This window comes from Mirounga angustirostris, unplaced genomic scaffold (genome assembly GCF_029215605.1).
Source record: "Mirounga angustirostris isolate CCGP_5_RB_7025 unplaced genomic scaffold, mMirAng1.0.hap1 SCAF_6, whole genome shotgun sequence".
Lineage (NCBI taxonomy): Eukaryota > Metazoa > Chordata > Mammalia > Carnivora > Phocidae > Mirounga > Mirounga angustirostris.
Window position 1 is genome coordinate 7,302,139 of NW_026991714.1, and position 72,089 is coordinate 7,374,227.

The window sequence follows — 72,089 nt, forward strand, 5'->3', positions numbered from 1 at the left end:
CTGTGAGAAGTCATGGAAGGCTGGCTGGTTTAAGATTTTTCTGTATTAGGCTGAGGATCTAGGACGCTATTCTCTAGGATAATGGCAATCAAGATCTCAGAGTTAAAACACACTTCTAAGATTAAGAGTAATTTTTGAGGGCATCCATATAAGAGTAGTGGTAATGTTATTATCTGTTAATTTAAAATATTTGAAACGACAAGCTAATAGAAAATCAGGAATCTTTTTAAGTAAAATTTGTATTTTGCTTTTAAAACTTGAGCATTGGAATTAATACATGGAAATTTGTGGTGTTAATCAAGGGATAGTGAAGGGAGCATATAGTCTTTACAAACTCTCCTCCTGGGTCCAGAGCCTCTGGGAGGCTGAAAAGCATGAAAAGCCATTGACAGGTTTTAAACAGAGGAATAACATGATCAGATGAATCGGAAGAGGAGTGACATGATCAGATAAGCTGTGTTGTCCCAGGTCATTTAAAGCTGTTAAAGATTTTCTGTGCTATTCTTCTTAGGAGAGTTTGCATTTAAGGGAGAACAAAGATTTTCTGTGTTATTCCTCTTAAGAGAGATTGCATTTAAGGGAGAACACTTAAATGTGGACAATGCTTAACAAAATGGGATAAATTGCAAATGGTAGTTGAGAAATTTAGCATGACTACTTTGCTTGTTCTTCAAATCCCAGTAAAGAGTAAAACAATGCACAGTAGTTGCTAGAATACCATATAGGATAAAAGACTGTTCTGTGTCTGTAAATCTTTACTTATAACCTGGTGCGTCAGGGAATGGGGTCATGTAGACCATAGAGGGATGACCAGATTTCAGAAAATAAGATTATAAAAGACCCACCTCTCTTCCTCAACCAAAACTGTCTTCCCCTCAATCAAAATACCCTTTCCCTCTGGCTGTCCTCAGGAAGATTTTGAGAAATAAGGGATATATATCATCTTATTGGATTTATTCACATTAGCGTCGAGTAACTGATAACTTTCTAACAGGATATTTTGCTTTTAAAGGAGTGCTTTGTTAACCCAAAAGGACATTTGATTGAGAAAATTCTTATAGAGATAGAGGAGAGGTATATATTTTTGAGAAGCACAGCTTTTCTGGGCTAGCCCTACCCTACCATTTCTCTGGTATCTTACAGTTCTTTAGTATCAACTTTGAGAACACTCCTGGTTATAGATCTGTGCATGCAGCATACCATGAATTTTGTTCCATAGGAAAAATACCCCAGACTGGGAATCAATTCATCTGTGAGAAGTATGCCATTTGTCCAGATGTGTAACTTTGGACAAATCATTTCACATCTATGGGTCTCAATTTCCTCATCTTTAAAATGAAGATTGGGAAGAATAATTTCTTAGGATGGCAGGGTGGTTTTTTGTGTGTGTGACAGCTGGACTGATCACCCAGGGCAATCCAGCTCATCTCCCCGGCTGGACAAAACGGTGCCCCCTCTGCTCTCAAGGGTTGTCCCCCAGCTGCTGGCATCTCAACTGAAAAAAATCTTTGCGGAGAGAGGAAGACTGCACTCTCATCCTGCAGGTAGGACATTTGTCATGTTTGTTCCTGGGCTGACATCCTTTATCACTTCTCTGCTCACTGTCAATAGAATTATTGGAGAAACTCAAGGAGATATAAAAGTTATGGCTTTAGTTGCTAAATGAAAAAGCAGTCAAGGTAAATATTCAGTTAAAAGAAATAAAGGAACATCAATGTCCATTTACCCTTATTCACTAAGGCCTCTGGGCTCCAATTCCTCCTTAAGTCTTCTGTTTCCCAAGAACTCTGCTTGGAAGCACAGAGGCCTTGGGCATTTGGCAGGACACTCTGAGGTAGGTGTCTATGTATCGTATGTCCCAGCAGTTTCTTCCAGTGGCAGTCACAAGGTACCACTTCTTCAATCATAACTAAGACTTCCAAATTCACCTGTAGGAAGGCATGCCCACCCTGGTCTTCTGCCTCAAGCTCAGCCTTCTTCCATGGTGAAACTCATTTGGAAATAGAACAAAGAGACCTGGCAGTCTGGCCATGAGTCATTGGCTACCAAAGATTGAGCAATGAGTACCTCCTCATAGGCTTTGCTTTCTAATAAAATTGTCATTCACTTTAATAAGTGAAAACATTGAGAGGGTAGGATTTGACCAAAAAGTAGAAAAGCATGGAAACAGGACCAAGAATTTTCCAGATGAGACTAATTTAAATGAAAAATGCACTGAGGCATTGGGAAGCCATCTGAAGAGTTAAGGTATGTGGAAAGTATTTTATGAGCAAAATGATTTTTCAAGATACTGCTGATCTAGAAAATGCAAAATTAGCAAAATGTGCTTTGGAGATCATATAGCTTGGAGAACCTGGCTTATGTCACTGATGGTTGATAGCATGGACTCCCACTTGGACAGTGTTGGTATACCCTGTTTTACTCAAGTTAGGAGTAATTGTAATGCTTTGAGGGATCACATGTGGTTCCTTTGGTCTAGTGGAACAAACAGGAGTCTGAGAGGCACTCTGACCTCTAAGTCTCTTCTGCCATTAATTCGTAGTGATCTTGAGAACATCACACTTCTGCATGGGGAAGACAAAAGTACCAGTGATCTTCACTCTAGTAATACTTCTTGAATGGAAACTCTCAGAAACTCATCCAAGATAGATACAGATGTAGATATAGATATATAGATTTTTTTTTTTTTCATAGGCTCCATGCCTGTCATGGAGCCCAATGTGAAGCTTGAACTCTCAACCTTGAGATCAAGACCTGAGCTGAAATCAAGAGTTGGACGCTGAACTGACTGAGCCACTCAGGTACCCCTCATCCAAGATAATTAAAGAGGAGAGTAGGTGGCATTGAAATGATTTAGGACCGCTGCATCTACATTAAATACAGTTAGGCTTCATAGGGACTTGGAATGAGATCTAAGAAACTATCAGAGACCAGGACAGACATTCTCTCCAATTTCTCTCCCTAACCCTCTCTTTCCCCAACACACATTTCTCATTATTGTTTCTCCCTACAGATCTGCTCCCATTTATGCTTCTTTCTGTACACAAACTTTCCCTATCCCCCAGTCCCAACCCTAGTTGGATAATTTCAGCCCATTACTTAAACTATCTGAGCACCAAATCTAAGGTCATAGAATTGAGCTGCTTGCAATGGCACCAGGATTTCAGCTTTCACCAGTGCAAGCGGAGAAAGGAATGACTATACTCACTGACTATTGCAGGATCCAAATGATATCATATGTTAATGTGTTTAGTTCTAACAGTGAACAGGGAGGTCAATAAGTTGCCATTTGAATCCAAGGGAAAGTAGTCAACAGAGTGTATGAGTCTGGGGCACTTTGTATCTCCCTTTCTGAGTTCTGCTGTCAGGCTATTTTATAATTGATGCTTATTGGATAAGGATCATCCCAATTGATCTAGGGCTCAAGTGGTGTAAGGAGCATAGTGAGCAAAAAAAGCCTATCTTAAGGCATAGTTTCATATCAAGCACGTTCGGGAGTTAAGAAGGACTCACAGAGGTTGTCATACAGATATATATTTAATACAATATACATGATCATGGTTACAGATACATGTTTGGTGCTTTATTTACCAAGAAGTATGAGTCACATAGTACACAACATATTGACTGCAAAATCAGAAGATAAACACAATTGTTTCTAAATGAAAAACTTCCGGGATAAATGCTGACAGATGGATTTTCAATCTTTCATTTCTACTCCTGTCTCTGGGACGTATTTCCTGAAGATGCAGTTTCCAGCATTTTAAAAAAAAAATTAATTTTCCCAAATCCTGATACCATATGACATAAAAAGAACTTTTAGCAAAATATGATCTGGATTACTTCTCTCCATTGGAAAATCTCTCAGCATTTCCCACTGTTTTGCCTATGCCTTAGCGTATACATTTTCTTAGACAGGAAGTTAAATGCTTTTAATGTATCCATTATGACATAATTGTGATTAGACCCCTCTGTTTTAAATGTTTCCTCTTGCAGGGGGAAGAGAGGAAGGGAGGTATAGGGGTGAGGTGGGGAGGGAAAATACCTCAGGTGAGAAAACAAGTACCTTGCAAGAGGCTTCTTAAACTGGATTTGAATAAGCTTGATGTGTAGCTTCTCTACTAGAAAAATGAGATAAGAAGATTATTATTAAACTGTGAGGTGAGGATAATATTCCCAAGATATTTTTTTTTCCCTTCACTCCCTGCTCTGAGTTTCCATTCAAAGCTGCAAATGTGTCTTCAGTTGGAAGAGTTGATCTTTTCAGTTCCACGATGGTTCACTGATACTGGGGAAAGCCTTTCCTTGGATATCAATTGCTCTGGTCTGCCACATGCCCTATTTGGGCAAAAGTATGTTGAACCCAAGCAGCAGTTGCTAAATTGTTACCTGAAGAGCCTCCTCCCAAGCAAGCATTACATACATACTTGTCTAATAGAATGGAGACCAGAAAACCAGAGAGGTCTAATGACAAGTCAGTCAGGATATACTGAGATGCATGAAGACCTCATGTCCAGAACCTACATAGAGTTCCCTGGCTCTTAGGTTTAGACGTTTGGATACTGGAAACTCAGTTCTCCACTCTCTGCTCCCCGGCACAGGTGAGCCAAGTGGGGAAAGCAGATCCTCTACATCTCTTCTTCCTTCTAATCAAGACTCTCTAGGATTTGAAAATGAAGTTCTTCATCTAGCTGCATTGTGAGTCAAGGAATGCCTTGTTTGCAAATCGTAGTGATGACAGCAAGAAGTGGTTGGATTTTCAGTCAAGGGGAGCTGTTCTTAAATGTTTCCTAGTAAGTAGATTAACTTCATAGGTCTGGCACTCCCTTCTTCACCACTACCCTTCCCTCCTCTCTCCTCTTTCTTCCCCTGAGCCTTTATCTCCCAAACTTGCTAAAGTCCCAGGAAACAAGGAGAATGGGCTGCTAACATACAGATAGCCTTTTAAATAATTTTCATGACCAAATCTATGATGGGAAAGATAATTTGACAAAGCCCTGGCAGGGGATACTTCTGAGTGTATCCGTTGATTTGGTGATGGTCAAGTTTTTACTGAAACTTCTGAACAGCTATTATTCTTTGGGAGACAGTTAATAACCCCATCCTACTGCAATGGAGTCTAGAGAGAGAACCCATCAACCAAGCAAATCCATGGAATTGTATAGGGTAAAAATGAAAACAATCTCTTTCACCAAGTTTTTCTCGTTATGCACTAAAAACTGAACTCTACTGATAGTATAATTTATATGATAGAGAATTAGAGTTCGTGAGGCAAAGGAAGCAAAACGTTTCCATATATGTGATATTATTGATGTGAAAGTAAAGGGACTGAAAAGCCTCAGTTCTCCATTTCAGAAGGTCTATCTGGGAGAAGGAGTGTGTGTGTGTGTGTGTGTGTGTGTGTGTGTGTGTGTTGTTCAAGTGAACAAGCACTGCTTTAGTAGATAAACACAGCCTTTTAATTTCCTCTAGAATCAACAGTCTAACTCTTTAATCTGGTCCAGTTTGGACCCTAAACTGACGCCAACCCCAAACTGTATCAAACCCAGGCAGAAAATCTTAGGTTGTGGGCCATTCCCTGGCCTCATCTGGGATTTCTTTCCAGAGTGAGAAGTGTATACTCCTCTTCCCATTGACCACAGTTTGGCTCCGCTACCTCTCTACATCCCAGATCACTTACGACTGTAGTTCCATTTCCGGGAGGGAGGGAAATGAAAGCACCAAACACCACAGGACTCTTGCATTAAGTTTCTTGCTTTCCCAGCAATTTACTCAAGACAAAGTGGGGAGGGAGTGATAAAGAGATGTTATACATTTCTTTTTTTTTCCTGGAAAGAACATCCCAGTTTTTCTGATTTCCCAGAACTAAAAGAATGTTATTTTCTTTGTGTTGCCATGGAAACTTCCAGTAACACTGTTTTTTTTTTTTTTTTTTTCTTTCTTTTTTCCTAAGTTTAAAAACACTTTAAAAAGATTTGAAAGAACATTTCGGGCAATTTTGATATGTTTGCTTTCACATTTTGGGTTGTGATACTTGTATTCCTTTTAATTTTATCAGTTCATGTGTTAGAATGGTTTCTAATGTGTGTGTAAACCATAAATTTAAAATCATATATACAGATTTATATATTACATGGCATCGTTTGACTGGAAAGCATTCATCCTTTTTTTCCCCCTTCACTACACAGCCCTCATGGTGGTGCTTTTCCTGCCCTTTGCCTCCGGAGTTCAGCCTATGAAAAGGGGAAGGTCCTCCTTACCCTCCTCTCACAAGTCGTACCCACTGACATAGGGTATGTAGTCAGTTTGTGAATTCAGTTGATCTGGGTCTGTGTAACGTCAACCATCTGGGTGAGCTCCGTAATATCTAGTATATTCTCTGGGCATTTTCAAACATTTGGCTCTTTGAAATCATGTGAATAAAAAGTTTTGAATTTTCAATTCAATTAACATTCTGCGTAAAAAAGGTTTGGCATCCAAGAACAATAACTCCCCTAGATCCTTGGGTTCTTAACATTTCTAGCTGCATGAGAAAGTAAAGGGCTGGAGATCTGTTACTGATTTGGGCAGTGTAGACATATGCTGAGCAAGGTGGTGCCAGGAAGTTCTGCTCTGAGTTGTGTGTTGTTCCTACACAAATGCACACGGGGAGGACTTCTCGATGCTCGTGGGGTTGATTTGGCCTAGCTGTCGACTGCTTGGTGACCAGTGTCTCTGAAGTGAGCAATATTTCCAACTATGAATGGACTCTTAACACACTGGCAACTGTCGGCAGTGGATCCACTCACTCCAACCCACTCTCAGAATGTGAAATAGCCAAGTATTCAGAAGGGCATGCTGTCCTTCAAAAGAGCAAACCCAGAGAAGAGCCAACCAACACAGCCAGCACTCGCCTGAAGACTACAGTAACGTGGTTGCTTCGCTTTCAATATTCTTAAGAAACAACTGAATAAATGCGCCATAAACATGAAAAATTAGGAGTGTGTGGAGGAGAAAGGAATGTGAAAGAAGGAAATACAAAACTAAACAATGTGATCTTCTCCTTCAACATTCCGGAATTTTATTCATCCTTTCATAGATACTTTCTTCCAAAATTAACTCAATATCCTCATCTTGGTTAGCCTTGTACATGGTTAGCTTGCTTCTCCTTATTACTAAACTATGTAAATCACTACTTAATCAAATCTACTAAAGATAAGAAAAAGAAATCTAGTAAGACTTATAATAATGAAAGACATAATTAAAAGATTAAAGCTACTAAAATATACCACGGCCTATCAGTCAGCTGCTTGCGCGAGACATTGGGACATAAATGCGCACTTTGAGGGTAAATACGATCCATTAACACAGGGAGCAAAATAGAGAGGCAAGATGGGGTTGCTAAAGAAAAAAGTCACACTATTTTGCAAAATGCGGGGTTCTTTGAAACTCTTACTTAGAGAGCCTCCACATGTAGTCAAATTAATTTTTCTAAAGATAATTTGGTATTTTGAAGATAATCATTTCCTAAACAAACAGATGGCATCATAGGGTAATTAACCATTTTAGACTTGACAGAATTTTTCCATTTTAGCTTATGGTTCTCCTGATATTGAGGTAAGGGAAGTTGTTCTGGATAGCATCTGTTTTATTCGACATGATTGGAGTTGAAAATTTTGGAATTTTCTACTCAAACGGATTTAAAATAATTTGAAAATTGAAACATTGGGCCTAAACACTAGAGGCATATATACATTTATTAAATACTCCATTGCCAGGTCATTGATTTAATACAGAATATGGTAACTGGGTAGGGGGAGTTGAGAGAGGTATAAGGGAAGAATCAATAGGGATTGTGTTCAGATCTATTTTGTAACATTCATGGTTATATCTCTTGTTAGTGATCTCCAGCAACACAAAGACGCTCTAGAGGGAAAATTGATATTTTACATAATGTATTTGCTTTAAAAAATCAAATAATGGCTGCCTCATAAAATTCATTTTATCTTTTACTAACCAAAGTCGGAAATAGAGGGGTGATTGCCCCTGGATCAGAATTAAAACAACAAATGAGATAAATTAATCTCACTTGAAATTGGTCTTTCTACATCCACATTCTTTTCAGACCAGTTTAGGTGGAGATTCATTACCCAAACCAAATGGACCCACGTTCAATGATATCATATTCTTGTCTTATATTTGCTTGCCTTCAGCAGAATTTTTCTGTGATTCTGATTGGCTTTGACAAGAACACACTGAGTAGAACTTAATTAAGAATGGGACATGAAGAAGAACCCCGGGAAAGGAAGGCATTCAGACAATATAAACATCCAAAACAAAGTGCACAAGAAGTAAGCAACACTCCCTGGGATTTTTCCCTGTTTGGGTATCTTTGAACGAAGCTGCTATGGGAAAGTATGCAGGTTGCTGGAAAATGTAGCGTTATTAAGGAAGCAGTAACTCACAGGGTGATTCTCATAGCCCGACTGAATTACTACTTGATTAATTCCTGGTAAAACTCAGAGCGCACAAAGCGGGGCAGTGAATCCTTTTCCATCAGGGCATAAATTCTCTTCTGGGCCACATCAAAGCTGCTCAGGGAAGGTTCCATCAGGTTCTTCATGGTGAGGTCCTTTGTGAAGTGATCAATATTCACCTGTGGGCCAGGAAACAGGGTCATGAGTCAGCTCAGGTTGCAGGATTTGACGACGGGTAGGGAGGGAAGTGGAAGTTGTTGCCAATAAAACACATGAGGGACAGAGGGTAATAAAAAGTGAGAAACATCATTTCTGTTTTATAGGCAATGGGGTAAGGCAAGCGACACTCCAATACATGCACGAATCAGATGAAGATCCAAGCAGTGTTCGCCACCCACCAGGTGTGAGACCCTTCACCGGCAGCTAATACACGCATATGTGCATACTGTACCTAATCCTCATGACAACCCTATGAATACATATATATGTGTGTGTGTATATATGTATTATATATACACACACACATATATATATAGCTTCAGCGGCTTTCTCAAGGTCACAGAGTTAAGACGTGTATTTGCATCCAAGACTCAGAATTTGAACCCAGTGTCCTGATGCCTAATCTCTCAACCTTCCTTCCCCTGCGTTTGGTTTCATGCCTGATGGAAAGAGTGAAGAGGAGAAAGGAATCCTGTCTGGGACCCAGGATCTTGTGCATGGCTCCAGAGAAACAAGGAAACTTGGTCTTTCCTGAAACAAACCAGGAAACTGTGCTTTTGACAGAATAGCAATAAGAATAGCAGCTAATGTTTATTGAGTGCTTCGTCTATGCAGGGTCCTTGCTGGGAATGTTACTTTAACAGGCTCCATGCTGGTGAACCCATTTAACCTCATGGCTCTGACATCTACATCTTACAACCGAGGAGCAGAATGTTAAGTGATTTGCTCCAGGTTGGAAGTGGTAGAGAGAGGATTCAAAAACTTAGCAATATAGCTTTTAACCAGTAGACTGCGGTGTTGGAAGGCACTGTGGCTTTTCTGTCCTGAGTGCAGTGCCGACACACTGCCCGAGTCCCGGGGACACCGTTCAGTTTAGGGTCTAGGTGAACGGTCCCTTGGAGCTGGTCAGTGTACAGCCTGCATGGGCGTGCCTGAGTGAGATTTGAGAGAAATCACTGTTTATCATAGTGCATGCTTTAAGGACCCTTAAGCTATCTGGCTGTAAAAGAGAAAGAAACAGAATCCAAATTGGCCTGTGGCTCTGAATTGGAACACTGGAGAATGTTCCAGTTCTCTCCTGGGCTTCTAGAGATCCTTGGTGCTGAGAAAAACCATCTGGGCTCAGAGGATGTTGGTGTGGTTGTAGGCAGAGTCAGGGACAAAAGCCTGATGGGGGCGTGCCAGGCCAGAATGGGCTGGATAGAGGGCATGAGCTGTGCCCAAGGTCCAGGATGGAGGAGGTCAGACTGTGGTGAGATTTTCCATGGTGAGAGGGGCTGGAATGCTTTCTGCAGGCATGGGGGAAGACGATACAGAACATCCTCAGAGCTGACATCCAGGGCCTGCCTCTGCATGTGAAGACTCCGAGCCCAATGAGGTCAAGTTACATGCCCACTAACACTCAGGAGGGACAGGCCGTGATGTACGTGTCTCTGTTCCCATTCTGCTCTTCTTCCTGCCACACTAAAGCAATGCTTCTTCCTTCTCTTACACTGAATATATACTGAGCTAGGTAGGCAATTCTACTCGGAATGGTTGAATATCAAGGAAGTATAAAGCTCTTTCTTAATCTTAATGTTTAAAAGAAGGGATGTCTTGGGGCACCGGGGTGGCTCCGAGCAACCGACTCTTGGTTTTGGCTCAGGTCGTGATGTCAGGGTCATGAGATTGAGCCCCATGTCGGGCTCCACACTCAGTGGGGAGTCCGCTTGAGGTCCTCTCTCCCTCTCCCTCTGCCTGTCCCACCTTCTCAAATAAATAAATAAGTCTTAAAATAAAAAAGAAGAGATGTCTTTAAAACTCTAACACATTGTATCCAGCAACTAATAACTGCTATTTATCTATTACTTTTATGTGCATAGACCTCCTCTAATGAATCATTCTGATAAATATTCATCTGTTTACTGAGCCAGGAAAATATTATTGCATTACTTTTAGATATGGTCAAATGACAATTTGCAGTGTACAAATTATCTGCATATTGAACTATGCATGGCCATTTCTCTTTTCAAAATCTTAGTTCCAGTTTTTGCCACTGTGTTTCTCTACCAGTTCCTGCTGTGAAGAGGCTGAGGTGAATGTTCAGACAGAGAAAATTGAGATTGCTACTTGCTTGGGCAAGTGTGTCATATGGGTCCATCTGCTACACATCAACATGAACTGGTAAATTTTTTGGTCAAAATGCAAGACTTGGAGAATTTTTAAAGTAATAACAGCTGCAGTTTTACAATGCCCTAAGTACACACACATATATGTATGTGAGATGTTTTCAGCGAAGGGGACCGAGGATGGGAGAATTTTAATTAGGGACCCGTCCAAAGTCACACGTGGAGGAAGGCCTGGGATCGGGATGTCTGCGTCCATTCACCTGACTGCTTACAATGTGCCAGGAGCCCAGTTCCTGTCCTCTCTGCTGCCCAGCTCAGAGAACGGTGGCCACACTCACCCACCTACCCATCAAGATCTACCTCTTTAGGAGCCTCTGTTTGGATGAATTCTTCATAAATTTTCTTTGCCTTCTCAACCATCTTGGCAGGGGACTTGATCTTCTTGTAGTCCTCACAGGCAAGCCAGAACTCAAGGTTTTCCTCACTGAATTCAGACTTCAGGAAACTTTTGAAGCGGGCAAGTCCATCTAGCGAGGGCAAAGTTTGGTTGGATGGATAAATAGAAATCTAGAATTCTAGATCCCAGAAATCTAGAAACCTACGTACTGCATGCATACATACACGTATTATGAATGTATCTAAAATATATCATACATTTATTATGCATTTGCTTGCTTGTTTGCAAAACTATATCTTGTTGTATAGCCTCAGCTCGTTTATTATGTATTTCTGTCACTTACGTAAGAACCTTACAAGTGTTAGCTCATTTACTCTCATTATAGACCTGTGAGGTAGGTGCTATTAATGTCCTATTTTACAAATGAGATAAGAGAAGTCAAGTACTGTGCCCTTAGTTAACCAGCTGGTAAAAGTGGCAGGGCCGGGATTCAAATCCAGGCAGTCTGTATTTGGGGATGGAAGTGCTACCTGTATACAGGTAACAGAATCAAAGAATACTATGAATGTGAATACCACCTGGATACTTATCAATTACCAAAAAGAGAAAAATACACTTGAAACTTGGCTTGGCAGTGTAATACTGATGTTGATTATCATGTGCAAATGACTTACAACCCTTTTCTTTTTTTTTTTCTACAGATGATTTTTGAGCAGATATTATGTTCCAGGCACTATGATAGTATGGTAAGTAAAGTCATCATGGTTCCTGCCCTCATGGAGCTTATAGATTCCAGGGAAGATAGAAAGAAAACGAAGAAACACAAAAAACATTGACACAACAAAGGAAAAACCATATGAAAGATAGTCACAGTGTAACAGAAAGGTCTTAAGCTCATTTTAAGCTTAGGGAAGGCCCTGTGAGAAAGGGACATTCAGTTTGAGATGTGAGGATGGGTGGGAGAGGACCCAACGAAGCTACCAGGCAGCCGAGGAGTTTACTCTGCCCATCAATCATAGGTTAGTTTTTAAAACATACTAAATTTAATACAATTACAACTATTGTGATTGTGTTTTCAGTGTGCTGCAGATCATGTAGACTTCAGCTTACTTTAAAATATGTTTACATACGTGTAATATATATTATACACAAATCTGTATAGAAATATGTATATTAGGGGTTCTTGGGCCTGATCCCTGTGTTTCTTTGTCTTTCTTAACCTCCACAGTGAGAGATGAGTAGAAGGCAAGGTAAAGACCTAGGAAGGCACTGGACAGGAATAAAGGAAAAATCACTCTATGTTCAATATTCTCTTCGTTTTTAAAAGTAGGTATATATGTTTTTTAAACCCAAAGTCCAACAAATGCCTATCTGTTGAGAGAACCCATGTCCACTTACTATCTAAGGAAAGTAGATTTCTGAAGGGAGGGGAGAAGAATTCCAGTTTTGCAGACTGTCACAACCACTGGCCAGCTCTCCATGTCACTTTGTCTCCCGGGGCAGAAACAGGACGACTGTCACCAGTAAGTACATCAGGGTCCAGGGTCACTCTAACTTGCTCCCCATCAGGAAGCACTTGTTTGCCATTCATTCTCCTTGGGGAACACATGCATGAACTGAATTCATTTCCTTCGACCTCATTTCAGTCAACTGGCCTTTCCCTCAACTATTTCTCTGTACTTCTTTTAAAAGACTCTCAGCTTCCATTCATTCATCCTCACCGGACGCATGGATTTCATACAGCGCACATACAGCATCTAGGGTTGTCTTTTTTTTTCCAATTTACCTTCAATACATTTTTATTGTCTGCTTGCCCCTCATAGTCCCCTGCAACCACATTCAATTCTAAAGAAACAGAATGGGTAGGTGATAATTAACTTGGGTTAGAGTCACCAGCAGTTTCTGGCTCCAAACAAAAACACTTTGCATTTTAATCCCCTCTATTTGTACTTCACCTAAAAAAATTTTTTTTTTTATTGATCAACATCTAAAAATACATCTGGGGGCAATGGTAGGCATGATAAACAATTTGCTCTAGAAATCTAGCTAGCAGAATTACTATAAAACTGTTTGATAACGTGTGCCTGGATAAAATCAGGTGTGTTTTCCCTCTCTCCCTGCCCATATATATATATATATATATATTTTTTTTTTTACTAAGGATTTTACTATATTTCTAGCACCATTTGTTACAATTTAGTGACACAGGAGTCAACATATATGCTAAAAGAAGGCCTAGATCTCTGTCATGGTTAAAGTTTTCATTGTTTCTTAAACAAAAAGTGTCAGATAGTCTCTGTGGCAATGGAAAGATGCCCAGGCACTTCTTGCTGCCCGAAAATGACAGCAGGAATGAAGTCTTATGAGCGCCCATGCAAGACCATGGAGGAAACTATAACTTCACAGAATAAGTCTGTGGCCAATTTACTCTCATCTGGCCCATGTCCCCACAACCCATCAGTCACTCTGAATCACCCATTCCACATCTAAAGGTACAGATAAAATCCCAGTCCTCTCAAGCATTGTTATTTATGACCTGAGGACACATGCCAGGACTCCGGAACAATGTTAACATTTACCAGGCATCTGGGGCGGGGGGTGGCGGGGGGAGCTTGGAAAATAACTTTCCAGTGAAGTAAGTCCATTTTCTGGGTACTGGCTTTATCACTGTCATTGAATTCCACAATATTATTTCAAGGTTTTTTTTATCAATGCACGCACTTTGAATGGAGACTCGTAAAATGGCTTTATACTCTATTGGTCTAGGAGATGCTTAAAGCTATTCTCTCTCTCAACTGGCTTTTGAGAATTCTCTGGATGGCCCCTTAGTAGGACTCACAAGTCACTCTCCAGATACCTTCTCCTTCTTAGCCTCTGAGTTTCTATTGGTCCATTCCCCAATACTCTCTGTTCAATTCCCATAACCCCTGAGGAAGTCCTCTCGGGTCACAGCCAAATTGACTCTGGGAGGAATGTCTTTATTCTGCAAAGAACACACACATCTTCTCTGGCCCACACCACTGCCATCCCACTCCACTCCCCAGCTGAGCCCCCAGCACACAGCCCTGTAAATCCCCACATTCTTCCCTTCTTCCTTGCTGAGCCTGCACAGAGCCTCAGGATACTTGTCAACACACATCTCCAGGTGTATACCACCGAGGCAGCAGAGGAAGCCCACTGACCTCTGGTCTGGTGGCAGTAGTCTGGGTTGTGGCCCACATTATAGTCTCAGAGCTGTCTCTAATGAATGGCGTCACTTTTGACATCCAAGCAAAATAGCGTAGCAGCCCTACCAAAGAACGAAATGAAGCCAGCTCTATTTTCCTATGAAAATAAAAGGAGCGTTAGACAAAGCCAAGTCAGTTTGGTATAATAAAAATATTGGAAACGAGATTAGAATAAATCTCTTCTTCTAGAGGAAAGATAGTGAAATTTAATGAACAGACATAGCTTACTGGTTCAGAGCATGGACTCTGGAGTCAAGGCTGCCTGGGGTGGATCCTGGCACAACACATAACTACAGTAACTCGGGCAAGTTTCCCACTCTTTCTGAGCCTCTGTTGCCTCATTCGTTGAATGGATATAATCATGGAACCCACCTGATAAGATTGTTGTAAGGATTCAGTAATTCATGTAAATCTCTTGTATGGTATTGAACATGATAGCTCACTCAGTAAGTACTGGCTTTCATCATTATTCTTCATGCCTAATTTAAAATTAATCTTTATCACCATCTAAAACCCAACTCGAATGTTGCCTCATATGGGAGGTATACTACCCTCCATTTGCTCTTGAAGATTTTTATTATCATGAGGGAAGAGCTCACTTTGTTCTTTTGTTACAACTCTCGCTTACATGCTGGTCTTCTCCAAGAGGCTGTGAATTCTTTGAGTTCAAGGTGTGAGTTTCATTTACTTTTGCTTCTCTTTTATATCCCACCTCCTAGCCTAAATCTGTCCTAACGTTTTGTTATTTTTTTAAGAGAGAGAGAGAGTGAGTGTGAGTGGGTGGAGGGGGGCAATGGGAGGGGGAGAGGGAGAGAGAGAGACAGAATCTCAAACAGGCTCCACGCTCAGCATGGAGCCCAACACGGGGCTCATGACCCTGAGATCATGACCTGAACTGAAATCAAGAGTCAGACGCTTAACCAACTGAGCCACCCAGGCACCCCTGTGCTTAACATTTAATAGATTTGTGCTGAACTAAATAAGGCCCATTAAGGGAAGCATTTGCTTCCAAGTCACAGAACTGAAGAACACAAACTTAGAAGAAAAATAAATTTTCTGCTACCACTCTAATGTTTTGTTTCCTAAACAAGTTACCTAACCTCTGTTTGCTTTTCTGAAAAATGGAAATTCTTATTGTACCCACGTCCTAAAATTATTATACTCATTAAATAAACCAATACATGCGAAGTGCTTTGGACAGTGCCTGGTACATGGTGAATAATACACAGAAGCTCTTACTTATATTATTATTATCTTTAAAGAAATTTGTGGCTGCCAGTAAGACGAGGACATAGATGAGCCAGAAAAGAGAAGGGAGAATATTGGAAACCAAAGAGTGAGAAGCAGAAGGCGAATGCAAAGATAGGAAAAAAAGAGAGAGAGAGAGAAGGCTAGATCCAGGCTCTTCCATCCTCCATGGAAGAGTCCAAATCTCAAGGGTATCTCAGGAAATATTCTGACCTTTTGGAGCTCCTGGGAAAAAAAGAATTCACATAAAATCTTTGGGGCTATTAGATTGTGTTTCATTCCTCCTCTGCTCTTAAAGACAGTCACATGGAGAAATTTAATGTCACTGTCTTATTTAAGCTCCCATGTGCAATCAGTTTTTATATTTAATGAACAACGAACTAGTTATTTGTCCCATGGACCTAATGAAAACAGATGGCCTCACCTACAGAATTGAACACAAAACATGTAAGAAATTGACGTACTTTCAAAACAGAGTCAAATACACTCGAGGATTAAAAATGATTTTTTAAATGAGGAAAGGTAAGAGAAATCTTGTTAGCTGGAAAAGAAAAGATTGAGTAGCACCTTAATTGTCTTATTTTTAAGAGGTTAGGTACCAATTGATTTCATTTCCACTCAAGAAAAATGTGGATTTAAGGAATACTTGGGAAATCTATCAATTGTGAGTCAATATCCTACATTAGTGGAACGGAATGCCAAATGTTCTTTATAAATTAACTAAGGTGCCACTCCTCAAGGTTAAATGACTTTGTTTATCCAATCAAACATGAAGAAGAGATTGTGGTTTTTCAAATGCATAGATTTCTCAAATGTATCTTTCTTCGTTACCTATTTTGCATCAATCACAGCTAATGTTAGAGATTTCTGATTATAGACCATTAGTTTTAGCAGAGTCAAATAAAAACATCTCATGAGAACCGAGTTGCTGAAGTTTGGCTTAAATTTATTCATGAGGCACAATAGGTGGTGTTTGGGAGAATAGGTCAAACATTGTTTCTGAAGGTTGATGGTGCCGGAGTAGAATTATTTGGGCGTGACAATCATTCCATTAGTCCTCTCTAGGGATAGCTAGACAGAGAGAAGCAGAGAGCAATGACAACATGGTAAGAGAGAGACACAGAACAAGAAAGGGAGTTATAGAGAGAAGCAGAGGCAGAGGGGGAAGTGGGAAAATAAAGAGGAAAAGACAGACAGATAGTAAGAGCAGAGGACTAGACTTGGAGAAAGAGAGGCTATCTTATTTACTAATGGAGTCCCCTCTCTTAGGGCGTGGCTCTCCTTTGTTTCTGTGAGATCTCTCTATTCATACCAGAACCCCTTTTTTTCACTTGAGCTAGTTTGAATATAGAGATACCCTTTCAAAGGAAGAATTTTGACCTGAATGATTATCAAATGTTTTTCCGCTTATCACTTGGGGAAATGAATTGCCCAAGTCTTAAAAATGTTAATTACTTAGGAGGATAATTATGTAGAACTTAAGATTATATGGAGACTCTCAATCTCTAAAATAAATAAATAAATCTTTAAAGAAAAGATTTTATGGACACACACACATATACACAGATACATACCATATAACACACATATCTATGCATATGTAATTTTTAAATATATATAATTAAGTGAAATGCGAATATTATATATAGATATTTACACAAACACACACATGTGAATATATATTTTCCACACTGAGAAGTAGAAAACATTACTCTGAGAATCTCAGGCCTTAAGGTTACACCATGGTAATCATTTATTTACAACCTGAAAGACTTCAGTCCCTCAACAAATGCTAAGGTGTTAACACTAACTGCCTCTGACTTAACTTCTACCCCTATCTTTCTTATACCAATACCTCCCTGTCTCCTACAAGCCTGAAACATATAAACATGTGGCCAAAGGATTAGTGTGACTGAAAAAGATTGTATATGGGCACACAAATATATAACCTTCTCCTTAGTGGTTTTGCAAACATGAAAATAGTTCTGCTAATTCTCAGGATTTCTTGACCATAGCAAGATATACCTACACCCAGGAGACTAAGGATTCATAATGTATCAATATACCATCTGTCAGGTTGCAACTGGCCCCAAAACCATTGTGTAAGACAAGAAATAAGTCAATTGATAAACATATTTTTTTCTCTTGGTTGACCTCATGGGATTTCTGGGTCCAGCAAATGAATGAATTCATTCATTCATTCACACATTAAGTCAACATTTACTGAACACCTTCTATGTGTCAGGGCAGGGTATTCTGTTTAGCACAAACAATAAAAAGAGAATCAAAAGTGGATAAGATTAAGAAAGTTATGAAGTCGAGGTTTGGCTGTTCTGCCTCCAAATATAAAATAATGGTTCTAAACAGAAGCTTCCCTACCAAAAACAAGACGAATAAAAAAACTTTCATATACAATTCAACATATGTTCTTTGTTATCTACTCTGGGCCTATTGATTATGATTCTCCTGTGAGAAATATTTTTTAAATCCTTATTTTTGCAAAGTATCTAACAAAGTTTCATATGCCATTCTTGGGGTAAAGATGGAAATATGGGTTGAGTATCTTAAATTGAATCATATTCTTAAAATGAAGTATTCAACAAATTTATTCTCCCTATATTGTGTACTTCTTATTGGGATATTATTCAGATCAAAAGATTGAGTCCTGGCAGTCACTGAGTTTATAATCTATCATAGGAGGAAGACACCTATGAAAAAGTACATGGTAGCAGGTATTAAGCAGGAGAAAAGTTGTGCAGACAAAGGCTCTGGAAGCTCAGAGGGAGATCATTCTGGATGGCCAAGGAAGACTAGGCATTTAGTATTTAGACTTGCTTTTATAGGAGAGGAAGAATTTCAATGGATAGAGATATGAATACAAAGTATTCCAACCAAAGGGATTGCATGCAGAAATTCCCAAGGGAGGGGAGAATGCTTCAGTGTGACTGCAGACCAGCCATCTAGTTATCATGGAGCATCTTAAACACTGGAAACTTGCACTTGAAACCATAGGCCTTGGGAATTGGTAAGGATTTGCATTAGGGGAAAAGTAAGTAGTGCTCAGGTGTATTGGTATTAGCTTGGAAATGGGTTCTTTCTGGCACTTTTGTCATGTCTTGAATAAAGATATAAAGGTCAAGCACCAGATGAGGAAACCAAGGCTGGGGGAGAGAACAACCATGTCAGGCCACAAAAACAGTTAATAGCAGCTTGGACTGGGACATACTACCCAACTGTGCTTCCTAATCCAGTGATCTGCACATGGCTCTAGCCAATCCTTGTTAAGCCATTAGGAGGTTAAGCTGGAAAAGGCAGTATCTCTCTTTTACTAATGAAAACATTAAGAAGCACCCAGGTCAAGCCACATGAGTAAGTAGGACAGATGGGAAAACAACGTGCAATCCTGAGTCCTCAGGACATTTTATTTTCACATTCTCTTCCAGTGCAGTAGACCTTCCTCTTCTTGTGAGCTGGATAACCACCCTCCCTTGGCATTCTTCCCTTGTTGAGATCACTTTGAAAAACTGAAGAAATGTCAAAATTGGAGAAGAAAGACACAGGCAATACAAAGGTGATTTTTTGCCTCTGTCCCTCCCCTGTCCTTTTATAAAAGACAATTCCAACTTACAGTTGTTCTGCAGGAGCTTGTCCAGGGAGTCACGCCACTGCAGGGCCTCATCCAGTGAGGGTCTAAATCAAGAATTCAGAAAAAAAAAAAAAAAAAGGCAACAGCCATGAGAAAGGAATTAATCACATTCACTGACAATGTCTTGGACCTGCTTTTCTTAGAAATAATATACCCAATGACCCATCCTCAGGACAAGGGAGTTTGACTTATTTTCTTTCTGACAATCAGGTTTGGTGGGCTGGGTTTGTTTTCACACATTAATATTGTGTATTTTCTTTTTTTTTTTAAGATTTTATTTATTTATTTGAGAGAGAGAGCAAGAGAGCGAGAGCATGAGTGGAGGGGAAAGGCAGAGGGAGAGGGAGAAGGCTCCCTGCAAATCTAAAGAGCAAAGTATCTAACAAAGTTTCATATGCCATTCTTGGGGTAAAGATGGAAATATGGGTTGAGTATCTTAAATTGAATCATATTCTTAAAATGAAGTATTCAACAAATTTATTCTCCTATATTGTGTACTTCTAATGTACATTAGAAGTACATTCTCCCTAGTATTGTGTACATTAGGCAGGGAGCCTAATGAGGGGCTCGATCCCAGGACCCTGGGATCGTGCACTGAGCCAAAGGCAGACACCTAACCAAACTGAGCCACCCAGGCGCCTCAATATTGTGTATTTTCATCTCCTCTTGAACAATCTGTTTGGGTCTCTTTTTAGCAGTAAAGTCTATTTGTCAAGAAGCTGCGTCTTGACATTCTTGTATATCTCATGACAGTATCTCCAATTGTGATCTTTTTTCCCAAATGTAACTAAGTGAAATCCAGTTGCCCCATTATAGGGATTGAACTCATGTTCTCTGCCTCACCAGTGCTCCCCTTTAGCTGCCCAATTTAATCAGCAAAGGGCATTTGATTCCACATCCTATTGCCATCATTAAGGCTGGTGGAAGATGGAATGTGGGATGCTGCCTCATGGTGGAAATGTGATCATGGTACATCTACATTTTTAAAAATCTGGGTGCATTTTTCCTGCCCAGTTAGGAAAGGATACTGATTTTTAAAAGGTTTTCTCTTTCTGAGAAGAAAAGTGGTTATACATCATGAATGAGAATGTTGTACATAAATGCTCTAGATGCTGACTCAAAAGGAGAAGGTAATAGCCAACACATAATTCCCCTTAGGCTGTCTTTATTTTAACATTTATATATGCATAAACCCTGCTGTTATCTTGTTAAAACCACCAATTCTTCTCTCACAGCAGGATTGTGTCAAGGCAGGCTGCTGTTGTCTGGGAAAAATGGCTGACTGTGCTCTCCTGGGGTTCCCCTGCTCTAACTCTTGCATTGTGATGTGAATTCTTCCTTGTCAAATCAAAAGAGACTAACAAGGCATGTATTAGAATATTAAGGCCGGGGCGCCTGGATGGCTCAGTCGTTGGGCGTCTGCCTTCAGCTCAGGTCATGATCCCGGGATCCTGGGATCGAGCCCCACATCAGGCTCCCTTCTCCGCGGGAAGCCTGCTTCTCCTTCTCCCACTCCCCCTGCTTGTGTTCCCTCTCTCACTGTCTCTCTCTGTCAAATAAATAAATAAAATCTTAAAAAAAAAAAAAAGAATATTAAGGCCAATGAAGGTGTTTTTCCTAAATTGGAACTTCCTTAGCTCTTCACTTTTTTTTTTTTATCTTCTCTTCAGACAATCCAGGAACGTTCCTGCTTCTCTGTGTGTGTGTGTGTGTGTGTGTTTTAAATAATATCTTGGGGTTTTAAGCATTCAGATTAGCAGCTGAGGTTGATAAGACAATTGCTAATTCCACTTCTCACTGTGCTGTCTTTTATTTTATGTAAGGAGTCCAAGATGGCAGTAGATATTTTTTGGCTTAAGTGCTGTGAATACTGCCTTCACTTCCATGTTCTTCATTGCAGAATATGTACAGATTTGGAGTCTTAATTATTTGGCTTTCCATAAAGCTTTATGTTTTTACTGTTTGAAGACTAAACATGGTGAAAAAATCTCACATAGTTTGTTTTCCTGGCTAGAAACACAGGTGTCATTGATCAAGTGCTCCACATCAATTCCTTGGAAATTTATTTTTAATAAGTGAACAACCTTTGCTCCCCCCATTTTCTTCTGGTTAGTATAAAGGAGCACAGGAAAGAGAAATGACATGAGGAAGGGATTGCAAGTATGTCCCTATATTTTTCTGCCTCTTTTTATTTCTAACCAGAAAAGGACTTGTTTTCTAGAGGCCGTAACTCCTTTTGGCTCTTCTTTATTACCTCATACTGAGAACTCTTCCCATGTATATATTATTTCATATCTACATTTTTAGCACTCAGGGCTTACACATCGTAATTTCTTCACTACAGCAGGTTCAATGTTCTGCATATAATAGACACGCACCAAGGCTCTATCGATTGTTGACAGAAACAGCAAGACATTAAATAATTGGACAGAAGAAACAGAGCAAGGGGAAGGCCTGGCTCACTCACTGAATCTCTTTCTGATTTTATAAATATTCTCGTAAAATGAAATCACCTTCTTTCCCCCTCTTTTCTTCTGGTTAGTATAGAGGAGCGCAGGAAGAAGAAATGACCTAAGCAGGTGCACCCAACTTAAGCATTCTACCAGACCCGATTTTTCCCAAATGGTCTTGTTAGAACCAGACTAATGATCAACAGCAGCAATGCATCACAGCCAAGATTAAATTCCTGAAAAGGACATGTGCAGAGCCCGCCTGGGGGTTAAATTAGTCCAAATTGATTCAAGGACACAGTTGAGCAGGACGCATGCCCCACAGCAGAAAGCCCAGTGTTCTGATTACCAGCCGAGGAGGTAGCAGAGGTTCATCCTGTCCTGATTCTCAGAATTTGCCAGCCTTCATTAAGTCTGACTTCTTTGGAAACAAGATAGATGCAGATCTAAATGGCCAATAAGTGCCCTGGTTTGCAAGGTCATCGCTGACCACAGAGAGTGGGCACGGAGACTCTGTGTGTGGGTGTGGGGGGAGGGGGAGGAAGCCAGTTCACATGAAAGGCAAAATAAACATTTATAGAGATGATTAACTGCGTGTTTTATAATGCCCGGTGTAAATGCCAACTGGTCCAGGAAGTGACCATCTCGACTGGAAGCGTTCTCTCTCTTTACTAAACTCTTACCTATGTACTTGTCGAATCTCTTACGTGGCAACAATGCGCTCACTGCCTAAGGGTAGAGTTTGTTGGTCATGGAGAATTTCTCTCGTTCCACCTGTCCGATGGTGCACCCCCTGCAACATTAATCTGTACTGCAATAAGCATGCGTCAAATGCAAACACTCAGGATGATTCCGTGTGCGCATAGTTAGTCTGGTTGATGAAAGCCATAAATGACCCGAAACTTCCATTTCGAATATGTTAGCCCCACAAACCATTACTCCAACTGTTGGCAACTCTGACACTTCCTAAGCTGTAACCATGAGAAAGTATTTTAACCTCTCGAAACACCAGTGGTTTCCTTTCCTTGTTTTTGTTTGTTTTTTGTTTTTTTTTGTTTTAAATCCACACAGTCCCTGGCACACGTTTAAACACTTCTGGTAATGTTCTCACATGCTCTTCTTCTTGACAAGGAAAATGAGATCCCAGTTATTTATTGGCACTTAGGTGCCCGCTCTGCTCTCCCTTCCTTCCCCGCAGGGCAATATGGTCATGACCCTGCTCAAGTCCATTCATGGACATTTGTTGAGCCCTTACCCCATGGCCAACAGTGACCTGGGCACCGAGGATGGGGATGCAGATAAAAAAACCTGGCACTTTTCGTTGTCTCTGTGTGGGCCAAACATTGTACATACAACTGTAATCCCGGCAGTCAGGCTCACTCAGCTGTTCACCTGGTGAGAGTATGGGTGTGGGAACGCTTGGTAACTGTTCTCCCCTGTGTATGGCTGGGTCCTGCTTATGTGTGGAGGTCATTCTAGAGTTAAAAAGTTAAAACACCACCAACAAAATGTGGTTAAAAATAGCAGGGGGCAAAGGAACATCTAGGATATAAAATAAACTATAAGAACTAAACTATATAAACTAAACTGTCTATATCAGCTCCTGAGCATTTCCCAATGGATTCTATGACAAGCCATGGTAACAGTTTTTGCAAACTAAATTTATGTGGTGTGCTGATTTGTTTATTACTCATTATGAGGACCTAGAGCACAGCCTTGGGGAATGCTCACACATGGAGAGGGTAGGCAAAAGTGGGAATCCTGAGAGAGAGAGGAGAAGGCAGGGTTAGAAGTGAAGGAAGAGAGTTTTCAGGAGGCCAACCGTTGAGCAGACAAACTCTGGCAACGGGTCAAAGTGAGGCTTTAGAGAGGGTCGTATGGGTAGTAGGTCTAAACTGGATAAGCAAGAGTGAAGAGAAGATCCTGGAAACAGCAGCTTTCGTGAAAGAAGATTCAAAACCAAGCAAGCATCACTGAGAGTCACTCAGAATAGAATTGAGCAGACGTTGAAGAAGCGGGGCCCATCTCCAAACTGACTCTTGCCAGTCACACCTGGACCACTTCCTGGAGCAATCCTTCTGCTCTGGACTGAGATAGAGATAATGTAATACCTGTCAGCTGAGCAGCCAACCGTGCATTAGATAGAAGTCTGCCTGCATCAATCACAATTCTTCCAAAGCAAGTTACATAACCTTGTGGGTTTTGCCTTTATAAGCCTGCACTTCACGCTGGCTATTGGGGGCCCATTTTTTATTTTGGTCGACTCTGTGTCTCCTAGATTGCCATCCCTAAGACCCCAAATAGATGCTTTGGTTGTTTTACAGTCTCTTCTTGATTGACACGTTCTGTGTAGAACTCCCTGATGAAAACAAGAGAAAGGGAGAGGAGTAGGAGGACGGGGCCGAGAGAGTTTTTTTCAGAGTGGAACATGGGCCCAGAGGGAGAAGAGCAATTAAGAATACTAAGATGGTAACAGACCCTGGCTATGGGTGGTAGGGATACGGGCAACTCTTTTCTGCTTTTTTTTTTTTTTTTGACTTCTGTTTTTCTAATGAGAAAAATAAAACCATTTAAAAAATAGAAAATGCTTTTTTTGAGAGGGGGACTGGAGGGGTGGAGGGAGAGGGAGGGAGAGAATCTTAGGCAGGTTCCATGCCCAGCACAGAGCCTGACACAGAGCCTGACATGGGGCTTGATCTCACGACCCTGAGATCATGGCCCGAGCCAAAAATAAGAGTCGGTGACTTAACCGACTGAGCCACTCAGGCGCCTCAGAAAATGATTTTTAAAAAAGGGATTGCTTTTTTTAAAGGATGAGAGGGTTAAAAATAACTTCAGTCTGGAGAAGGTTTATTTTCTTCTCTGAGAGAAGAACATGGGTACAAAAATACAGAGAAATTTTAAGTGGGGAGAAGAGAGATTGATTGAGCTCATGCAGAACACAGTCTTTTCCTGTTAGTTAAAAGGCATGGACATTTGCTAAACCCGAGGAGGTGGAACGGGTTTAGGGGCTTGGAAGAGGGTGGGAAAGGTTTGTAGTGGTCACTGACAAATGCAGTAGAGACACACGTTCTCTACGGATATGAAGGATTTTTTTTTTTTCCCCAAAACAATTCAAACTAACTCCTGGAAGAAGAAAGGAGATAGAAGACAAGAGAAGAAAATCATCCAATAAATATCAACCTCAGCTTTCCTTCCAAACTGCTTCTGTCCGAATCCCTTTAAGCCAAATCGCTCAAGTGTCTGTGTGGAACATTAAAGCAGAGAATCAAAGCAGGAAATGTAGTACCCTATTTTTTAAAGTGAATTCCTACAGATCCATAACCACCACATTGTTTACTTCAAAATAGATTTTTTTGATCTGTTGCTGCTATGAAATGTGGTTCTTCTTCCCCACCAATGCCTGTTGCCTGCCACTCCCTGCTGAATTAGCTTCTTCTTTCTAAATGCACCAAACTCAATTATGCCTCACTTCCAGTTGGGGATCACTTTGAAGTAATAAGAGGAGAATGGAACTACCCACTTAGGTTGATGGAAAAAGATTTAAAAAGAAGAACCCGTCTTTTTATCTCCCAACCAATCCAGCTATATTAAGCTGAAGGTCATTTGGACCAAGAGAAGATTGGCCAGTTTATACAGATGTCAAATTTAAAAAGAAATGGAGGTTAAAAGGGATTCCTGTGTTTTTACTGCCCTTCTGTCATCTCCTCAAAGCTTTCAGATAGCAGAGTGAAGGAATTCCAGTACATTTGGCTTTTCTTCTTCCCACTCTCCTTTCTTGATTTTCATGCCCATGAAAATGTTTGAAGGGGAAGATGGAGGGTGTCTGCGGGGGGCGGGGGGGGGGTGCAAGGACTGGCTGCGTAGCTGGGGGAACAGTGGGAAGCCGTGTGCGAGCTGGGGGGGTGTTACCAAGTCACAGCAGAGTCTGTGCAAACGGGGAGGTGCACTCCCTGCCAGAACAGCTTGACTCTGTAGAATTATAGTTTCGCTCCATGCCGAGATTGATGGAAATACATGTGCGAAGGTAGGGGAGAAGGGAGAGAGAACTACAGAAGTCCAATCAGGAATACTAATTTATGGATTGGGGTTAAAAATGCTTCATATACATTAAATAGAGCTGGCCGGGCAAGAATTCATTCCTCTGTCAAGGAACAGTCTTTTGTTCCTCTGTTGGACCCTGAAAGAATCACATTTTGGAGAAGAAGCTATTAGGCTTAAATTGTCTGCCTTGGTCTTACCATCTTCCTGAGGGAAATGTTTCCATTTCTATCCTCCTGCTGAGGAAGCAGCCTTGGCTCCTTCCTTAGCAGGTGAGCATCCACTGATCTTAAGTAGCCGGGTCAGGAGCGGGTTACCTTACCCCTAGGCAGCAGGTGAATAGGTATTTTTTGTCATACTTCTGTGTGGTAAATAATTGAGGAGGAGCCTGGTGCCATTTTATGAGGTATGGTCTGTCTCTCAGACAAGGTCCCAAGGCAGGGCCTTCTCTTTATTTTTTAAGTAACCTGACGGTATTCCATATTATGCTCCAGACATAGGAGAGAAAAAAAATGCTCATTTACAAACCAAGTCTCTGAGGGATCTTATGATCTTCAATGAGTAATTGAGAGTGGAGAGCTCTCCAGATGAGGGATGGTGCTATACACTTCAGAAATAGCCATCCTCTGGAGGAAAAAGAGTGGAATCCATACTCATGACTCACTTCTGGGTCTTGGCTGGTTTCTCCGGCTTCTCATTGTATGGAATGACAAAGTCGACTGCTGAGTCTGGCTTCTGGAGGAGAATTCCCAACTTGATCTTAATCTCCTTGGCCCTGAAAGAAAAAATGTAAGGCGGGATGGGAACAACATATGCGCATACAGATCTGAAACACGGACTTCTTTCTGTGTCAAAGAAACAAAAATGAACAAAACTCCATTTTTACCGTTGGGGCAGGAAGAATACTAATGTAGAAATGGGGACCCATGAGTTCTAATAATGAACATTTATCAAGCTCTTCTTATGTCCCTGGTTAATATGCATTATCTCATTTCATCTTAATTACTGTTTTGCATGTATTCTTTCACTTTATATATGACAGATACAGTAGTACTATTCCCACTTTACAGATGAAGACCCTGAAAGTCAGAGTGTTTAAATAACTTACTTAAGACAACCCAGCAAGTCTGTGGTGGAGGTGGGACTGGAGCCCACACTGTCTGACTCCAGAGTTCACAGGTGAGCTACTCACTGCATTGCCTACCTGTCTTCTGTGAGCTTTGGTCCCAGATCTGCCTTTAATTAGATGTAGACTATTCAAAAAAAAAATCATTTTTTACCACTAGGCCTCAGTTCCCTCATTTATAAAGTGACAGAGTTAATCTAGATGTTTTCTTCAGCTATCTCTAGCTATAAAATTAAAGTATTGTGCCTGAAGATGTATTCCCTATAATGGAATAGATGGATTTGATTTTTTTTTTCCAACTGCTTACCCATTCTTCCTTAATGGCTACTGAGGTATTTCCTATGCAGTAAGCCATCAGGAGATGAGTATTCATTGCCAACGGACTGACGACAGCAGCATTATATCACTGCTTTCTACCCTCAACATTTTAGCGAGTAGATGTCATCAGAATTCTGCACCTTCCTCTACCAAAGGATGCAGCTGTTTTCATACCTCATTTCAAAACTAACCGTCTAAGTTATCCATTATTTCATGGCAAGTCTGAACGCAAAAGAACACCAGGCAAATCTTAAGCATTAATCCATAAGGCAAGCCATTGTATATGGAGAGACCCAAAAAGCTGCTTTTTCACTATTTCCTCAGTACTTTACAGAAGCTCTTCAGATCATATTGCACCATGGTGGTTGATTCACGTCTGTTTTCCAAGCTGGGTATGAGGGCCCTGTGAAGGCGGGCATCGAGTCCTAAATACCTTTACATCCTGTGGCAGCCCAACCCATGGTGACGCTGTCAACACTCACAAGCATTCCCCAGAGTCAACTGAAAATACCTTGAATTTGTTCCTCACACATCTTCTAACATTTATCTCCCAGTCCATGCTAATGTGAACCAAAATCTTCAAGAGTTATGATGGGATTCATCTTGTGGCCAGATAGGGCTTTGCTGTTATAAATAGACTTTCCCCATCCATTCACATGGAAACAGTGATGAGACAGTTTAAGTAAATAAAACATGTGAGATTAACAATCATGGATATCAGAGAGGAAAAGTTAAGGAAATGGACTGTATAGCTTACCCAAAAAACCTATAAATATTGAGTTGTATCATAGTTACTTTTAGTATCATAAATATAATTTTCAAATTATGATCTAGATTGTCACTTCTACAATGTCTTTTCCTTTCCATTTCTTTCTGTGCCCGTTCTTTCCCTAGAACCCTCTCTCTGGTTGAAGCCAGGCTGGACCCCACACCCCAGCAGATCAAGCTCACCCAAGCACGGCACTTTGCTTGAAACTGGGCAAGTTCTGCAGGGGAGCTTATATAACACATGAGAATAAGAATAAGTGTCATTTTGATTCCAAGCTCGGCAGGTTGCTTAAATTAACTAATGTTTGGATTTTTTGCCTAGAAAACGGGACTGATAAAATAGTACATCCTCTTTTTCGTGATGATTAAATATGCTAATGCATATGAATCACTTAGCAGAGCATTTGGCATATAATACTGCTTCTTCAAAGTTAGTTCTAAGTGCATAATCACTTTTCCAACTGAGCTCAACCCGTGTTCCCTGGCTTCAAGTACCAAATTAAAACATCCAAAAAGATTCCCATAGGTTACTAAGAATTACTACACCGACCACCTGCCATATTCTAGCTCTGGAGACAAGAATCACCAATTTCATATTTATCTGGAATAGAAGGAAAACGTTACGAGAGTAGGGAAAAGGGGGGTTGGGGGAATGCATGCAATATTTGTGGCTACCGTCTGCTGGCTAGCATCCAGGAGGATGGCCAGAAACACCAGGTCCATCTCTGCAGTCAGGTCATAATAGCCCACCCAACTCTTGAAGACCTGCATCCATAACACTCTCCTCCTGGCCCTGGGTGCCCCTCACTCGCTGCCCTTAAGGTTAGTGCTGCATGCAGCAACTGTTTTCATCCTCAACCTTGACTCAGTAGTTCACTCACCAATGTTTAGATAAGGATTATCTATGGAATGTGTCTCCGATGCTTGGTTTTTTGTTTGGTTGGTTCTTTAAGTTTTTGGTGTTTTTTTTTTTTTTTCCTTTCAACTTCTGTTTCTTTTCTTTTTTTTTTTCTCCTTATATCTTTAGCTCCATTTGAGCTATTTGCTTTTGTAAAAGGCAGAGAGATATTTGTATATGATTGCCTGGTGAAAGAATAGGGTGGACATGAAGGGGTAATTAGAATGAAGGAGTGGAGTGTTTTTAAATTTCATTTATCCGTGACTCCTTGATCGTGCTTCCTGTGTCAGCAGCAGGCAATAAACAGACAAACACAACGTGGTCCTTGCCTTCAAGGTACTGATAACCCACTGGGGCCTCAAACTTGTAAGCGATCACAAGCAGCTGTTCAAGGGGAGGATGTCTGGAGAGCGCAGAGCTCTGGCCCACAAGGGCAAGTCAGGGGGGCTTCTCACAGGAGGTACAGCAAGGGCCGGGTGGACAAGAAAAGGACAGACCTTCCAGGCAAAAAGGGGAATGTGCCTATTGTTCAAAAGGATGCGGAAGTGGCTCTGTATTGCTTGAGTGTAAAGTGTGATCAGGGAGAGCAGAAAGCCGTGTTCGATGATGTGGGCTCATTTTGCCTACCCTTCCTGATGAATGGAAGGATGACAGAGGAGCCCCCATACAGCACTCAGCCTAGGGCAATTTTGGTAGGAAAACAACAAAAAAAAGGGGTAAAATGACTGAAAAGTGCCTTCAAAGACGGTGTCTGTGTAAACAGGTGGCATCCTTTCTTACAAACTCAGTATGTTTCAAGTTTTTCTTTTGTTAACTCTTTCAGGATGTATCTTCCCATGAAAACACTGTATCAATGGTGGTTAAATTGTTAAGACATCCGGGCGCGTGGGTGGCTCAGTCGTTAAGCGTCTGCCTTCGGCTCAGGTCATGGTCCCAGCGTCCTGGGATCGAGTCCCACATCGGGGTCCCTGCTCGGCAGGAAGCCTGCTTCTCCCTCTCCCACTCCCCCTGCTTGTGTTCCTGCTCTCGCTGTGTCTCTCTCTGTCAAATAAATAAATAAAATCTTAAAAAAAAAATTTTTTTTAAGACATCCCACAAAAGCTTTTTAAAACCAGAATGAACCAGAACCCACTAAGGTTTCATCAGTATCACTGCTTAAATAAGTTTTTCGTGGGATGACCTAGAAATCAATGGCCATTTATAACATTGCCTATAGAAAATTATATTCCATTTCCTCAGGGTAGACAAACATACCAGTATATCAGATTACTCTTTTTCTCATACTTGCCCTGGGGATATAAAGGAGAAAGGAAATTCAGGGCTTCGTTAAAACTTCCTTTAATGGCTTAAACTCCTGGCTTTGTATATGTTCAAATATCAGACATTAAAGAGAGTCTATAAGGCAGAAGTCCATTTGGTTTAATTAGGAGTTTACAGGAATACAGAGAATGAATAATATGATCGCATCTCTTCTTCTAAAACACTAAAAATTTACAGGCTGAAGAGTTGTCAGATGCTAGAGTCGAAACCACTTGAAACCTTTTATTCTTTTTGCAAGGATAAACAGTGTTACGACATTTGTTTTTCTCCTCAGGAGTTCCCGGAACAAGGGGGAAACATCCCCCCTTGCCTTCTCCTCCCCACCCCTCCCTACACACACGCACACACACGGGAACAAAATAAATCAAGTGGAAAAATCAAACAAAACGAAAGCTCAAACCTATCATTTTATTTTCCCCCTTAAAAATCAACGTGGATGTATCTGACATGAATTTAATGTCAAAACAACCCCGTCCAGAGAAGAAAACTTTCTGACACGTTGATGATTTCAACTCCGTCTCGGGCTCTGTTTGACCATACACGAGGCATTTTTCCTGGCTATGTTACATTAAGGCTGGTGAACAAGAAACAATTTGTATCTCCTCCCATCCCATCCCCATCTTGGCATCCTTTGGTTTACAAAGAAAACCTTGTTTTGAAATAAAATCAATTGAAATGCCTGGGTGAAGTTTTAATTAAAGGCTCAGAGGAAGATAATTCCTTCTGCAGATGACTCACATTAGTGATTTCAAACTGGAAAGGGTTTGAGTAATTCTGGGGCTTGCGGTTTTAAATCTGTGCCTTCTGTGGGTGTACTGGCCAGGAAATCAAATTTCAAAAGGCCCCGGGGCCACCTGGGTCCTTCCTTCTAATGGGTGAACCTGAATCCAAGTTATTACCTTAACGTGCACAAGTATGAGAAACAGTACAAGCAATCAATCAAAACAGAAATGTAGCTGAATTTTTAAAAATACAATTCTATTCAAGTAGAATATCGGATAGTCGGCTATATAAAGTCCTGTGCTAGGTGTTTCAAAGGTTATAGAGATTGTTCCTTGCCTCGGAGACGGTTAGAACAGCAGAATATAGGACACGTACATGCAAACTATATGCTAGGTATTTTTCTAGTCATTGACCACAGTGGATGGGATATAACAATTGCAGGATATAGGTCCTAACCTCAAGGAGCTCACGTGTGTGCCGATGTGATAACAGGCAGGCAGTGCAATGGGAGACACAGTTCCGACAGCTGCCTCTATGATATTCACAGAGTCCTCTGTATTTTTCTTTCATGGTCCTTACCAATCTGCACATTTTTCTCTGTGTATTTATTTGGGTCTTGTCTCTCTCTCCCATTAGAGTGGCAGGTCTCCAACAATATCTGTTTTGTTCACAATTCCAGTCTCAGCACATAGCTCAGGGCCTGGCACTTACGAGGTGCTCAAAAAAGATCTGCTATGTAAATCGACGAATCAAAAAAACGAGTGAGTGAATTGAATTTCTAGCTAAGTGTAAAACTACATTTTGGGTTAAGTGAAATACTGGGGTGTGGCACAGAAGAAGTCATTGAGAACTGGGCTGTTTTTAATTTGGTTCACTGGGTGGGAGAGGTAAAAATCCACTGAATGACTACAAGGACTCTAAAGAAACTGAATTTAATTGTTATCCATTAAAGAGGTGGAGAGGCAAGTAAGGCTCAAACTGAGCATGCTCATTCAGTTCCTCACGTCAGACCGGGCAATACTCTGGTGGGAAGGGGCGGGGAGGGCAATGACAACCACTAACAGTCTGATCAGAAGCTATCGTGAGACCATAATTTATCAGGACTTTAACAGAAGTAGCCAAGAGGCGTAGACCAGTCCTGTGGTTGGAAGACTGTTGGTCATCACGGGCAGGTTTCATTCTAGACTCCAGACATATCTTGGGAACAGTCAAGAGGAGACAAGATAGAGGACCTTTGGGAAGTATAGAACCGGGATTTTATATTTCCAAAAGAGGTGTTGCAACCAGTTGCATCTCAAGGACAATCCAGTTTAAAGTCAATTTAGCTTTAATCTGTGTCGCAGATGCCCCCTGCTGGTCATGGGAAAGTGTGCGCGTCAGCGGAGAATTAACCTAGAGAGTAGACCTGTGTGTTCCAGGCTGCTGCCTTCTGAAGAAGTATCACAAGACAAAAAAGGACATGCCCTTTCTTGGATCCTAAAAGTGTAATAAATACCCAGAAAAGATAAACAACAGTTTCTAAAACACTTGTTAGCAACCAGTCTCCACGGCTGGAGAGTACTGCATCCACCAGAGTCCCCTGATCTGAGACACAAAGGAAAAAATTAGCTCCTCTGAGTTCCTGTGGTCAAGGTGTGAATCCTGTAGACAGAAGCCAAGCCGAGGCTGATAGAGAAAAGGGAGCCCAGAGGGTGTGTGTTCACCGGGCAGGACCCATCTGGAAAGATTCATTTGGTGGAAGACTGGAAAAGCCTTCTTGTTGGCGGCTCTTTTAGAGCTAGAGATGAATGGAGTTTGTTACTCATTGAGGGCTCATGAGAGGCAGGGGTTAGTGAGTGACCTTGAAAACCCTTAGCAGAATATAAAGAAATAGCAGTGGACAATCAGGTCAGTTTAGGAACTAAAATTCTCAACTCCCCAGGATCCTCGGAAAATGGCCTCTTAAAATCAAGATCAATTCTCAAGTGTAGGGAGAAAGCTGTGCTGGGTCCTGATGGTAGAGAGAGAATGTTATCAGTTTGACATCTACCTTTTTCCTGAATTAACCTACTTCAATATGAACTATAGACAATTCACTCATCACTTATGTTCAAGCTCCTACCTTGACTACCCCAGATTAACTTGTTACCTTCAGGTCCCTCAAGGCAACCCACAGTAAAAACTACGGAGTTGACCAGGGCACTCATTTAAATAAACTGACTTTATTTCCTAGGATCTTAGTAGAGATAGAAATGACTGGCCTCAGTAGAGTTCTCCTTTTGCTCACTTATTTATTCAGTAAATTATTAAATGCTTGTCATGTGCCATACTCTATTATAGGTTTTGAAATCCCCAGTGGAACAAAAAACCAAGATCCTCTCATGGAGTTTATATTTTAGTTGAATAAGACAAACACAAAACAAGGAACCAAAACAATGAAATGAAAAATGTCAGCTCGTTGTAATCACTGCAGTGTGACCTTATGTATGTAGGAATTAGCTTCAGCCACATGCCCTAACAAGGAATTCACATTGCACTGGTGGTCAGCAAGCTTTTTAGAAAGATCATGCTCCAGAGGTGATTGCTGTAGGTGTCTCAGCTGTCCTTATTGATTGGGATCAATGTCAGATGCTTTGCCAGTTAGCAGAATATGTTAGAAATGAGTTTTTACATGTAGGTTTGTTCATTAGATAATGGGCTCTCTCCAGTCACGATAATGATATTCAAGTCATGTGGACTGGTGGCTTGTTGTGGAAACCCCCACTTGTTTCATAGAAAGGTTATACAAAGGTAATTATCTCTTCATCCTTAGAGATGGAACCTGTAGCTTGATCCCTAAAATAGTCCTACATTCAAGCCTTGATTCTGAGATTCCTTGTTGCCTGATACCACCTACAAGGGTATCAGAATCCTACCTCAGGATATTATTGTCTGACTGAATCTTTCCTACAAGTTGTGGTCAGAGCACAAAGAATGAGGACTTTACTGAGATTAGAGGACGAGTTGTATAAAATATTTTGCACCAGCTTTTGATACTTATTTGCCTAAATAAGTACAGGCCAATTGGGTTTCACTATATGTACGGTGGTCCTGCTTTCATAAGCCAGTACCAAAGTTGTGGAGAAAGAAGCAACCAGCATCTATACCTAGCCATTAACAGCTACATTTATCTACCAAAAAGAACTGGATAGTTGTATATGAATAAATTGACTTAGGTTAGTTTTCAACAGCCACTTATAATCTGTGTGACCTTATACAAGTTATATAATATCTCTTGGCCTTGGTTCCATCATCTGTTAAAAAGAATAACGTTAGTGCCTTCAGCAAAAAAATTTCTGTGAGGAGTGCGTGAGATAAAGTATGTAAAAATTAGCACATTGCCTGGAACATAAATGGCATGCAAAATATGGTGGTGGTCATCAACATCATCACCACAATTACCATCATCACCACCACCATTACCATAATCATCCTCATCACCACCATCACCACCATCATTACCACCAGCATCACCATAATCATCCTCATCACCACCATCATCATCATCATCACCACCAGCATCACCATAATCATCCTCATCACCACCACCATCATCATCATCACCACCACTGTCACCATCAGCATTACCACCACCATCACCACCATCATTACCACCAGCATCACCATAATCATCCTCATCACCACCATCATCATCATCATTACCACCAGGATCACCATAATCATCCTCATCACCACCATCATCATCATCATCACCACCACCGTCACCATCAGCATCACCACCATCATTACCACCAGAATCACCATAATCATCCTCATCACCACCACCATCATCATCATCACCACCATCATCATCATCATCACCACCACCGTCACCATCAGCATCACCACCATCATTACCACCAGCATCACCATAATCATCATCACCACCATCATCATCATCATCACCACCACCGTCACCATCAGCATCACCACCATCATTACCACCAGCATCACCATAATCATCCTCATCACCACCATCATCATCATCATCACCACCACCGTCACCATCAGCATCACCACCACCATCACCACCATCATTACCACCAGCATCACCATAATCATCCTCATCACCACCACCATCATCATCATCACCACCATCATCATCATCATCACCACCACCGTCACCATCAGCATCACCACCATCATTACCACCAGCATCACCATAATCATCCTCATCACCACCATCATCATCCTCATCACCACCATCATCATCCTCATCACCACCATCATCATCATCATCACCACCACCGTCACCATCAGCATCACCACCACCATCACCACCATCATTACCACCAGCATCACCATAATCATCCTCATCACCACCATCATCATCATCATTACCACCAGCATCACCATAATCATCCTCATCACCACCATCATCATCATCACCACCATCATCATCATCATCACCACCACCATCACCATCAGCATCACCACCATCATTACCACCAGCATCACCATAATCATCCTCAACACCATCATCATCATCACTGTCATCACCATGGTCTTCATTACCCACCTATGAAACTTCATCTTATACTACCTAGCATTACAGTTTGTAGCAGTTTCCTTTAACCTTGGGGATATTCGTATTTGATCACATTAAGCTCATTTTCTTTTGGTTGGATGAATGAACTCCATGCTGTGAAAGGTGAAATGAAAAGGAGTTACTTATGTCCATGGATTTTAAAATGGAGCCAGGAAGCCATTAAAGAATTGGGCCTTACACACATTCTCATGGGACAAAATCATGAACCTTCAACTGGGCCAAACTGCAAATATTCCAAGGACTCAGCCTGAACACCTGCGACTTGCTACAGTAAGAGCTTTTGCTTAGTGATAGCCTTAGCAACCAATTATGTTCAACCAAGATTTGTTTCCTGCCACCAACACCAATAGAAATTCTTTGTAAACAACATATACAAACATTTCCTTTTGTCTTTAAAAACCCCTGACTTTTGTTCCCTGGTGGGGAGGGGCTGGGGTGGAAACAATGCAATTTGAGTTGCTACCTGAACCTGTATTTTCTGAGTGGCAATTTTGAGACTCCAAATAAAAACTTTTGTTTTATTTTAGCTCTGCCTCTTTTCTCTGTTGACAATGCCTTCAACATTACTTTCTTGGTGAAATGACAAAGATATAAAAGTGAGGGAATGTGGAAAAGTCAGAAGCAATTCCTGGTGACCTACCTAGCTAGGTGTGAAAAGCCAGAAAGGTCTTAGCAGTAGTGACCAAAAACAAAAGTGAAGGATTGGCTCGCCTATAGGTGGTGTGGAAAGGTCTATCTTGTGGCACCCTGTTTGCTCCCTATTGATCAAAAGCAGACTGGATATGGGCAGGTTGATAGAGCCCAGTCCTAGTTGATGATGCATCCTCTTCCTCAGTCATCTGGGGGAGAAATACTCTGTCTCCCCAGATCCCTGGTATATCCAAGTGTGGAAAACCATGTGAGGTCACTGGCCTTTCATTTCAATCACACAATCCTTGCATCTAGGTGCAAGCTCTCCACCTGGTCAAGAGATCATGATGTGGGAAACAGAGGCAGAAGAAAAATTATTAAATTTCCTTACTACCTACAGCCCCTTGATAAGTCCTTGAAACAGGCAGAGTGACATTTCTCTAGGAACTCAGCTGCCTTGATGGTAATACTTTGCTAAGAGCAAAGGGTGATCTTAGGTCCAACCCTCAGGATCCTGTGGGTCTACTTTAACATAAGAAAATTCCTTTGGAAACTTCCTTTATCTCTACCCCCCCACACAAGATACATGTTGGCAATCATCCCCCAAACGAATGGCCCACTGATACACATCTGAGAATCTCATGATTGAGTTTTTACTAAACAGTAATATATGACCTTTTCCTAACAATAGCTAGCCTCCTCAGGATTCTGGAAACCTTGCTTCCAAAATACCTGGGAGGCTTCCACTGTCCCTAACCCCCTCCTAACTTGAAAGTATGTAATGCACCACTCCTCATGACCCCAGTGCAGTCCTTTCTGCCCAGGGGTCCTGTCTCTGTACTCCAATAAAATCACCTTTTTGCACCAAAGACATCTCAAGAATTTTTTCTTGGCTGTCGGCTTTGAACCCTAATGTCCTTCCTACATCAGTCACTCCTCTTCACAGCAAACAGGCAGAAAGCGGGAAATCTGCAGCAACTCTTAAAGGTAACAATATGTTCATGGAAACAATACCTTGCATACAATATTAATTTGTTGAGGTGTTAATTCATGTTTTCCTCTTCATAGAGTTTTTCCTCTTACTTTCAAGAATCTATATTCCCTGAATTGCAATTCTGAGACACGTGAGGTAACTAGGCCTTTGTTCTTTCTTACCTCTGAGGGAGCTGTGTGGTGAGGCTGAAAGCAGATGTTAATTGAAGGTAGTGTTCCATGTCTGGCCCTTGTTTTCCAAGACCCTAAACTCACTGGGGAGATACACTGGCTTGTTCCCAAAAAAGAAGACCGCTTTTCATGAGTGGTGAAGGAAGAAGCAGGAAAACAGAGAGGGACAAGAAAGCATTCCCGAGACAAAGTCAGAGGACTACAGTTCAGTGTTCTACAATTCACCAAACTGCCACCCTCATCTACCACATACTTTTGCAGGACTCCAGGGAGGTGGTAGGACCACAGAGGGGAAAAGATAGAAGGTGCCCATGAGACCTGACCTTTACTACCAGAGCTTCCAGCTTCACCCAAAATGATCTCCAGACCCAAGCAAGGGGCTGAGGAGTGGCTTCAGGGCACGGTGAAGCTTCAAACCAGAAACATAAATAATGATGCATCCATTTTAAATTATTCAAAACCAGTCACCTATACGTGTGAAAAAGCATCCCCCACACAAATACAAGATTGCTTAAATTAAAACAGTAATGTTTAGGAGAACCCAGTCACCATATGGTGATGAAATCATGGGAATAGTGAACTATATGTGGCAAAATTTCCATTGCTGAAAAAAAGTCATCAAGAAAAGACAAGCAACCAGCTGTTTTGGATAACTTAAATCATATATAACCACCTGGATCTGTCCAGATGATCTCATATGACACTTTCCAGATCTCAGTTCCATTATTACAGTGACAAATAACATGTTGAGTTGTGTTCAATCTCTTCCCTGCACTTGGTAAAGAAAATGCCCAACTCCCAGCTGTGGCAAAATCCTGTCCCAGGTTATATAACTGGAAGAGTTTGTAAAGCAACTAGGTTGTTCCTAGAGGGACAATAAAGTGGAGTATTGGGCTCTTACCCATAAAATCAAATTAATACCAAAACTAAAAGGCAAGAGACGGAATAGCATAGTGGTTAAGGGCACAGATGTTGGAACCAAACCATCCATATTTATCTTACTACATATGTGACTTTTGGCAAGTTTTTAAACCTTACCTTAAAAGGGTTTTGTTAAGGTTTAAAAACTTAAACCTCTCCTCAGTTTTCTAATCTGTAAAATGGAGACAATAATAGCACCTACCTCATAAAGTTCTTACGATGATAAAAGGAGTTACTACATAAGAAGCACTTATATTGATGATGATGATGATGATGATGATGATGATGATGATTTACTAAAAATCCTGCGCCAATGAAGGAAAACGTCTATTTTACTTCTGCTGGTCTCCCCATTATCCCCCAAGCACACAGTCTCCCTCTACTGCCGTCTGTATGGCAATTTAAAGCTGTTCTAATACTCTGGGCCCCAAACAAATCTCGCTCTTTACCGGAAACCTGTGTAACTACTCCAGCCTAGACTGCTTTCTGTCTTCTCTAGTATAAAATCACAAAATAGAGTCACGCTCAAGGGATCATATAAGGCTTTTAATTTGCCCTTCCCCTTACTTTAAAAGAGGAAAAACTGAGGTTTGTAGAAATTAAAAGGTTTTTACAAGATCTCACAAGATCTTATCCCAAGATTTCTTTTTTTTTTAAGATTTTATTTATTTATTTGAGAGAGAGAATGAGAGAGAGAGCACATGAGAGGGGGGAGGGTCAGAGGGAGAAGCAGACTCCCTGCCGAGCAGGGAGCCCGATGTGGGACTCGATCCAGGGACTCCAGGATCATGACCTGAGCCGAAGGCAGTCGCTTAACCAACCGAGCCACCCAGGTGACCTTATCCCAAGATCTCTAAGAAGTTACAGAGCAAGGGATAGAACACATTTTTTTCTGCAAAGTTGTGCACAGCACATTTTCATGCAATTACTCTCATCCCTCACGAGTGTACATCTAAGAGTTCCAGATGTATGTACTTCCGGTGAGATAGCAATCTTCTTGGGGGTGAGTACCATATCTTACTTCCTTGGTCTCCCAGAGCATCTTGAAATTAACTTGGTACATTAAAGTTGCTTTAACTCCTAAGAGCACAGGTCCACACTGCTTGGGCTTACATTCCAACTCTTACTTACCAACTGGGTGACTTTGGGCAAGTTACTTAAATTCTGAGGCTCCATTTTTCTATGTAAAATGGTGATAATATAGTTTCTACCTCATACATATGTTCTGAGGCTAAATAAATTAATGCAGTGAAATGTTTAGAATAGCACTTGGAGCATAGTAAATATAAGTGTTACCTATTCTTATTATCGTTTAATTATATTTGCCCTACTATCTCTAGCACAGCATCTTGCACATGGGTGTTGGTTACTAAATGTTCATTGGATGAATAGAATAGAATAGAATAGAATAGAATAGAATAGAATAGAATAGAATAGAAGACTGGAATGGAATGAAATGGAATAGAATGGAATGAAATGGAACAGAACAGAATAGAATATGTTCAACAAGGATCTATTTGACTAACATGCAAGATCAGCTCCTTTCAGAAGGCCTCCACCTTGGAATAATGCAACTAATTCTGAGGGCCTAGAGAAGGTACATTGCTGGAGAACACTCCAATGGAGAGACACAGAAAGCCAATCTGGAGATATCTGTTGCTGCCTGGTACGGCTCAGAGCTACACTGTAATATCACCGCCTTTGTGCTGCTATTTAAAAATGAAAAAAAAAAAAAAGAGTATTGTTTTTCCCAGGCACTGGCTACTCCCTACCCATGGGTTCCTGTGGAAATGGAGATATTTCCCATGCTTTCATGGCCGATCTCTGACACATTCATCACTCAGAGTAGGTTATTGGGGGTGATGAAAGAGGCCATGGGGGAACAAGACAGACAGGATAGAAGCAGATTATTTCCCTTTGACCTTCAATTCCCTGTTTCATTCAAAATATTGTTGGCAAGATTTTTGGACTTTTGGTAATTCAGTTTGGAAGCCAGATAATGAATAGTGGGAACATCAGCCTCAAGTTAAGGAAGACAGAAATTTATGGTTTATTTTGAGTTCCCAAAGTAGAGGGGTCAGAGGCATTCCCACGAGAGCCTCTCTGAACACTGGTGCAACCCATAGCCTTTGAACATCTCCATGTCATTCTGCTTTAAATTATAAAGAGGGACTTCACAGACCAAAAATTTCTAGTTGTACGTGGCCCCTACCTTATTTAACGTATTTTATGTATTACAAAAGAAGGACATAAAGTGGGCAATAGAGTATTGAAGAAGGAAGAAAGGAAAGAGGAGCAGAATAAAATTTGCTAGGACCTTACTCAACGGTAACATGTGCTACATCACTTAATAAAAACTATGGTTCCCAGGATGCAATGTGTCCCCTCACTGTGACTTTATGTAACAGATCCAAATTCATTACCTCAAATAATCAGAAACAGTTGGTTAACATTTATCTTTGCCAACTGACTAAAAAGGTTTGTTGAGCAAAATAACGACCTCAGTGTGAGGAAGAAGAGGATTATTTCTTGTCTGAAGCACAGAATTTGATTTCATACCATTTCTTTTCTCCCTCCGCCAAAAGTAACAACCCCTTATTATTCTCAAGATTTATATTTTCAAGAACTATCCAGTTATTGATTCACATGTTCATTTCCATGTTTATTCACTTACCAGACTTGAATAGAGGAACCCCTGTCTTTCAGGCCCTGTACTAGAATGTAGGCGAGTGTTTGACAAAATTAAGAAGAGATTGTTCCTCACCTCAAGTAGCTTTCATTTTACAAAGAAGATATGTCTACATAGTTTTATTGGAATGCAGCTATGATATGGTGGAATACGCGCTAGATTTGAAATTAGCACTTTGGAACTCATGCACACCCAGTGTACTTCCTGACCTTGGGTCAGACATTTAAATTATCTATGCTTCTGGGGCTCCTGGGTGGCTCAGTTGGTTAATCATCTGACTCTTGAATTCAGCTCAGGTCATAATCTCAGGGTCCTGGGATTGAGCCCCCCGTCTGGCTCTGTGCTCAGCATGGAGTCTGCTTAGGATTCTCTTTCTCCCTCTCCCTCTGCCCCTCCCCCTGCTTGTACACACACTCTCTCTCAAATAAATAAATAAAATCTTTAAAAAAATTATCTGTGCTTCTTCATTAGTAAAACAGGGATGTTAATAATATCTACCTTGCAGGGTTAGGGTAAGAATTAAATCAAGTACTGTCAAATACCCAACCCAAGTTAAATCTGAGGAAAGAAGGGAAAGAAGGGAAGAAGAAAGGGAAGAAGTGGTATGAACTAGAAGGGAGATGAAAAAGTTCTGTGAGTGAGAGCTCAGAGGATGGAGGGCTAGCTTCTCCCCAAGGGAGAAACAGAGAAAATCTCCCCAAGGGGTTGAAGCTTGGGGTTGGATGAGCTGGCTGGAACCCTGAGTGACAAGGGAGGACAGGGAATTAGTTTGCACTCCCACGCAGGTGTTCGCTTCCTGCGTCTCTTCCAGCTCCCCAGGGATCCTTCCCAAAGTTTAATATAGAAGTCCACATCTTCCTAAGACTTTCAAAGAAGATTTCAAAGTTCGTGAGTATGTTGCAGGGTCATAATCCTGGAAACTTCTCTCCAGCATGCTTATAGTGTTCCTTCACTTTCCTCCTGGGGAGCAATGCAGTCCTCCTTGTGGCCCTCACACAGCAGGAACTAAAGAGGGGGGATGCCCTAAATTGTGTGGTTGCTGGGATAGGATGGGAGCTGCTAAGTTAGAGATTTGGGCTCAGGATACAAACAAAGTCTAGGAACCAAGCAGATGGTCACCCAGGTGCCACTAGAAAGATACAAAGCGGGAGTTGCTGGGCTGAGCACCCTCCTCTAGACAGAAGGCACAAGGGATCTGAGACAAATGCATGTGTAATTTTATGTCTTGCAAATGCAAGTCACAGCTGCCAGGAGACCATCAGATATAAAGCACAACAAAGGAAAAAAGACCTGAGGGCCAGAGAGGTGCTAGGGACATGCCACAGAACATAGATGGGAAGAATGATGTCTTCTAAATGGTATAAAGAATCTTGTTAAACGTTGAGACATGGCCTGCCCCTGAGAAATGTTCACTCAGGATGACAGAAGAACAATCTACAAGGCATCGAAACGGGCACAGATAAGAAGGGGAGCTGGGAGGGGGACTTGTCTCATTTGATTTTGGGTGCTTTGCAGTTCCCTGTTCTAGCCCCAATCCGAGATTTGACTGCCAAGTTTTCCTCAACTGAAGATGGTTAAGAAAAGTCATGCACGAAGAGAAGTCACGCATATCCAGCTAACTAACTGGTTTACTCAGTACATCTAGTGCATAACCTTATTTAGTGCACATAACTATCCTGTGAAGGAAGTATAAATATCACCCCCACCTTGCAGATGAGAAAACTGAGTTACAGAGCAGTTTGGGGATTTGCCCAAAATCATCTGATAAATGACAATGGTAGGAGTCAAACTCAATCTCATTCAGCCCCTGGGCTCTTAATTACTATTAAGACAATAAACCTTGAGTGACAAGGGAGGACAGGGAATTAGTTTGCACTCCCACGCAGGTGTTCGCTTCCTGCGTCTCTTCCAGCTCCCCAGGGATCCTTCCCAAAGTTTAATATAGAAGTCCACATCTTCCTAAGACTTCCAAAGAAGATTTCATATATAAGAAATTAAGACTACTAAGACAATAAACCTGTCTCATGCTGTTCAGTTATTGTAATTGGCAGCTCTATGCATCTGGTAAGTAGAAATGGGGAAAAATTTTTTTCCCTAAAGACTACAGTGTATCTGGTAACCAAAACTTTTTGAAAGATGGTGTCTATGGAAGAATAAGTATTTTAAAAGCAAAGACACACAAAATTCATAAATTAAAGTCCATCAGATAAAATAAAATAAAAGTGAAAAGTCAATCTGCAGACCTTGAATTAGCTCCAACTCTAACCAGCTATGTGATCTTGGACAAGTCACCCAAACAGGTTGGGACCTGTTTTCTCACCTACAAAAGAAGGAATTTGTCTGGGGCCCTGATCCTATTCTCAGTCTGTGATTCTGAGTTGGTGGTGTGAGAGGAGAGAAAAAAAATCACATCCTCTCTCAAGGAGAAGAATCCATCCATTTCAGGCATTTGACTTGACTGAGTGCATCTGGGTGATCAAGACTGTGCTAGGCACTCACTTCTAGACTGTCATAATCATCAGCTGTCTTAGCTTTTCTTGCCCTTTTCTTGCTCGCAAGCCAGGATCCATTTAGTAAAATGTGTTCCATGAGTGGCTGATGAAAGTTTCATATTCCTTCCCTCACTGCAGGCCAGCCTCTGCCACCCGTTTTGGCTTAATTACAAACCTCAGGGTGCTGTGTGGACCAGGATGGGAGACAAAGGTTAAGCTATTCTTACTGAAACCGGAAGATAAAAGTTAGAGGGCAATTAAAAAAAAAAAATCTAAAGGTTTTTGAAACCTCAGCTGAGAATTTTGAGAAAATCCCAACTGAAGGAGAAAGTGTAAATGCTAACCATGAGGGTAGGAGACCTATTTGTTGAAGAAGGAAAAAATCCCCATTGATCTACATTCATCTCTGTGAACAGCTTTGCTTTCAATTTGTCTGCAGGGCTCCCTGATTTCAACAATCTTTTTTTCCAAGTTATAAAAATATCAGGGGTGTGTGTGCACGTGTGCGCATATGCACACATGTGCGTGTGTCCGTGTTCAAGCGACATACATGTTTTCAGATTTGGGGGATTCAGAAACAAAGTCTAAGATTCTGGAAGCTTGTCATCCAGAAAGCACCAGCACCAGACCTTAGACAATAGGCTCTTCTGAGAAAGTCTTAAGTGTGACCTGTGCTGTTGACCTTGTCCCAAAGTGCACAGGTCATTCGGTCCCATAGTCTTGAACTCAGGTATCTCTAGTAAACTATCACACAACAAACTACTTTGTCAGTGGAACATCTTGATTCTTTCTAAATTTCCCGAATCCCCATAGACAAGTGCCTCATCCAGAAACAGCTGTTCTGCACAAGAAAATGTCAAAAAGTAGTAGCTTGACCAAAACAGCTCTACACACTTCACTACCGATAATAAGCACTTACAGAGCCGAGCACTTTACATTTTTCAAGTATTTTACTGCATGCTGCATCTCCTCCTCTGACTTTAAGAGGATAGTTCCAACATCTTTCTGGAATGTAGGGTTGTGAGGATCTGAGTGAGATTCTGTCCAGATGGGCTAGGTGTTGCTTGAGAACTGTCTGGGGAAGCAGTCAGATAGGAGAAGGAAGAACGTATAGACTATAGATGCATGACCTTAGCCTCATTTGCTGTTCATGGAGCCATTGTGATGATCAGATACTCACTGCCCAAAGCATTCAAAGACTGCCTGGGCGAATCCTTTCAACCCTGCAGTATTTCCTCTTTGAAGGAGAAACAGTGTCAGGCCAAGTTATTGTATCTTGACGTGGCAACAGAATAGAATGCTTTGCAAAGAAATGCTCTGTCTGAACTTTCCAGGAGCACTCTGGTCAGAGTGAATAAACCCAGACACGTGTGCATGAGCTGTGTTGTTGACACATGCATCCTATGATTAGGTTGGCTGCACCTTCAGATTTTCCAGGAAAGACCCAGTTTCTAACGCCTGGGGTAGAGGCAAACTCCATGTCCTCATGTAGGTGGAAATTGCAGTCACTCTGTGCTATGTCTGGCATGGATTCATGCAGTCCCCAAAGCAGTCCCCACGTCAATTTGAGAATTGCTGGGACTCCAGGATCTACTCAGCTGGTAGATGAAGATTGTTTAAAAATATAAAGGCCTAGAAATCCTGATTTGCCCTTCTCATTCCAGCCTCAAGGATGAAAACTCTTTCACTATAATGGCAAAGGGTGAGTCTCGTTCTGGGCAGCGTTGGGAAGCACATGAGTGGGCGACTCTTCCCATTGACTGGAGAAAAACATGACCTAGTATGAAAGCAGTCAATGGAACCCCACCCCTAAGGCAGGCATGTCTGTGTCCTTATATCTCATTTCCCTGCCTGCCCTCCAGGAGCTTACACTCTTGAGATTAACTGTAAACAAAGTACAAAAATCATAGGTTGTTAGAATCCATGATCTTTGATCCTAAATTACCCCCAAATTTTACAAGAAACTGAAACCATCTTTTCCTTTCATGGAATTCACCAAAATAAAAGAGTCCCATTCCGCTGCCCATAAATATATATATTTCACAAACTGAAAGTTTATTCTGAATGTGTCACAAGTATTTTTTTTTAGGAAATGTGGGGTTCTTAATTTAGTCCTTTGAGAATCAAAGTGGCTGGAAGAAAATTGCACATTTTTGAATGATTGCTGCTTTCAAGCTACATCCAGAAGTTAGTTCCCTGGCCTTCCTGTGGGATTGGGATGAGATGCAAAATTAGAATAAAAGTACAATCTTTCCTCAAAATACTTGGTGTCCAAATTAAGGACAATAAAGTAGTGAAGCTGGAAGGAGGGGAGAGGGTCATAGAATTGACTCATCATCATTACAAGTACAGTGATGAGGTCAGGAGAGGCGCCTGACTCAGGACTCACCCTCTGCTGCTTAGCAGAGGCCAAGGTTACAGCTCAGGATACCTATATTCCCCACCCAGGACCCTTTCCACGTGTTATAGCCTTTTATGCTTGCATCTAAAAGTTCTGTGTTCTACTGGGGCGCCTGGGGGGCTCAGTCGGTTAAGCGTCCAACTATTGATTTCGGCTCAGGTCATGATTTCAGCGTTCTGAGATCGAGCCCTGTGTTGGGTTCCTAAGATTCTCTCTCTCCCTCTGTCACTCCCCCACCCCATGCATATTCATGCTTTCTCTGTCTTAAAAAAACAAAAAAGTAAAAAGTCTGTGTTCTACAAATACTTGCAAGGAAAAGAAAAATAAAAGACAGGAAGCCTATTGACTAAGGAGAAATTTAAGGGTCTCTGAACCAATCCCAACGTGTGAGCCTGGGGTTTATGTGTTATTTGCACCTGGTGGAGACTTGGGGATATCCTTCAGTCCAGGGCAGGGGAGGGGGCGTGGAGGGCAGGGAGACTGCATGTGAGCTAGCTCGGCAGGGAGGAGGGCCCAGTTCCCTCACCATGAGAATTAAAAAGGCAGAAAAAGGATCTGCACCCCAGCAAGCTTCCAGCTCCTGGCAGGGTGCTCTGCATGCAGTAGGGGCGTAGTTAACAGGATTTGATGTAGAGAGGTCCGGCAGACTCTGTGAGAGGCTTTCTGCAATCAGGAAGAGTGGGAGAAAGGCACTGGAGACAAACCCCTGAGGTCAGCGTTGTTTATGAACAGTGCACCCCGCCTCACCATACCTGCTCTGTCAAATCCTTCATAATAAGGTTGCTAACGTGTCCCCACCAGATAAAAGCAGTCTCTAGGTGTCCTTAAGTCCATTTGTAAGAAGTGCTTTTACATAACAGAGCCCAATTAATTGTAGAAAGAGCACTAGATCAATGGGTAGTGCTTATCTATTCAATAATAATAAAATTCAGTAATAACAATTAAAAAAGTGTGACCTTGTTTTGATCCTGATTCAAACAATCCAACTGCAAAAAGACCATTGGGGATATTTGGATCCTCACCTGATATTTACTAATATTAAAGAATTATTCATTTTTAAGTATGATCATGGTTTTTAATGTCTTTTAATGTTTTGGAAAAAGTTGGCATATTTTTAAAGGAGATACCTACCTGCTGGAAGAATTATGGAAGAAATGGTAAAAATACTGTACTATCTGACACATCTATCTTTATTATTTAAAAAGATAAGGTTATGATGAGGAAAGATGAAAATAAATAAGTTTTATCAAAGGCCTTGGCACATAATTGAGCTTTAAATGATTTCCTGACTACCCACGAAGAGGGAAAGAAGGATGGAAGGAAATTAATTCTTTAATAGGGGTTATAGCGTCTCTCCCCAACAAGAAAAATATCCTCATTTACAGCTGAGGAAATGAAGCTCAGAGAGGTTTAGTGACTTTCTCCAGTTCACACAACTAGGAAGTAATCGAGATAGAGTTACAAGCACCATGTTCTTTCTGCTCCAACCCCTTGCTGATATTAAGGCAGGGGACAGACTGCGACCTTGCCCCCTTCCTTACTCTGTGTTTTCTTTAGTATTCCTAAAATGTGTAGTCTTAGGGAGTTACTTCCTCAGGCAGTCAAAAACAGGCTTTCACTGTCTTTCTCCTCTGGGTGACTCAGCCTTTAAAATATAGTGCAGGCTCAATGTTATCTGGGAACTGATTGGGGCTTTAAAGGAAGAAAGAGATAGGAACCTGCTATCTTCTGGCCTCCAGCCATAGTCTGGTTCCTGTTACTAAGGATTGATCCTGACTGAACTAATTAAAGTTTAGTTCCTTGGCTTTCTGGCCAGCAGGACAGACAAAAGTCATAACCATGAGCCGCAGAAACATTAACCCTGTCCCTAGATATCAGCATCCTGTGATAGTGGCTAGTCTCTGCTAAAGAAGGAAAAATTAGATAACCTTTCAAGGATCTTCCCAAACTTAAGATTCTGGGATCCAAAAGTATTTTGAATTGAGATCTGGTGTTTCAACATGGCCCAGACTGAATGGAAGACTAGGAAGAGGTGCCTCTTTAGAATAGGGGATGAAATCCATCAGAAAACCTGGGGCAGTAACTGCAGGAGCTGAGATGATAGTTTCAGGAGCTTCACCAACAGCTCCAGGTCTACCCTCATTAGAATCAAAAAGACTCACCTCTTTAACTAGATTTTCCTAAGAAAGTTGCAGAAATGCTGGAGGCTCCTCTCCACTTTCTTCCCTCTCCTAACCCAACTCCCACTCCCCGAGGTAGGAATCCCTCTTTGTTTTGGAGCAGACACTCTCTCCTCATTGTAGCCTCTAATACACTGCTGATGTTCTCCCCATCCCTTTGTAAGCAGAAGAAGCACCAGGCCAAACTGTGAGCAACCCTGTCTTCTCCATTCGTTATAAATTTATTTGTGCATTCTCCTGACAAAATATTTATTAAGTGCCTACTGTGTGCCAAGTACAGATTGTTATTTAGTAAATAAATTCTTTAGGCGAAGGGGTGGTGGGGGGCAGTATCTTTCCCCTGAGCAAATCTCTTCCATCTTCACAGACAGGAGTGGAAGGGGAATTGACAAGTCCCAAGGAAACAATATACAGGATGTGCTGCATGGGAGGTTAACTGATTAGAAATTCAAAGTTCCCTCCTTGCTTGCCTCTGAGAGATAATGCTGATAGGACAAAGATGTCCTAACAGCAGCCAAGCTCACTGGGCCCTCTCTTTTCCTTGACTCAGCACAGGCTGGCTGGGGAGCTGGCCTTGGAAACACCTTCTTTCTCTCAGCTCTTCTCTGCTAGACCTGGCTAACTCTCCTTCCTGAGGCTTCATTCATGAGCTTGGGTTAAGTATCATTTCTTGTAAATTCTTGCAAAGTTTCCCTGACCACCAAAAGCTCTCTGAGCCCCCCACCCCCAACAACTCCCACTCTTGTGCTTCTTTGCACTCCATGCATTTATTCCCTCATAGTGGATCTCAACACTGTGGACTCATTTCTTATTTGTTATCTCCCTAACAGGGCTGCAATTTCCTTGAGAGCAGGGTCCGGGTCTTTCATCCTTATGCCTAAGGCAAGTATGGAGGTTTAAAAGGCAATCCAGAGAAATGAACAATATTGTGTCATCAATAAGAATCAAAACAGTCTTTCTGAGTAACTCCCCCCCCTCTCAATTTTATTGAATAGTTTGTTTACTTTCTTAACATATAAAGTTTCATTGGAATATTGGCAATTATATCAGAAGACTGAACTACAGCAAGCTTTAAATACTTATTCCCATATTATGCAGCCATCAAAAGGAATGAAATCTTGCCATTTGCAACGACGTGGATGGAACTGGAGGGTATTATGCTGAGAGAAATAAGTGAATCAGAGAAAGACATGTATCATATGACCTCACTGATATGAAGAATTCTTAATCTCAGGAAACAAACTGAGGGTTGCTGGAGTGGGGAGGGGTGGGAGGGATGGGATGGCTGGGTGATAGACATTGGGGAGGGTATGTGCTATGGTGAGCGCTGTGAATTGTGCAAGACTGTTGAATCACAGATCTGTACCTCTGAAACAAATAATACATTATATGTTAAAAAAAAAAAAAAGAAGATGGCATGAAGGGAAAAATGAAGGGGGGAAAATCAGAGGGGAAGATGAACCATGAGAGACGATGGACTCTGAAAAACAAACTGAGGGTTCTAGAGGGGAGGGGGGTAGGAGGATGGGTTAGCCTGGTGATGGGTATTAAAGAGGGCACGTTCTGCATGGAGTACTGGATGTTATACGCAAACAATGAATCATGGAACACGACATCAAAAACTAATGAAGTAATGTATGGTGATTAACATAACATTATAAAAAATAAATAAATAAATACTTATTCCCAGAAAGCATGATCCTAAAGTCAGCTAGAGGCACTGCCACCATCTCTGTAGGCTTCTTTGATGATCTTTTACCTATTCTGACTGAGCTATGAATTGTTCAAGTTCATTGCCACATTTATCTCCACAGTTGGCCCAAGGATGTGTTCATACCTTTGAAAAAGTAGTATTTACTTAATTCTGCAGACCAAGGAGCCTCGGCCCACTCAGCAAGGTGCTTCCATTTGGCTTAACGACCTTAAACAATTAGTTGATTAATGGCCCTGCTTATTAGGTGACTTTCTACTCTAAATTATCCACACTTAGACACACATATAAATCAGAAGAGGAGAAAAAAATGGAATGTTCAGTAAAAATAATAATAAATTAAAAGAACCAAAACATCACCTTCCTCATTAGCTTTCTACAATTCCTGAAATTCCCAGCATTGCCACAAACTTGAGATGACCAGAGGCTCCTGGGTGAACCGTGGATTGAGAACATTTCACCACCAGCAGCCTTTATAATCTTAAACAGAAATCAGAGCTACAGCAAACATTGACAGAGGTCCAGGGTTCGCAACACTTTATTAAGATCCCAGGGAAAACTCTCTGTCAGAAGCCAAGTTTTCATTACTAGCTTACTCTCCTTTTTAGGTTAGTAGAGACTGTGAACCTGGTGACAGGACTAGTCAGCACTGAAGGAGAACAATTATAATAATCACACTGACTGTCTTATATTACGCTACCAATTTTGGGGGGGAATCATCATAATAACGCTTTTTATTTTGAAATATTTTTGTCTTTTTCCGAAGAGCGGTGTTTACTTTAAAACTTAAGCTCATTCAGAGAAATTCAAGAGACTCTAGAAATAAAATGAATCTTCAAAATAAGCCTAAAATTCAAAGTTGAAAATCGTGGGTGAAAAATAAGAACTTGAATTGACTCAACTTTTTCATTTTCCACTGACTGTCACATTGCCACCCACATAGCATTTCTGCCACGAGGCAGAAATTTGGGGTGGTGGCCATTTGTTGCTCATATGTTTGGATTACTGGTCTCTCTGAATATATAAAAATGTGTGAGGTCAACTCTGGGTTTTTACAAGCAATAGTCTTAAAGAGGTAAAGAAACAAAGAACATTTTCTACAAATATGTCAAAGTTGACTCTGGCTTAATGCTTCCCTACACATTGAACAAGGAATATTTTCTACTATTAAATCTCCTGGCACGTGGAGTAAATTTCATTTTCTTGAAAATCAGAATTAGAATCCCTGAGTAGGTTGCTTCTGCCACCGCCACGATTTCAGCACAGGGTTGGGTTCTGGATGAGTTTTCATTAATTGACTCTTTTCTGCTTCCAAATTTTAGAGAGAAATTCATTAGGATAAATTTCCCTTTAATTACATCTCTTGCTAGCCACTGAGTTAAACTATGTTTTAAACATATTTAAATAATGGCAGCATGGAAAAGAATGCGAGAGGACAGTCAATCCAACTCTCATTGATTAAATGAGAACATAGAATCCTGGGGAAGTGAAAGAACTTGCTCATGGGTGCAAATTTAGGTGACAAAGACTGAATCTGCTTCTTACTCCTTTGCCAATCCTCTTTCCACTACGATCAATCACATGTTAATCTGGTTTTTGTAAACTGAATTTTATTTCCAGTGCAACTGAAAGGTGCAATGTAACTCTTTGGTAAAGCTTTCCATTATAAACAGATTCGTTTTGTAAGCATATATGTTGTCCTAATTTATTCTATACGAGTCTTCAAACATCTTTATCTAAGCACTGAGGTCACCTACATTCCTCTTGTAGTGTGGAGAGAAGTGGGGAGGGGAGCCTCTGGCGATGAGGGAAATGAGAGACAGAGAGGAGAGCGGGGAAGGTGGGTTTGGATGCATTCATTCAAGCATCATGCTTCCCTCAAGATAGATAGTCTCAGATTTTTCCATGAATGTGTGCTAACAGTTCCACAATCCCATTTCTCCAAAACACTCCTCTCAGGCAGCATTGTAACTGGAAATAGGATTCTATTTGCAATGGAAATAGAATATGAAAAAAAATTAATAGGAAACAAAAATTGCAAGATTATACCACCTGCCAGTAAATTAAAAGGTTCAGGCAATCTAGGAAAAAATGCTTGCTCCTTGGCCACCCTAAAGGATCCTAAATGATATAACTACAAATAGTTATATTGTAGAGCATAAGATTTCACTGTGCACTGAAAGATACAAGAAGAGATTCAATATTAAGTTTGATCCTGAATCAGGTATAGAACAGTAATAGGAGTTAGACCTGAGCTTGTGAAAGACAGGAGAGATCATAAATAGCCCATTGAACACAACCTTCTTAAGCAAACACTTCCAGTACCTTTAGGGATGGAGTTGGGTTGCACAAGGGTCACCTTTATTTTCTTTAAATAATGAAAACTCAAACCAAATGTAATCAAACCCATTCTTGAGAAATAAGAGGAGGATAAACACCCCTACTTCCCTGCGTCAGGTAGGGCTGTTGAGTTGTTAGCCTCGATGCTTAGGATTCCCTCCAGAATACTGTCCTGCTTAAGGATAACCAGAGGACCTCAAAAGTGTTTTCCCATGTATCCAAAAAGAGAATACTAGCCAATAAATAATCTCTGCGTCCCAGTGGCTTTCTTCTCTCCAGCAATCCAGCTACTTTTATCTAATGGGACCAAGATACAAAGAACAATGAGAAATCCCCTCTTCCTCACTGCAAACCTGCCTCCCTCTCTCAGTCCACGTACATTAAGTAATAAAGGCTAACATTTACACAGTTCTAATATGTGCCAGACTGTGTGCTGGGAGTTTAATATCCAGTAATTCAGTCAGCCCTAATAAGCAGCCCCTGAGGTAAATGCTCCTGGCATCTCTATTTCACAGAGAAGGAAACTGAAATACAGAGAGAGTAAATAAATCGCCCAACGTCACAGAATAGTAAGTAGTGGAACCAGGATTCCAAGGCAGGCAGTTTGATGTTGGGATCCATTCTCTTAACCATGCACTTTTGACTCTGACCAAGCACCCATGGACTAGGCATCTCCTTGGAGGAAATGAAGTTCTGGATACGACGAAATGGTTCACGAGATACCCCATGTTGGATCTGCCTCCTACAACTCAGGTCCTATAAGCTCCAGTGCTGTTGGCAGAGAGGAGACAAGCCCCAGTCTACAATCACACACCTGTTTCAGCACAAACAACAACGGCTCTCTATTGCCCCTGGATACCCCTCCCCCTGGCCAAAGATTCTGCATATCTCTATCTCTTAAGCCAAAATAACTTGGTTCTCACCTTTCTAGGCATGAATGGGGCAAAGCCGCAAGTCCTTTGCACATTTTGGCAAGTGGCTTAGCTCCTCAGTTTTGAGCACGAATTCTGCACAGCAGAGCGAGACTTTGCAAACTTCACCACTGTCTGGGACTGCCTCTCCCTCTGAGGAATATATAGAGGCTCTTTGCCAGCCCTCTGCTGCTCCCTGGACCAATCCAGACCTTAGAGGAAATCGCTGGCTGGGACGCAGCTGCAGTTGTGGGAGCTGGAGGCTGGAATCCTGTCTCCGCAGCATTAGGCTTCTGGCTGCTCCTCGGAGGACACTCATTCCGCTGGGGCAGGGCAGGGCTCTCCATCCTGCCTGGGTCATTCATGTTTTAACGTGTAAACGTGAGCCAGACACAGAGCAGAGTGCCTTGGGCTGCCCCAGATCTGTCAAAATCATAGCCTGTTAGGAGGACAAGAGCCCCAGAGGTCTGTTATCCCAATTCGGTGTCACAGTGGAGGAGGGGAGATTTAGAAAAGGCCAGGGGATGTGTACGGAGCGTCTATGGGTGCCAGGCTGCCAGGCACTTGGTGGGATGCTAGGAATTCAAAGAAAGGCACTGCCTGCTCTCAAGACCCCAAAACATCCTATCAATACCATGTAAGTGAGTGATGGAGGCAGGCCCAGGATGTGTGAGCTTTCAAGGGCCACCAGAGAAGATTTGGGGAGGAAATAAGCCCTGAGCTTACTGATAAAAGAGACAAAATACCATACAGCATTCTATCCACTTGATATTGCCCCCAAGTTCCCTTAATTCTATAATTGGTCTTGTGATTATTTCTCTGCTTTGGTAATGACATCAGGTAATTCCTTGGACCCTGCCCCCGCCACCCATCCTTGGTCAGGCTTGTCTTGCCTGGCTCTTCAACCTTTCCCTGTCTTCGGTCACTCCAGGATTATTCCCACCAAAAGTGACCTTATTTGCGGTTCATCCTATCAGGACCCAAGGGGTTAATAAATTAATATGTAAATGCAGATGCCTGAGGAGTAGGCATGAGTCCAAACTAAAACAGCAACCACATCATCTGTAAGAAAAGCTCTAAATTTAGAATTAAAGATGATTCTCACAATGTTCCCCATTGTCTGAAATTGTTTTAAACTATTGATTGGGGCCTGTTACTGGCTTGTAAAGTCAATATACTGTGTTATGATCTGATGTTTTAAATTAAATAAATAGGTTATAATAGACACACATGCAAGTGCATTGCATGAAGAAAGTTAAATGTTGTTTTCTGAAATTTTTGCTTTCATTATCAGTATGACTGTGTGGACAAGGTCATTAGATAAACTGTATTTCTTTTTTTTTTTTAGATTTTATTTATTATTTGACAGAGAGAGACACAGTGAGAGAAGGAACACAAACAGGGGGAGTGGGAGAGGGAGAAGCAGGCTCCCCGCCGAGCAGGGAGCCCGATGCGGGACTCTATCCCAGGACCCTGGGATCATGACCTGAGCCGAAGGCAGACGCTTAATGACTGAGCCACCCAGGCACCCTGATAAACTGTATTTCTTACTATAATTTATAATCAAAAAGGTTTGAAGACCACAGCTCTCTACCATATATTTTATTCACAAGGAACCCTATCATAGTCATCTTTGCAACCCCAGCACTTAGCACAAGGTCAGCACATTGACATTTACAAATAGAGCTTGAACTAAATGCAATTGTCCAAGTTCTACTGTTTGCAGCTGCATAAACACCAGCAAATCAGCTCTTCCGAGTGATGGACACTTAATGTTCATAGAGATACAAACACTGTTGTTGGCCACTGAGTCTCAGATTGGGAATATAAAACTAGTCGAGGAGACTCCTTGGGCCTAATTTGTCCAAGAGCCTAAATTACGGTTTGATATTTAAGGATCTTTGAGGAGGGAATAAAGTGAAAAAAAATTAATATAGCGCAACGGAGGGTGATGTCTTAGCCAGGGCTGAAGGTCAAAGCATCAAAGCAGGTTTCTGACTGATCCAGAAGAGTGTGCGATGCGTGGATGGACTATTTAAGAATCAAAACTATCTCAATCGTACTAAAAGGTGGGCTAGACCCCAAGATGCAAAAAATGCAAAATGCAATGGAAATAAATATGAATCCAGCATCTGTTTATTTTTAAAACCTTCATAAGGATGGAATAGCCTGAGAGCATGTAAAAGAGCCTGCTCATTATATGAGGCAGTGTTATGCAGAGAAACGTAGCCGGTATCTACACGTATATAAAGAGAGATTTATTATAAAGAATTGGCTCATGTGATGGTGGAGGCTGAGCAGTCCCAAGATCTGTGGTCGGCAAGCTGAGGGCCCACAGGTTTCAGTCCGAATCCAAGGCTGAGGGCGGAAGAAGACCTATGGCCTAGTGAAGATAGTCAGAAAGAGAGAATGAACCCTCCCTTCCTCAGCCTTTTTGTCCCAGTCAGGCCTTTAGTGGATTAGATGAGACCCACCCACACTGGGGAGGGCAAGGGCTTGACTCGTCTATTGGTTCAAAGGTTCATCTCATCCAAAACCATCCTCACAGACACACCCGGAATCATGTTTAGCCAACTACCTGGGCACAAAATGAACCATTGCACTCATGAAAAATAAATTTGAAATTCTTTTTAAAATAAATTGAACTATTTTTTTTCTCCTTGCCCTCCTGAACATCCCTCAAAATGATAGTAAATGTATGAAAAATGTAGAAAGCTATAATAACATAGAGAAAGGAGAGTAGGCTGTCATATTAGGAGTGGTTTCAATCTCTTCATAAAAGGTGGAAAGGGGTGGTGAAGAGAGGTCACTAAAGAAGCAGCGAACAGAACTCAGAGAACAACCCAAAGAGGTATCCGTGTGTTTGCAGGATGCCACAGGGGTGCAGACTAGATAGTACAGAAGCAGGAATCAGCTACGGAGCTGGCAGTTGTGGGGATAACTGAGGTTTTTGTCCGATGGAAAGGTCTCCTGCCTATCCCACAGAATTCCTGTGGTTCATTTCTAGTTCATTTTCTTAGCTAAATCATGCATCAGTCTAACTATTGTTAACAACACATTTATTGAGATGCCTTTTTTTTTTTTAAAGCAGCAAATGTTTTTTTTTTTTTTTTAAGATTTTATTTATTTGACACAGAGAGAGAGAGAGAGCACAAACAGGGGAAGCAGCAAGCAGAGGGAGAAGCAGGCTCCCCGCTGAGCAAGGAGACGGATGCGGGGCTCGATCCCAGGACCCTGGGATCATGACCTGAGCCGAAGGCAGACGCCCAACTGACTGAGCCACCCAGGCGCCCCTATTGAGATGCCTTTTATAACCAATGATGGCACATCGTGGGGAGAACCTCCGATCCGGGGACCTCTGGGACCATGTGGTTGATGGTGAACAGGCATCCACCCACTGTTTAATCTCTCTTAATGCTTCAGAGTTCCACCCCAAGGCCAGCCAAGGGCACATGCAAGAAATAAGGTGGCGTGTTCACCTTACATGGTGCTTGATTTCTTTCTTTCTGATAATTTTTTAAAATTATGTACTAGTTCAATTTATAATTCTGCCACCCAGAAGTATATACACTATCAACGAGTTGTTATATCTGCTTCTACAGTTTTTTTAAAATAAAGAGGCAATAGATAGAACTAAAATCCTTTTAATTGCTCATTCCTATTTCCATTCTTCTCCCATCTTTCAGCACGCACAATCCCTTATTCAGATTCTGGTATGTGGTTTTCTTCCAGATCTTTTTTTTTTAATTTAATTTAATTTTATTATGTTATGTTAGTCACCATACAATACATCATTAGTTTTTGATGTAGTGATCCATGATGTAGTCTTCCAGATCTTTTAAAAATTTCTTCACCTACACTGGATTCATTAATACTATAAGGTAATCATTTATGTATGCTTTACTTATATATATAGTAATATAATCTCCATCCTACTTTTTTTTGTTGTTCAGAATTATGAATTTTTTGTTTTTAGATTACACCAACACTTACAGAACATTTTCTATGTTCCAGGGATTTTAAAAACACTTTTCATTCATTTCCATATTTATTTGTCACAATAAAACCATGAAATAAGTTCTCTAATGTCATTTTTTAAAAATTGTATTTATTTATTCATTCATTTATTTATTCATTTATTTATTTATTCATTTGTTTATCTATTTAGAGAGAGAGAGTGTGAGAGGGAGTTGGGGCAGAGGAAGAGGGAGAGATAGAATCTCAAGCAGACTCCACCAGGAGTCCGACAGGGGGCTCGATCTCACAACCCTGAGATCATGACCTGAGTTGAAACAAGAGTTGGACACTTAGCCAACTGAGCCACCCAGGCGCCCCTAATGTCATTTTTTAAACGAGGCAACATTCTGATCTTTTAAATGAAGATGAAGTTGAGACTCCTGGGTGCCTAGTTAGTTAAGTGTCTGCCTTTGCTCAGGTCATGATCCCAGAGTCCTGGGATCGAGTCCTGTATCCCTGGGATCAAGTCCCATATCGGGCTCCCTGCTCAGTGGGGAGTCTGCTTATCCCTCTCCCTCTATCTGCTGCTCCCCCTGCTTGTGCTCTCTCTCTCTCTCTGACAAATAAATAAAGTCTTAAAAAAATTTGTTCGAAAAAAAAAAATTTGTTCGTCTTGGGGGCACCTGAGTGTCTCAGTTGGTTAAGTGCCTACCTCTTGGTTTTGGCTCAGGTCATGATTTTAGGATCATGAGATCAAGCCTCACGTCAGGCTCCACAATCAGTGGGACATTTGCTTGAGACTCTCTCTCCCTCTCCCTCTGCCCCTCCCTCAGCTCACATGCTCTCTTTCTCTCCTCTCTCTAAAATAAATAAATAAATCTTGGGTGCCTGGGTGGCTCAGTTGGTTAAGCAACTGCCTTTGGCTCAGGTCATGGTCCCGGAGTCCTGGGATAGAGTCCCACATCAGGCTCCCAGCTCAGTGGGGAGCCTGCTTCTCCCTCTGACCCTCTCCCCTCTCATGCTGTTTCTCTCTCTCAAATAAATAAATAAATAAAATCTTAAAAAAAATAAATCTTAAAAATAAAATAAAATGAAATAAAAATTTGTTCATCTTGATCAGTCTTTTCAGAAGTTTATTCTGTAGTCTTTTCAAACAACTAATTTTTGTTAGTGGTGCTCTTATCTTCTGTTTCTTACTTTATTGCTTTGTGTTTGTATCTTTACTGTTTCTTAGCTTCTATTTTTTTAATGTTTATTCTTTTTTCTAAATTTATTTAAATTCAATTTAGTTAATATAGAGTGTATTATTAATTTCAGTGGTTGAATTTAGTGATTCATCAGTTGCATATAACACCCAGTGCTCATTACATCACGTGCCTTCCTTAATGCCCTTCACCCAATTACCCCATCCCCCCCACCCCCTCCCCTCCTGCAACCCTCAGTTTGTTTCCTAGAGTTCATCGTCTCTTATGGTTTGTCTCCCTCTATGTTTTCATCTTATTTTTCCTTCCCTTCCCCTATGTTCATCTGTTTTGTTTCTTAAATTCCACATATGAATGAAGTCATAGGGTATTTGTCTTTCTCTGATTGACTTATTTCACTCAGCATAATACCCTCTAGTTCCATCCATGTTGTTGCAAAAGGCAAGACTTCATTCTTTTTGATGGCTGAGTAATATTCCATTGTGTATATATACACCACATCTTTTTTATCCATTCATCTGTCAATGGACATCTGGGCTCTTTCCATAGTTTGGCTAGTGTGGACATTGCTGCTATAAACTGTAGTGTTTATTCTATCATGTGCATTTTATTTTTTTAAATTTTTTTTAAAGATATTTATTTGACAGAGAAAAGCACAGTGAGAGAGAGAACACAAGCAGGGAGAGTAGGAGAGGAGAAGCAGGCCTCCCGAAGAGCAGGGAGCCCAATGTGGGGCTCCATCCCAGGACCCTGGGATCATGACCTGAGCCAAAGGCAGACGCTCAATGACTGAGCCACCGGGGCACCCCTATCATGGGCATTTTAAAAATTGGTTTATAATTTAGACAGTTGGCTAGTACATATTCAGTTTTTCTTCTACTTAAAGGCATAAATAGTCTTATTTTTAATACTATTTCATCTGCACTGTATGTGTTGACATATTATTTAGTCCAAGTATTTTATAATTTTTATTATAATGTACATTTAACCTATGATTACTAACAAAAGTGTGGGTTCTTAGTTTTTATATTTTACTTTCTAAAAGTACAATTTCTAAGGTAGTTTTTATTATGGACTTTAATTGCATTGCAGTTGAGAAAATGTGGTCTTTGATTTTAAATTCTGTTGAATTTTTTTGTCTATTAGACAATTTTTGGTAAATATTCTGCAAACACTTGGAAAAATGTATGTGTTCTTTTTGCTGGGTATACACAAGGGCTTACACATCTTTATCTATTGTAATTATCCATTTTATTCACACCTTCTCCATGCTTACTCATTACCTGGTCTCTTTACCAGGTCCTGATGGAGGTCTTTTACTACTCCCAATTTAACATGGATTTTTCAATTTCTTCTAGCACTGGTGTTATATGCAACTCAGGAATCACTAAATTCTATCACTGAAATTAATAATACACTATATGTTAACTAAATTGAATTTAAATAAATTTAGAAAAAAGAATAAACATTAAAAAATAGAAGATAGGAAACAGTAAAGATATAAACACAAAGCAATAAAATAAGAAACAGAACAAAAGATAAGATCACCACTAACAAAAACTAATTGTTTGAAAAGGCTAATAGATAGAATAAACTTCTGAAAAGACTGATCAAGATGAACAAATTTTTATTTCATTTTATTTTTAAGATTTATTTATTTATTTTAGAGAGAGGAGAGAAAGAAAGCTCAATTTCTTCTAGTAACTGAGACATTATTTGCTTTGTATATTATGAAACTATATTATTAAATGCCTACGAGGTCATGATCACTATACCCACACCTCCTCATCTTAGATCCTATTAGGGATCAACATCGTGATAATACGACAGATAATATCTGTCATTGTCTCTTTCAATTAATTTTGCTCTAAAATCTATATTGTTTGCTATTAGCATTTCTACCTCATCTTTGTTTTGGCTATTACTTGCCTATGTTCACCATTTCTGGGTCTTTATTACTTTTTTAAAAATTAAATAACATATCTCTATATGTTTCAAATCTGATAATCTATGTCCCTTAATAATTGGTAAGTATAGTTTTTTTTCTTCCATTTGCTGTGATCAATAATATATTTAGATGTGTTTTTACAATCCTATTTTAATCCTATGTTAACACTTTCCTTTTTTCTAACCTATTTGAGACCGTTTATTTATTCCTTTCTATTATGCTTTGCTCATTTGGTAGTTACATGTTCTATTATTTTAATGGCCACCATAGATTCTTAATATAAATAAATTAATAGTAAATTAATTTTAAGTCTAAACATCACTTAATATCTCTTTCCTCCCTCCAAATAAAAACCTTAGTTTGAGTATGATATCTCCTTCTCTCTTGTTATTATATTATTTTCTAGGTAAAGGGAAAAAAACATGAAATAGCAAGTTATTGGGTATTTCTTTTCCTAATTCGGTATAGTTACTGGAAGCTTATCCTCATATTACGCTGATTTTTTTGGGGGGGGTGTTGCTTTTTGGCTAAGGGTAAGAATTATCTTTAAAAGGATGAATGAAATATGAGCATGTCTACAGGGTGAATAGGGTGGACAGGCTGAAGCTTAGAAAGGAGGTAGATCTATCTGAGATGGAGTGGAAGGAAAATGAAAGGATGATAATTCTAGGAAAATGTATGGTGAAGGGAACAGAAGATGAGCAGGTGTCTTTGGTAGCCCCAATCTTCTCAATTAAGGAGGAGGTGAAGGTATAGACACTTTGGAAAGATTCTCATTCACTCTTCCCATTTGGTTCACAGAACAATTGCAATTGGAAACCCCATATTTTGTTAAATTATTAAATATGTTGATGGATGGAACTGTCTATTAGGGATGGCCTCACTGTATCTGAACACCACTCAGCTGCAGAACAAGATGATTCCCATGGGAACTCCCGGAGTCTCTCACTACATATGTTAAATCAGAAGGAAGATGAAGTTGGGTCCAGACTCCATTCTTTTTTTCTCTCTAGAAGATGTTGAAAACAAGGAGTCCCACTCTGTCTCTAAAGGGCACAGACAGCCAACATAATTCTGTGAGAGCTGCTTTTCTGGTATAATTACCCTAATGTAGTATTTATCCTCAAGGTCAGTAGTGGCTGTTAAAACGGCTGTCCTTTCCCTGGAGAACAGCATCCTCCCCAGACAAATAATTTCTGCTGGAAGAACATTCTGTAAGTCCATGTTCTCACTACAGATATTATCCAACTTAGCACTGGAGGACATTTTAAAAACAAAGGGCTTTCTTGAACTTTCTGAGTCAAAATGTCTTGGACTTCATCCCTTTCCATGAAATAAGCAGGATCTTTTGGATGAAGGATAAGTCTTCTAATCTTTCATCTCCATTTTCCTTGCAAGTGTTTTGTTTTGTTTTTTTATTTCCATCTTAATTTTGTTTTGTTTTGTTTTAGTTTTGGTTCCCACATCTGAAAAAGGAATTTTGATAGATGGCCTCCAAGTTCTCTTCTGTTCCTAACATGCTGGGGCTCTGAATCTGGAAGTTCACAGCCATTTGTGCCATCGGTCCACAGCAGGGGGTCAGCACCTTGAGGCTAAATAGGGAACATGTGTTGTTTTTGGCTTCCCCAAAGCATGTAGAATAGACTGCTTATATCAGTAAGTATCTGTGACTGAAAATATACAATGATTTAATTAAATAAATGGTAATACCTCCAAATATTATAGCATTGCCTGGGACTAGCACCATCATGAGGATTAGAAAAGAGAGGCCATTCCAGATGGCAGAAATACCTAACTGCATGGCTTCATTAGTGAGGCTCTGGCTGAGTTTCACCCCCAACCTCCTTTCTTGGTCATGTGCTCTTGTGCAGTGTACAACACCAGCAGCTGTACTAGGCGGTCCTTCTGCTGCTGTGCATCATCTGACATCCTGTGAAGTCTGAATAGCAGGTCCTCATAGTTCATCCATGTGACCTGAGGGGACAGCTGTCCTGGGAACCAGTACACCACCAACCTAAGCACCCGGAACACAGCCACAAAACCCACACCTCCTCGTCTTAGATCCTATTAGGGATCAACATCGTGATGTTTCACATCCTTCTTGACCTCAGGCACCTCGAGAAGCAAAGCCTCCCTTGTTCACCAACTATTAACCCTCTACTACTCGGACTCTTTTTCTCTCAGTTTCATATGGCTGGCCCTTCCATCACACTTTTTGAATTAGCTTACTTTCTTTATCTTTAGCTTCCTCTCTTATCATTCCACCACTTCCTGGACTTAACTGAAATTAGGAGGTAATTAGGAGGTCATTTCGTTTTCTCTCTTGCTACACATCATCACTTCACAGATCTCCTTGCCCTCACAAGATCCGGTTATGCTCTAAGATTGGCACCCCCGAACAGAACGCACAGCAGACCCATGAGCAGACCCATGAGTTCTTTTGGATCAGCCATTCCCAGCTTTTTAAACAATGAAAATTAAAATTCCCTTGCAGTTAAGATTAGCCAAGTCACAGGGTTTTATCTAAGGGGGTGAAACAGAAACCACTGGATAGAATTTGTAGGAACTCACTGAAAAGCAGGCCCACTGAGCTAGCTGGCTCTCTGCTTTTGTCCCCTCCCCTTCTTTCTGACTGTAATGACAACTTGCTGCCATGTGTAGCACTAAGTTGGTATGACATCTTGGCAATCACGAGGCAACAAGCCTGAGGGAAAAGCCACGAGCTAAAGGTGGTTTAGAGGAGAGAAAGAAGAAGCCTCTCAATATTAGCCTAGAGAGCCTCCATCCTGACTTCTTGTGATGCAAGAAAAATAGAATTCATTTATTTAACCCATGTTTGAAGCTAAATAAGACAATTAACTCCTCTCTCCAGGTTTCTCCTCCTTATTCTCCAAGGACTGTCACTGTGGGGACAGGACCTTCTTCTAGAGCATTGTACCTTGATTCTTGCCATCCTTCACCGTGATATCAGTATCCAGGTGGGGGCCAATCAGCATTTACACATAAAGGTTTTTTTTTCCAACTCATTTCTAATTAGCTTTGTCTCACTCCACCAAGGACTCACTCAGGATTTTGTCATAACCAGAAACTGCACCTCCAAAATCTCAAATCCAAACCTTTCATTTTCTGACACCACTTCCTGTTCTATAAGATTAACGGGCAACCCCATTAAAACAATCTTTTGACCTCTTCCGATCACCCATCTAATGGACACTCTACTTCATCACTAGCCCTGAAATCCCTCCTCTACTTTCCTCCCCTCCCAGGTAAGAACTCATGAAACTATAGTATAACCTCTCTTTGGCAAACACTGTCCACACCTTTGACAGCTGCTCCCTCCATTTTATTCATATGGAAAAGCCCAAGTCCAGTTTCAAGAAGCATTCAAACATTCTTGAGAATTATACAAGTTTTCTCATGGGAGACAGGTTTCATGTTCATTTTGTGATCCCCATCTTCTAATGGTACTTAGATCTCCCCAGAAATTCTAGGTTGTTCTAGTAAGCTCATTTCCCACTTGCTGAAATAACTGTAGTCCTGTCTGACACCACCTCCTCAAAGTCTTGCATCATATTTTATTGGAGAGAAAAACAGAACTCGAAACCTTCATAAATGAACTCCTTCATATTTCCATCACCAAATAATTACCTCCTCCCTTGAAGCTACCAGGGGCCTTTCTCCCTTGGATGATCCCCCCCTTGTCTTCTCCATCATCCATCTCTTACTTTCTGTGACTCACTCTCCATTACCATTCCACCTGCTCTAGCGTCTCTCATCTTCAAGAACCTACCCTTGATCTCAACTCCCTGCCCAGAGCCACCTCTATCTCTCCTCCCCTTGTGATCAAAATTCTTTAAAGAATTTTTTCCACATTCAATCTCCATACCTTCACTTCCTATTTTCTATTCATGTTGTATTCCTATAAATATTTTTATTGCTGCTGTTTGCTTAGGCTTTTATAAATGTTTGTTTTAGTGTGATGGATAACTTAGCGAACACTCAACTACTCATGACCTAGAATCAAAACTTGCTAATATTTTGTCTAATTTTTTCAGATTCTTTAATGTTTTGTTGTTTTAAGCAAATAAATCATCACAGGTAAACTTGAAATCCCCTTTGCTTTCTTCCTTAGACACATTCCCTTCCATTACCAAGAAAATCATTATGATAGATTTAATTTGCCTCTAAATCATTTTTTTATGTTTTGCTGCATATAAATATATATATTTTTCATTTTTATGTCATATACTTTACCATATATAAATATGTATCTATATCTATACCATATACATCCATACACAATCTAAATCTAGTTTTGTATATTTATTTTAAAACCTACGTAAGATGGAATAATTCTGAAACTTTCTTTTTTCTTCAACTTTAGACTTTTGAGATCTCTCATGATGATACACATTTATCTATGGCATTCATTGTAAATGCTGTATTGTATCCCATCACGTGTATTCAAAATCATTTACTTGAGAGGTGGCATTGTATGGTGACTAAGGGCAGGGTGTCTGGAGCTAGGCTGCTTGGGTTTAATGCAAACACCTGTCACTTACCGGCTGTGTGACTTCAGGCAAGTATTTAAACTCTCTGACATCAATTACTTCATCTATGAGATGTAGTTAATAAATGTAGCTAGTTGTTGGATTAAGTGAGGATTAAAGAAGTCTACCTATGTGAAGCACCTAAGAGCTTCCTGGCCTATAATAAGCACACAATACTAGTGTGTCAGTAGGAAAGCAGATGGCACATTCAAATTAGGATAACTGGAAGAGGGTTTACTTATAAAAGGATTAACTACAAAAGTGTAGGTAGAGTATAGGTAAAACCATAAGGAATAGGACAGTTACCCATGCAGCAGGGGATAGAGGACGGTGTTATCACTCCTAGGCCAGAACAAAAATAGATGTGTCATTAGGAAACAAATAAATCATTGCAAACACAACTGACCCTTGAACTATGTGGGGATTGGGATGCTGACACCCCATGCAGTCAAAAACTCATGTATAACTTTTGATTCCCTCCAAACCTGAATACTAATAGCCTACTGTAGACTGGAGACCTTACCGATAACATAAATAGTCGGTTAACATACATTTGGCATGTTATATGTATTATACACTATATTCTTACAACAAAGTGAACTAGAGAAAAGAAAATGTTATTAAGAAAATCATAAGGTGGGGTGCGCCTGGGTAGCTGAGTCGGTTAAACGGCTGATTCTTGATTTCGGCTCAGGTCTCAATCTTAGGGTCGTGAGATCGGACCCTGAGTTCTGTGCTGGGCGTGGAGTCTGCTTAAGATTCTCTCTCTTCCTTTCCCTTTGCGCCCCACCCCCATACATACTCTCTCTCTCTCTCTCAAAAAGGAAGGAAGGCAGGAAGGAAGGAAAGAAGGAAGGAAGGAAGGAAGGAAGGAAGGAAGGAAGGAAGGAAGGAAGGAAGGAAGGAAGGAAGGAAGGAAGGAAGAAAGGAAGGAAATCATAAGCAAGAGAAAATACGCTTATAGCACTGTACTGTATTTGTTGAAACAAATCTGTCTGTAAGTGGAGCCACGCAGTTCAAACCTGAGTTGTCTGGGGTTAGCTGTCCTTCAAAGTGCATGCTCAAAAAGGCCATCTCACCTTCTATATTCATTTGAACTGAAACTCTTCCTAGACAAATTTTAAAACAATTGATGGATTATATCATTTGTATCATCTGACCAAAAGAAGTGTAAATAACCTTTAAAATGGCATAAAGTAAGGTCCCTTCTCTCTGTACTTAGGCCCAACTTTTTCCTTTTCCTTCCTTTAGCTTATCCTTCAGTGGAGGAGAAAATTTTAATCTGACTGTCTAGGCTCTGAGGTGTGGATAAGTATGAGAGCCAGTGGTCAGGGGACCTTGTGTGTGGCCTGCCTTCCTGTGGTAAGCTGACTCAAGCAAGACATGGTCTCTTAGTGTGTGCTGATCTTCATCTCTCTTCTCTCCTTGACCTCAGGCCTGTGTGCACGGTGTAAGGAATCAGGGCCCCTCATAGGACTGAGGGTCCTCTTATTTCCTTTTCTCTTCTCTTCTCTTCTCTTCTCTTCTCTTCTCTTCTCTTCTCTTCTCTTCTCTTCTCTTCTTTCTCTTCTCTTCCTTCTCTTCATTTTGGTCTTCCTCTCTCTTCTTCTCCTCTTGTTTCCTCTCATGTTCCCCCTTCCTGGTGGGATTCAGGACACACTACCCCAATATATAGCAGGTGGGCATATTGAATACCTTATACTGAAGGATTGGAGAAAATGGCAGAGTGAGGAAAGTCTCTCTGACCGTCCCCCTGCCCGTTCACCTGAAGCAGGTTATAAGACCTTCACATGAGAGGTGCCTTCCCTAAACCTGGAGGAAGGGAGCATCCTTCTCTCCAAGATTGAGGAACCCAAAAAGAATTGGAAGGAACAAGTTTTGCCAGGTTCCCCCATTTACCACACTTTGCTCATTGTTCGATCATATCTGTCCATGGCTTTCCACTCTTCAGCAAACCTGGCATCAAAACACTCAGGCCTCACTGTTTCTTTAGGCCTTCTTTTCCTTGGGAAGACTCCTGTGTCACATAAAGTGTGTATGAAATAAACATTCATGCTTTTCTCTTGTTAATTTGTTTTTGTCAGTTAAATTCTCAGACCCAGTCAGGGGCCCTAAGAAGGTGGAGGAAAATTTCTTTCTGTCCTACAGTCTTCCCTCGTATCCTCCTCTTCCTCTCTCCTTCATTATCTGACCTCATAGTAGATGGACTCCTCAGGACTCCCTGCTGGCTGCTTCTCTTCCTTTCTTTCCTCTCTGCTATATATCTGTGTAGATAAAACTTTCAAAACTCCAATTCTTTCTTCTTAACTTACTTTCTCTATCTATGTGGCCAGTGAAAGAATGATGGAGATAAACTTTGTCTCCTTAGGAGATAGAGCTAGAAAAATGTTGCTATTGCTGTCAGAGAAATTATTTCCTGTGTTCTCTTCTAGGATTTTTATGGTTTCAGGTCTCACGTTTGAGTCCTTAATCCAATTTGAGTTGATTTTTGTGTATGGTGTTAGAAATAATCCAGTTTCAGGGGCGCCTGGGTGGCTCTGTCGGTTGAGCGACTGCCTTCGGCTCAGGTCATGATCCTGGAGTCCCGGGATCGAGCCCCGCATCGGGTTCCCGGCTCGGCGGGGAGCCTGCTTCTCTCTCTGACCCTCCCCCCTCTCATGCTGTTTCTCTCTCGCTCGCTCTCTAATAAATAAATAAATAAAATCTTTAAAAAAAAAAGGAAATAATCCAGTTTCATTCTTTTACATGTAGCTGTCCAGTTTTCCCAACATCATTTATTGAAAAGAGATATTGACCTGTAGTTTTCTTTTTTTGTGGTGTCTTTGTCTACCTTTGGTATCAAGGTAATGTTGGCCTCATAGAATGAAGGGTAAAAATGATGATCATCTCAATAGAAGCAGAAAAAGAGCATTTCACAAGATTCAACATCTATTCATGATAAAAACTCTCAACAAAATGCTGTTCGAGGGCACATACCTCAACATACTAAAGGCCATATATGAAAAACCCAGAGCTAACATCATCCTCAATGGTGAAAAACTGAGAGAGCTTTCCCTCTAAGGTCAGGAATGAGAAAAGGATGTTCACTCTCGCCACTCTTATCCAACATAGTACTGGAAGTCCTAATCATAGAAAAAGAAATAATTGGCATTCATATTGGTAAAGAAGTTAAACTGTCTCTATTTGCAGATGACATACTATACATAGAAAATTGTAAAGATTCCACCAAAAATTTATAAGAAATAATAAATGAATTCAGTAAAGTGGCAGGATACAAAATAAATACCCAGAAATCAGTAGCGTTTCTATACACTAACAATGAAATCACAGAAAGAGAAATTAAAATAACAACACCATTTACAATTACACCAAAAAGAATAAAATACCCAGGAATAAACTTAACTGAGTAGGTAAAATACCAGTACTCTGAAAACTATAAAACACTGATGAAAGAAACTGAAGATGACAAAAACAAATGGGAGAATATTTCATGCTCTTGGACTGGAAGAATTAATATTGTCAAAATGTTCATATTTTCCAAAGCAATCTATAGATTCAATACAATCCCTATCAAAATAGCAACAGCATTTTTCACAAGACTAGAGCAAATAACACTAAATTTGTGTGGAACCACATAATACCCCAAATAGTCAACGGGATTCTAAGAAAGAAGAACAAAGTTGGAGGTATCACAATTCCAGATTTCATGGCATACTACAAAGCTATAATAATCAAAACAGTATGGTACTGACACAAAGATAGACACAGGTCAGTAGAACAGGATAGAGACTCCAGAAATAATCCCACATTTATATGGACAATTAATCTATGACAAAGGAGGCAAGAATATACCATGAGGGAAAAGAAGTCTTCTCAATAAATGGTGTTGGGAAAACTGGACAGCTACATGTAAAAGAATGAAACCAGACTATTTCTAACACCATACACAAAAATCAACTCAAATTGGATTAAGGACTCAAATGTGAGACCTGAAACCATAAAAATCCTAGAAGAGAACACAGGCAATAATGTCTTTGACATCAGCGATGGCAACATTTTTCTAGATATGTCTCCTAATGCAAGGGAAACAAATGTAAACAAGCAAACAAACAACAACAACAACAACAACAAACTATTGGGACTACATAAAATAAAAATAAAAAGCTTTTACATAACAAAGGAAACCATCAACAAAACAAAAAGACAACCTATTGAATGGGAGAAGATATTTGCAAATGATATATCTGATAAAGGGTTAATATCTAAAATATATAGAGAACTCATTCAACTGAACACCAAAAAAACAAACAATTGGGCAGAGGACCTGAACAGATATTTTTTTCCAAAAAAGACATACAGATGGCCAACAGACACATGAAAAGATGCTCAACATCACTAATCATCAGGGAAATACAAATCCAAACCATAATGAGATATCACCTCACTCCTGTTAGAATGGCTAAGATAAAGAAGACAAGAAACAGCAAGTGTTGGCCAGGATGTGGAGAAAAAAGAACCCTCATGCACTATTGGTGGGAATGTAAATTTGTACAGCCACTGTGGAAGACTGTATGGAGGTTCCTCAAAAAATTAAAAATAGAAATACTATATGATACAATAATTCCATTATTGATTATTTACCCAGGGAAAATGAAAATGCTAACTCAAAAAGATATTTGCACTCCTATGTTTATTGCACCATTATTTACAGTAGCCAAGACATGGAAGCAACCTAAGTGTCCATCAATAGATCAATGGATAAGGAAGAAGTGGTATATATACACAATGGAATGTTACACAGCCATAAAAAAAGGTTGAGATTGTGCCATTTGCGGCAGCTTGGATGGACCTAGAAGGTATTATGCTAAGTGAAATAAGTCAGACTAAGAAAGACAAATACCATATGATTCCAATCATAAGTGGAACCTAAAAAATAAATAAATAAACAAAAAGCAGAATCAGAAATATAAATACAGAGAACAAACTGATGTTTGCCAGAGGGGGCATGAGGGGCTGGGCAAAAGGGGTAAAGGGAAGAGGGAGATACAGGCTTCCAGTTATGGAATGAGCAAGTCATGGGAATAAAAAGCAGAGCATAAGGAATATAGTCAATGATATTATAATCGTGATGTAATGGGACAAATGGAAGCCATACTTGTGGTGAAATAGCATAATGTATAAACTTGTCAAATCAGTAAGTTGTACACTTGAAACTCATGTAACATTGTGTGTCAACTATACTCAAATAAAAAATAAAAAATAAATCCTGAAGCTGACTTCTAGCATTAAGACTTACAATATAGATTAATTAAATCTTATTGTTTAAAAGTTTAGAATCAGGGCTTATGTTATTTGTAATACAAGCCAACAGATATGGAAACTGGTACCCAGAGTAGGCTACTGTGAGTAATATATAGAATCAAATGCAGAATGGGGTGTAGGAGATTGGACATGGGTTAATGAGGAAACTGCCATTTATAATGTTGGTTTGTGTTGACCATTTGTTGTGGCCTTACACAAGATAGAGACAAGCATACTATAACATTGGCCATTCTATCCATTTTGAGTTTATCATTGTGTATGGTGTTAGAGAATGGTCGAGTTTAATTCTTCTGTGTGTGGCTGTCCAATTTTCCCAGCACCATTTATTGAAGGGACTGTCTTTTTTCCATTGCATATTTTATCCTGCTTTGTCAAAGATTTTTTGACCATAGAGTTGAGGGTCCATATCTGGGCTCTCTCTTCTGTTCCATTGGTCTATATATCTGTCCTTGTGCCAGTACCATGCTGTCTTGGTGATCACTGCTTTGTAATATAGCTTGAAATCAGGCAACGTGATGCCCCCAGCTTTGTTTTTCTTTTTCAACATTTCCTTGGCAATTCGGGGTCTTTTCTGATTCCATACAAATTTTAGGATTGTTTATTCCAGCACTTTGAAAAATGTCATTGGAATTTTATCGGGATGGCATTGAAGGTATAGATTACTCTGGGTAGCATAGACATTTTAACAATGTTTATTCTTCCGATCTATGAGCATGGAATGTTTTTCCATCTTTTTGTGTCTTCTTCAATTTCTTTCGTGAGTGTTCTTATGTTCCTAGAGATCTTGACCTCTTTGGTTAGGTTTATTCTGAGGTATCTTATGGTTTTTGGTGTTATTGTAAATGGAATCATTTCTCTAATTTCTCTTTCTACAGTTGCATTGTTAGTGTATAAGAAAGCAATTGATTTCTTTTTTTTTTTTTTTTTTTTTAATTTTTTTATTCTTATGTTAATCCCCTTACATTACAACATTAGTTTTAGATGAAGTGTTCCATGATTCATTGTTTGTGCACAACACCCAGTGCTCCATGCAGAATGTGCCCTCCTAAATACCCACCACCAGGCTAACCCATCCTCCCACCCCCCTCCCCTCTAGAACCCTGTTTGTTTTTCAGAGTCCATCGTCTCTCATGGTTCGTCTACCCCTCCGATTTCCCCCGCTTCATTCTTCCCCTCCCGCTACCTTCTTCTTCTTCTTCTTTTTTTTTTTTTCTTAACATATATTGCATTATTTGTTTCAGAGGTACAGATCTGAGATTCAACAGTCTTGCACAATTCACAGCGCTTACCAGAGCACATACACTCCCCAGTGTCTATCACCCAGTCCCCCCATCCCTCCCACCCCACCCCCCACTCCAACAACACTCAGTTTGTTTCCTGCGATTAAGAATTCCTCATATCAGTGAGATCATATGATACATGTCTTTCTCTGTTTGACTTATTTCACTCAACATAATACCCTCCAGTTCCATCCACGTCGTTGCAAATGGCAAGATCTCATTCCTTTTGATGGCTGCATAATATTCCATTGTATATATATACCACATCTTCTTTATCCATTCATCTGTCGATGGACATCTTGGCTCTTTCCACAGTTTGGCTATTGTGGACATTGCTGCTATAAACATCGGGGTGCACGTAGCCCTTCGGATCCCTACTTTTGTATCTTTGGGGTAAATACCCAGTAGTGCAATTGCTGGATCATATGGTAGCTCTATTTTCAACTTTTTGAGGAACCTCCATACAGTTTTCCAGAGTGGCTGCACCAGCTTGCATTCCCACCAACAGTGTAGGAGGGTTCCCCTTTCTCCGCATCCCCGCCAACATCTGTCGTTTCCTGACTTGTTAATTTTAGCCATTCTGACTGGTGTGAGGTGATATCTCATTGAGGTTTTGATTTGGATTTCCCTGATGCCGAGCGATATTGAGCACTTTTTCATGTGTCTGTTGGCCATTTGGATGTCTTCTTTGGAAAAATGTCTGTTCATGTCTTCTGCCCATTTCTTAATTGGATTCTTTGTTCTTTGGGTGTTGAGTTTGATGAGTTCTTTATAGATTTTGGATACTAGCCCTTTATCTGATATGTCATTTGCAAATATCTTCTCCCATTCTGTCGGTTGTCTTTTGGTTTTGTTAACTGTTTCCTTTGCTTTGCAAAA

The 72,089-nt window shown here is 40.6% G+C and overlaps 1 protein-coding gene across 2 annotated transcripts; it reads right to left on the reverse strand.

The window, feature by feature from the left end:
• Positions 1-3,518: 3,518 nt before the first annotated feature.
• On the reverse strand, positions 3,519-53,097 carry RGS5 (regulator of G protein signaling 5). Of its 2 annotated transcripts, XM_045876810.2 has the most exons (6): positions 52,964-53,097; positions 26,457-26,567; positions 19,284-19,345; positions 11,144-11,310; positions 8,445-8,635; positions 3,519-4,121 (listed from the first exon to the last, which is right to left on the reverse strand). In XM_045876810.2, the coding sequence occupies exons 1-5, from the start codon at positions 53,005-53,007 to the stop codon at positions 8,474-8,476; spliced, it is 546 nt and encodes a 181-aa protein (XP_045732766.1). In that variant the 5' UTR covers positions 53,008-53,097; the 3' UTR covers positions 3,519-4,121; positions 8,445-8,473. The 2 variants fall into 2 exon arrangements, with proteins under 2 accessions (XP_045732766.1, XP_045732765.1); XM_045876809.2 differs by having other exon boundaries at positions 3,519-8,635.
• Positions 53,098-72,089: the final 18,992 nt, after the last annotated feature.

Coding starts and splice junctions, on each gene's coding strand:
- RGS5 (XM_045876810.2), bottom strand. CDS start 53,007: ATGTGCAAAGGACTTGCGGCTTTGCCCCATTCATGCCTAGAAAG. Junction 26,568..52,963: donor CCCCATTCATGCCTAGAAAG/GTGAGAACCAAG, acceptor TTTTTCTTTCAG/GGCCAAGGAGATTAAGATCA. Junction 8,636..11,143: donor AAACAGAGGCTCCTAAAGAG/GTAGATCTTGAT, acceptor CCTGGCCCACAG/GTGAATATTGATCACTTCAC.